Source organism: Dermacentor silvarum, chromosome 8 (assembly GCF_013339745.2).
Source record: "Dermacentor silvarum isolate Dsil-2018 chromosome 8, BIME_Dsil_1.4, whole genome shotgun sequence".
Taxonomy (NCBI): Eukaryota; Metazoa; Arthropoda; class Arachnida; order Ixodida; family Ixodidae; genus Dermacentor; species Dermacentor silvarum.
The window spans coordinates 10,259,680-10,311,503 of NC_051161.1; the positions used below are offsets into that span (position 1 = coordinate 10,259,680).

A 51,824-nucleotide genomic window follows, 5' to 3' on the forward strand; every position below is an offset into this window, starting at 1 on the left:
AGCGACTCTTTCGACGTGGAAAACCTTGTGCCTGGTAGAAGCGTGTGCAAAGTGGGCTTGGGCTGCACGCGGATTCCGCCCTATCTTTGTGAACTGACTCCCATAGTGCAAACTGTAACGTGAATTACCCAGGTCGTGCGCAAAACTCGAGGCGTTCTGCATAGCGCGCCTTATTTCGAGCTCATAACTGCTGTCGTAGTAAAAGCCAGCGTGCTGCAGCATAAGCATTCCTTGCTTACCTTTCCACTTTCTGGTGCATCACCTTATCGCGTCCCCCCTTCCTCTCGTGTAGGAAGAGACACATCATTTTCATTCCGAGAAGCGACGGCAGTCCCTCGCACATTTATCTCCACCTATCAGCTTGACAGCGTGCGCAATAGCTCTTGTATGCAGCCACTTTCGACACCAGCCTTACATTTATTCTGGCGAACAACCCTCTCAAGGCCGTATACAGTGTGAGCGCGAGCCGTCTTGATACAAGCGCAGTTTTTTTTTTTTTTTTTTTGTTCTCCCAAGCGTTGTTCATTGATGTAGCGGGTAGCAAGCAGCTGTTCATTTCCGATCATGTGGTTTTTCGCATTTTTACTCGAGCACAGTGCCGACGGCAGCTCGTCGACTCCAGTCCGCGCAAGGACGGTTCTCTCTCGCTAGAAAACACAAGGTGCGGCTTTTCCATTAAGGGCACCGTGACAGGTAAATCAGTCAACTTTTGCTCACTCTTTGCGTCGCTGACGATGCTCGCGATGCTGTATTGCCAGAGCACCATTTTTTTTTTATCCAGCGGCCGTGGCCAGAGCATTGCGAATAAAACCGCGTTGATGAAGGGCTTGCTTTATAATTTCAAATTCCTTGTAGAAATAACACATTCAAGTTCTTTAGGAACACGATGTGATAAGTGGCGAGCAAAACGTGCAACGCATCCTCAGTTGCAACTTAGCTCCAATTAGTGCTTCGTCGTGTGTAAATGCACATACTATGTCTTTGTTCCCTGTTTCATCGTTAAAATGTATTCGTGAAATGCAACACCAACTGGTTTAGGTCAATATCATTCTTCGCTTATGAGCTTATTCATTAAGCGGTACATAATCTTCGTTCGTTATAATTTAAGCAGTGTGATGTCTTCTATTTCTCGGGAAAGCAATATCGCGAGAAAATTGCTTCTTAAAATGTCGCCGACTTTAGATGCCATTTGGCCAACTGCACACTATGTGATAATTTCTACTAATGAAATATTAAATACACTGCTAAACACACGTCCCTTGACGAGTCCGCACAGCAGATAAACATCCCCAGAGAGAAAATTAGCACAACCCGGGGTGATTAGGAGAGAGGGATAAAACTTTATTGTGTCCATAATGGGGTCCGGGGGCGACAGGGGTTGGGAGACTGACCCCCAGTCCTCCCCTTCCTCAGACGGCGGCCAGTCCTTGCTTTCTGGCCGGTTAGACACAACCCGATGTTGTAGAGCACACCAGCATAGGGTGTGCAGTATTTCTATTGTGCCAGCCATTTTTTTTCGATATATATATAGTTGAACAAAGAAGAGCTTCTGGCAGCTGTAAAAATATTTGAAATCCACGTTAAAAACCTCGATGAATGTATATTGTCGATGTAAGTTGCATTTTTCAGCGTGCATTTCGTTATGTATATATATATATATATATATATATATATATATATATATATATATATATATATATATATATATATATATACAGGGTGTTTCACCGAACACTTTCAAAAATCCTTAAAGGTTGCCTGTGGCTGATAGCACGATTCTAGTTCATGAGCTGGTCCACTCGAAGAGGCGGACATTACTTGCACAAGAAATTGCAATGCATAATGGAATAATTGCCAGAAATTGAGTAATTAAGTTTTTAACTAATTGCCTGATGGTCCTTATTACAAATTACAAATTATAGCCGTGGATATCGCAAGGCGGATCCACTTGGAACGAATTCTCGGAATGACACCAGTTTCGAGATAATAGTTCCGAAACTTTGCGGAGAAAGGCATTGGTGTTCCAGTCAGATTCTTAACAAAACGTCGGTTTTTGCATTAAAGCACAAAATTAACTGGAACGCCAATGCATTTCTCCGCAAAGTTCGGGAATTAATATCTCGAAACTGGTGTCATCCCGAGAATTCGTTCCAAGTGGATCCGCCTTGCGAACTCCACGGCTACAGATTGTAAATTGCAATAAGGGCCATCAGACAATTAGTTAAAAACCTAATTAGTAAATTTTTGTTAATTGGTCGATTATGCATTTCAATATTCTGCGAAAATAATGTCCGCCTCTTCGAGTAGACCTGCTCATTACCTAGAACTGGGCTATCTGACACAGGCAACCTTAAATAAATTTTGAATGTGTTCGCTGAAACACCCTGAATATATATATATATATATATATATATATATATATATATATATATATAGGACGGAAAAGCGTTTATGATATCTATAGTTCTAGATGGAGTGCCACAATGCTCTGTATAGCTTCTACAGCCTGACTCAGCGCAGACGTCACAATATATGGCACCTTTGCTTGCGGGCGTAAACCTCCACAGGTGCCATAGAGCATTTGCCCCCTTCGCAAAAATGATAGAAATTTTTTGTATATATGAAAAAGAGAAGCAAAAGGGGGAAAACGGGGGGGGGGGGCATAAAATAGTGGAAAGGAGAAGTTACTTAACTATTGGAGTAATAAAAAAGTATGCTGAAGCTCCACTAGAGTTGTCTAAGTATGCTTAAGCATACCCCCAAATTTCAGTTAACCCTCGACCAAATTGCATGCTGGCCCACTCCAAAATCTCAAGTTGGCCCACACCCAAATTTTAAGTTGGCTCACCCCCAAATTTCAAATTGGCCCATCCGTAAATGTCAGTTAGCCCAACCCCAGATTACAAGTTGGCTGACCCCAAAATCTCAGTCGGCCCATCCGCAAATTTCAAGTTGGCCCACCGCTTATTTTAGTTAGTCTACCGCCAAATTTAATGTTGACAAACCACCAAATTACAGTTGGCCCACCCCTACTATAAGCTTTCCCATGCATTTTCTAAAGAGCCCTTTGTACCCAACGGGTACTTTTTTTTTCTTTTTTTAATTTGTTCCTTATGGCACATAAAGCTACCAATCATCTACATTTACCATATTGTAAGGATTAAATGTCTTACCTTTGCATATTACGCATTTTTGTGCGGATACGAGGCATCACACTTTTCGCGTGACGGGGCTGGGGTACTCGCCAAAGAATGCTTGCGCATTAAAAGAATAAGAACAGTGTATCAGACACCGTTCTACAGCCCTTTCAGAAAGACGAGTAGCTTTTAATATAACAGTGATTCGACCTTTTGGGTCTTCGATGCTCAGTGTACCCGCAGGACTTTTCTTATCGAAATACATGAAAGTCGTGCGACACGGTTACCAAACATGTTTATGGGTTCACTTTTTGTGTTTCATAAAATGCTCGCGCATTTTACTGGGTGTAAGGCACAAGCAATGGCGTCAGTCGGCTTCCCGACATCCGGTGCGGCTGCTCGGTGTGCTCACCCTCCTCCCCTCTTTCGCTTGTCACCTCCTATTTCTTCACGCACGTTTTGTATAGTGAATGGGAAATAATTAAGAATGGCAACGCTACTATTTTTGTCTGTAATACGGCATTTATTTCTGTAAACATAATGACACTGCTGGCGATATTACGTCGCGCGCCACGCCTACAATGTAGTTGCCTGAAAGTTTTGACCATGCACGTTGATCGTCAGCATTTGTCTGCTTCATCCCTCTCTCTTCATCACCTCATTGAGCTGCCCCGGGCGCAGACGTTTACCGCATTCGGCTACGCGCCACAGAGAAAACAAATGCTCGAGTGGTGCCCGCTGCACAGCCGGCGCTCAGCGGGCTGAGCCTGGGATGGACCGCTCTCTCCCCCCCCCCCCTCTCCCTCCCGCCTTGTGCAAGCTGTTTGATTTCACGTGCCACCTAATTGCATAACAATTCTCGTGGTGTAAGCAGGTGGCTGGAACACAAGAACGTAAGTTTATGTGTTTTATGCACGTGGAGACTTCCGGTCTGCTCTAGGCATGTTTTCCAAATACACGCTTCCTTGGTAGGTTGCGTGAAAGAAATTTGTACACGTCACGCAGGGCAGCGTTACGCTTCATGTACAGTCGAGTGCAAAATTTTAGAGACCACGGGAGCGGCGACTAAACCAAGGTAAATACACCTGGTAGAGAAGCTTCCATAGAAGCACATACGTTCAAAGCATGGCGGTTCATCGGCGGTTCATCGGCGGTTCATGGGGTTTGACGCCATCTGTGTGAGGAGGGAATCCTTCCGGTGGAAGAAAAAATAATGTGACGCCATATTCGTTAAAAACAGAAGTGACGTCATTTTGTTCTCAAAGGCGCGAAATTTGTTTTCGGGGTCCTGCCGTTACAGCTGTATATTCAAATTCCCCGCTATTGGACGTGATCGGCGTTTCGAGCTTCCAGCGCGGAAACCGATGCAGGAAAGTTCAGCCACACGGGTGTCGAAACCGCACCCTTGCGAAGAACATACTTTGTTTGGAGGCCGACGAACGCTTTGGGCGTAGAGTGTTCGTCCTTTCGTCGGACGCCACCCCGTCGGCCAGCGCTGTCCCACGAAAACAACTAAAATGAACAATTATTTGGCGGTTGCAATTCACTACTTTTGACTGAACAGGTTAAGAAACAATGAAACTACACGCGTCACCAAATTCAGCCAAACGTCGACAGGCAAAGCAACACAACAGGTGAAGGGGGCGTATTGTAACAGGTGAACTTTATGAGTGCCCCTTTCTGCCCAATTCAAGAGCTGCATTGCATTGCAAATGATAGTGGCGTCAACGCCCGGCGCTATCGGTGGGCGCTGAAAAAAAGGTATTTATTGATAATGATTAAGTAAAACAGAGTTGTTCTTTTCTCGCCATGCGTATATAAAATTGATTAGAAATGTTATTTTCATTGAATGAATGTAATTGTGCACCACTTTAATTAAAAACGTTTTTTTCTTTCGCAGTGTTTGTTCCCTCCAAACATAGTCGCGCTTCAATCGCTGCTCCCATAACCACCCTTGCTGATGTCAGTGACAATTCGTTCTGAACCGCTTTTCACCCGAAGCTTCGCGACCATTTAGATTGACCTTGACTAAAGTCCCTCTATAAGAAAAGTACCGCCATCTACTCTTTCCTCCACCACCTCCTCTCCTAAAGCGTTTGCTTTTTTCTTTACTTTTTGCTTGCGAAAGCCAAGTCGACGGTGGCGCACCTAGAAAGTCCACGTTGAAGCTTTCAGACCGGGCGCGCGCCGCCGCCGCTGCCGGCGACTGCGGCTGCGCAAAGGACTTTCAACATGGCTCTGAGGCGGAAAAAAGAAAATATAAAGAAGTGAAAAGTGCGCGCTATCATCGTCCAATCGGAGATACAGGAGAGAGAGAAGCGGTGTTTATCAAAGGATGGCGGTACTTTTCTTATATAGGGACTTTAGACTAAACTAAATTCCCTATATAAGAAAAGTACCGCCATCTACTCTTTTCTCCGCCGCCTCCTCTCCTAAAGCGCTTGCTTTTTTCTTTACTTTTTGCTTGCGAAAGCCAAGTCGACGGTGGCGCACCTAGGAAGTCCAGGTTGAAGCTGTCAGGCCGGACGTGCGCCGCCACCGGCGACTGCGGCTGCGCAGAGGACTTTCAACATGGCTCTGAGGCGGAAAAAAAGAAAATATAACGAAGTGAAAAGCGCGCGCTATCATCCTCCAATCGGAGATACAGGAGAGAGAGAGAGAGAGAGAAGCGGCGTTTATCAAAGGATGGCGGTACTTTTCTTATATAGGGATTTTAGACTAAACTGCATCGCTGCGCCTTCTGAAGGCTGGGCGCCTAAGTTCGAGAGTGCGTACTGCGCACGCGCGTCCTTTTTATCTGCCAGCCTGCTCCTTCGGTCGCTTCAACCGCGCGCGCAAAGAGAGCGCAAGGTGCCACTTCTGCAGTCGCCGTGGAATCGCAGAACGTAAAAGGCATCGCTGCTTCCTGACCTTATCACATAATTCCATTTCAGAAAAAGTGACGCAAAGCATGTGCTCCGCGCCGCGGAACGTCTAGAAGCAAGGCGCAGAGGGTGGCGCGCTCCCAGCGCTACCAGTACAAATGACGTGTTTTCGTCAGGCCCTGGAAACTCCGCTGGTTTTTTGTCCATGCGAATTGCAGCGCCATCCATGTAATGCTGCGGAACCAAAATCGCTTTTCCTTTTTTTTTTCTTGTCAACCCTCTCTCAACTTTGTCGTTTATCTCGCCTTCAACTATCGGCGGCGCGGCCCGCGCTGGTCGTCGGCCGTGCTGATAACGGCCAAAACGGCAGAATTTTCTTTTCTGGCATTATACGGTCAGTTTTTCGCCTTCCGCGCTAGCAGTGCGGTCCGTGTGGTAACCTACCGTTGCACGTTTGTCGGCTTTTTTTTTCCGCCATGTCTCGCAGCTGTCGCTGTTCGTGTGTGGTTCAGTAGTGTACGAACACACCAAGACGAAGTGAGCCATGCGACGTGAATTAATTCTACCGCATCCCTAAAGATAACAGGTGAGCACAGTGTTGTTTACTTCCCGGTTTTTATTTGTGATAGTAATTATGGGCAGTCGTACATGGCTGTCCGGTGGTGAGGCAGCAGTTGACTGATTTGAAAACACCACAACGATGCAGTAAATCATTATGCCAACGAGCAGCGAACATAAAGCTCCTGCTGAATATAGTACCAACTGTGCGTATCGCAAGCAACACGTGTGTAGGTGTGCGCTTTGCACTCATTTCTAGCTAATTGGTCGCCATCGTTTAAAAATGCGTTTCTGAGAATTAAGGTTGACATTTCACAACTAGTACTCTGCCGCGACGCGAAACGAGCTCAGTTTTGTATGTTCCAACTGCGATGTTATAATTTATGATCTTCACTGTTCTTCAGGATGGAAGCGTTTGTAACCTACGCTGGAAGGATGGACCTTATGGGTTTGCCCAGAGACAAGGTCAACAACCGCAGAATATGCTCGGCGCACTTCACGGAGGGGGATTTTATGGACCGAGCTAGAAGCAGGCCATGAGAAGCTATTCTGTGCATTGGCCACTAGATCAATTACAACATATGTTTTTTACATGTGCGTACGTGAAACACCATCCGCGTTTTGTTCCATTCTATAGTGTGTTAAACTGTCTGCTCCAATTCTGGTTTTCGCAAACGAACACAATAAAGTAAGTCCAAAGAACTGTTGTGTTGTAAGTGGAATTATTTTTAAAATATAATTTGTGCACATGCTTGCTTGATTGTAATAATGAACGGGACTGCGTGCATGAAAACGCAAAAAGAATCCACTGCGCACAAGCACGCAGCACGAATGCACGAATGGCACGGCCGGACAGGAGAGGAGCGCGGAGCGCGCGCTCGGTCCGGCGGTGCGTCTGATAACGCCCGCAAAAAAAAAAAAAAAAAAAGCGCGCCACGGACAGCTAAAGAAATAAAAAAAAGAGCATTGCGCGTGGCATGAGGGGAGGGTGAGGCGAGGCTTGCGAAGAGGAATAGGAAAGTCAAGAGGGAAAGGAGAAAAGAGCAGAACGTTATCATAAAAAAAGAAAGAAAAAAGCTGCTATAGCGAAAGGAGGAGGGTAAAAAAATTGCGCCGCTTTTCTTTCTTTTTTTCGCCACCGTAGTACCGTCATCCATCCGCTAGGGCCTAACTGAAGTGCACCTTGGCGCTAGCGTCGACTGAGCGTTTGCTATAAAAGAACCAATGGGAGGTATAAGAAGATTCACCCCCCTGCTTTCGTCACGATATGACGATATCATCACTAGCCGCTCGGGCGATTCCACGGCGGCTGCAGAAGTGGCACCTTGCGGTATCGCCCGCGTTCCGGTGCGTGCGCGGTTGAAGCGACCGAACGAGCAGGCTGGCAGGTAAAAAATGACGCGCGTGCGCCGTACGCGCTTTCGAACTTAGGCGCGCAGCCGTAAGAAGTCGCAGCGACGCAGTTAAGTCGCCGCTCAAAAAAATTAAATTATGGGGATTTACGTGCCAAAACCACGATCTGATTACGAGGCACGCTGTAGTGGGGGACTCCGGAAATTTGGACCACCTGGGGTTCTTTAATGTGCAGCTAAACCTAAGTAAACATGTGTTTTTCGCATTTCGCCCCCATCGAAATGCGGCCGCCGTGGCCGGGATTCGATCCCGCGACCTCGTGCTCAGCAGCCCAACACCATAGCCACTCAGCAACCCGGGCGGGTTAAGTCGCCGCTCCCGTGGTCTCTAAAATTTTGCACTTGACTGTACAATGAAGGTCACAGCATTGCAAACACATAGCTGCGTTTACAGGAAAGAGTTCGTTACATTTTCTCGTTATCTTGTACCTAGGAAACAGTATCAAGGTGAAGTAATATATTGATAGCCACTGCGACTTCCGGTACTCAAAAAATCTTCGCAATGCGTAATATGTAGTGCAAGCCATCACAATTCCTGCCGCCATAAAGGGCAAACAAATAGGAACACCTTTATTCAACAACAGGTATATCTAGTTACAGTGCAACACCTGCCCCTTACTTACCCCGCAGTTTTTACTCAGCTCGCTGAAATTCCAGATTTAAAAGTTGTAGAGGCACTCAAGTCTACTTACGTGCATTGAATGCGAAAGCATTGTGAGCGTGTCGACTATATCGACGTCCATACTATTTCGACGTCCATGCCACGTGACATTGTTGGCCCACCCCCAAATTTTGAGGGTGGGCCACCGAAATTTTATGCGTGGGCCCAGTAAATTTTGGGAGTGGGCCAGGTCAGTTTTGAACGGGGGCCAGCTCAATTTTCGGGTTGGGCAAAGTCAATTTTAGGGTGTGGGCCACCCAAATTATGGGGTGTACCGAGCCAATTTTGCGAGTGGGCCAGGTTGGTTTTGAAGGTGGGTGAATTCAATTTTCGAGTTGGGTGATGTCAGCATTTTTTGGGTGTTTCGCACTGGGATTTCAAATCCGTGGGATTTCGCAGTGCGAGCCGCAGTAGTTCCAGCGCCGGGAACGTGACATCATCACTTGGTCACATGGGTTTTCTTGTCATGGGGTGTTAAAGCCAGACGCTCGCCGGATTTTCCACTGCATGAGCTATATGAGGCTTTCGCCTTAATAAACGCGCTCGTAGAAAAGGCAGCAAAGAGCAGTTTGGATAACGCACCAAGTTATTCACTGGCAGTCCCCTCAAAGCACAATTAAGTATTCGGGAGAAAATACAATACTACAATAACCGCAAGCGAATGTAATGTCCAAAATAAAGTACCCAGTGCAAACATGGGAAGGGATCACTTTTCAACTATGAACTACAAGGGCTGAAGGCAGTAATGTGTTTTTTTTTTCGAGGTTATGCGAGTATACGCAATGAGAGAGTTTCGCATTAAAATACGTATCAGAGAAAAACCTTAGGCTAGTGTGTTTGTGTACCCCTTGGTATTGATGGGGAGCAGGAGTTCACACGATTGCCAAAACTTGAATTTTTGGCTTTAAAACGATCTCGTATATTTAATATTAACGTTTTCGAAGCTCATTTCTCATTTAAAATACAGCAATATTGCTTTCATATAGCTCCTAATGTTGAACTTTCGGTGGTTTTCAGAACATTAGAAGCCATTACCGATGGTCTATAATACTCATTTATTCCAACTGCACAACCGTAAGTGCCCTGATTCATTTATGCAATGGAAGTGATGCAGTGAAGGTAGTTAAGCGTAAATGTAAAGCACATATAACTCCTCTAGCTACGGAGCCATCTGAGGACGTTACTCAACACGCTGATTCAAAAAGAACATAGAAAGCCTCAATGTGCTTTCCAAATGAATATAAGCTAACGTTAACAACGATTACTGTAGTACCCACCATTTATGACAAGCTGGCAGAATGTTTGCAGTGCCACATTTCCCCTCAGTAATCTTCTGTGTGGGCATTGTGTGACCACACCACACAGATAGTCTTATATTGTTCATCTTTAAGGCAGGCTGTCCCACTTCTTTGAAAGCAATGCCTTTATTTGGCTCTGCTCCCCACTTTCTAGTTTCTCAGTTTCTGGCCGTTTATGGCCAGTTTGGGAACGAGATGTCACTAAATATCACTAGAAATAAATGAAAATGTAAGCACAGAAACACGACCGCAGCACTTTCACTGGTAAACCCCATGGGCAGCGCTTTTAGAAAATGCTTGGATTTCAATTTTCAATCACACAGTAGCTTACTCTCACAGAATAATGCCTCTGTTCACAGGTATACCAAACTACCAAACGCCGAGGTATCTGTTATCTCAGAGCTATGCCGGATACCGCGGAAATCGCCAAACAGGCATCGGAATTGAAAAGTGGACATGTGTACACCAACGGCGCGTTCGCAATCGATCCATTGGATATTGGGAAGAATGTTTTCGAAAAACCTGGCCCAGACTACGTTGAATCAAGCCACGCCTCGACGGCAACGAAGAGCGTGTTGACGGTTATTCGCCAGAGCCGATGGATGCTGCCGTTGGTGTACACTCACATCTGGTTGTCAGCAGCGTTCTCACTGATGCAACCATATTTCCCACCCTTGGTAAGTACCATTCTAATGCCAACTCGTCTGTTTCAATGCAGTGATGCATTACGAAAGTTCATTAGATTGGAAGAGTCGACCGGTGTTATGCTTGTATGGCTGAGAAACTTAAGACGTGCTTATAGGCCAATCTGACATGCTGTTTTAAAACATGAACGTTCTGTTCCGCTGCGGCAGACACGGTGACACACGAAGTCAGTGGAAAACAAAGAACACGGGACAAGTGAAGCGTAAACTGTCAACTGAGATTTATTCAAACAGGAATAATTTATACCCGTAACCGCCATCAGTGGCTACGGTTTACATGCGTACAAAGAAAACAAAAAAAGAAAGAGAAAAAAATATCCGCCTGCATTCCACACTGTGAAGTGGATGTACAGCGAAGCTGTTGCCGACGTTAGGCAAGCACACTCGTCGTTGGATGACGTGACACAAGTGCCACTACCGCAAGCGACGTACGTCACGTGGGCACGCATGCACGTGGCGGAAGTGTAGCATACATCGTCATTCTTCTAGGTGCTCCGCCAAGCGCAAGTGCATTATTGAGCTATATAAATGTTTAAAAGTAAATAGCGTCAGAAAATGCGCAAAGTACGACTTACGAGCTGCAGACAGGATAGCTTTGGAACATAAATCTGTTACGCGGAAACTGAAAGACAAAGCCCTTTTCCAGCTGCTGCCGTTTGGGGGCTGTCTGATTGGCCGAGACCGCTAGGTGGCGGCACCGTTAGCACAGCATACACCCTCATTCTTGTAGGCCCCCCGCATAGCGCAAGTGCGTTATTGAACTAATTGAATTTTTCGAAGTGTGTCAGAAGACACGTAAAGTATTACTTACACACAACCTGCAGACATAATAGCATCGGATTGCAATTCGAATATACGAGAAAACATAATTCTCTTACGCGGCGGAAACTCGAACACAAAGCTTTCCAGCCGCCGTTTGTCTTGGGGTGAGCACGCCACAAAAACTCCCGACCAACTAGAGCCTAAAAGCTTCGCTGTAAAAGAGAGAAAAGAGAGAAAAGAAGAAACAAGTAGCAAATCCTGACACGCGTCCCACTTGAATCAAATGGAAGCACTACTATATTAAGAATCGTGTTTGAAGATGAAAGTGACATTGACGGCTCACTCACGCAGGCTTCTGCACAAGCTGCAACAATCGAAAAGGCTTGCCTAATCTCACTGGTCACTTTATTCTCGCTTCTAGGCAGAACTTCCGTGCTGTCAGAAAACATGCTGTCAAATGCTTATTTTCTTTGTCTTTTTCTTTCTTTTAAGAAGCTTAGTTGACAGTTTGCGCTTCACTTTTCGCGTGTTTCTTGTTTTCCACTAACTTCTTGTGTCTTTGTGCCTTCGACAGGCCAGCAGAACGATTAAGCTTGCCCAACTAAGCCCTTTTCAAGCTCTGCTCACTTTCATTATTTGAAACATTTTTGTCATAATGACTGTTTTCGCCTCTGCTGCGTATGTATGCTGGTTCTTTCCATAACAAGTTTTACAGCTCTAGCTTTCCTTAGCTCGTTTATCAGTTTCGAGCCATTGGCGCTGTCCGCATTGAGAGAAGTGAACAAGAGAAGTGAGATAGGCGACAGAGGCGCCAGAAGGTGCTTACATTAATAGAAGGGCACATGACACCACGTGCGCTTCCACTAATGAGGGAGGAGTGTTCGGTGACGTGACGCAAGGATCGGTTCCCTGTAACACCACCACATGATGTTGCCCTCCGCACCTCACGGGCGGCGAAATCCACCGACTGCTCCTGTCGTCTTCCTATCGACGTCATTCTTCCTTCGTCATTCAATCGGAATCATGCTGTCGTCAATCAATCGCAGTTGTGACGACTCTGATTATGCCATCGTCGTAATGGCATCGTCGTCATACAGTCTTTGTCACGCATTCGTTGTCATCCAGTCGTCGTGATGCCATCATCGTCAGTCCATTGTCGTTATAGCACCTTCGACTACACCTGTGTATACTTGATAGCCGACGAGCGCTCGAGTTACGGAGAGGAGCGTAGTAGTTTAAACGAGAACGCTATAAAACATACTTTACACTGAAAAAGTAACCATCCTGCCAGTTCTTTAGCTCCGAAAAGTCAAACATTTTATTATTAAAGCGAAGCTTTATATGTCTCACCGATACATCCGTGAGCGCCGAAAATGCGCTGCAAGAAAGCTAACTTACACAATAGAACTATCTATGCATCTGCGAGCACAATAGAACAACGGCGTACGACATACGTATCGTAGAACACTACAGTTTACATTCGCAGTTGTGCCGATAAGAAAACAATGGGAGCTGCAACGCCACACTACCCAGACGAACTGTATATATCTGCGTTGCATTAGGCGCGTCACGCAATGCATTCCCGGCCGTCATCATGTGTAGGTCGCGGGTGGAGCGCGCGGCAGAAGAGGCTGCCGTACGCGAACATAAGTGCGAGCGCGATCGTGCCCGTAAGGCCAATCGCATGTATCGGCAACAGGCAGAGCCTCTGACCGGCTACCACAGCGATCACAAGAAAATACTGTGCAAGTGTAGAGCCGTCCGTAAAAGTGTGAGTGTGTGCGTATAATGAACGGCTACATGATCTAAAATAAAGGCTACGTAACTTAACGAAATGTGCCTTCATTCAACTTCAACGTTCAAAAAATACAATCCTAAATAAGCAATCAAATCACATATGCATCGCATCGGGTTGCTCAGCATTTCTTGGGTTCGTTGCGTGGCCGTTGGCTTTGGACTTTGACTTTGATTCAGTTTTCATGGGAGAAAGCTTCACGTTCAACCATTTTTCTTTAAGAAAGGGGCTTTGATGTTTTGCGATAGCAATTATATGGAGACTCCAAGCGCATTTCTGCCGTCGTCATGGTCGTGGTTGTGGACGTGGTCGTGGAAGTCGCTGTGAGGTTCCGCATCAAGTCCAAACAATATCGTCGCCGCGCGCCCTACGGTGTCTGTGCGAGTGAAAGCTTGCGAGGGTCAGCCGGCGATTCCGGCTCAATCTCGGGCGCGCGAGGGAGGAAGGCGGGCCGGAAGCGCGCTTCTGCCGCGCGTGAGGCACAAGGGGGGGAGGGGGGGAGGGGGGGGGGGGGGGGGGGGGGGGTTACTCTGGCGGCGGCCGCGCATCGCCGTGGAAAAAGTGCGCGCCCGCGTGGGCCTCATCTGAAAAGCGATCTGCGATGTGGACAAAGTGCAACTATAGTGCTTCGTATGCGCTGTGTTTTCGACGTTCGTGTTGTAGCGAGAGACGATGCTGCAGCCGCGCCTCCTCACTCCAGCGTTTTGACAGCGGGTTTCCGCGGTCATCGAGAGAGATGCTTTGATGTTTACCGGTGCACGCGTTACACCATGCTTGTTAATTTAGTTAGTAAGTGAATGTTTACAAGTTTATACAGCCGATAAAAAAACTACTATAATTAGTTCGTATAGTTGTCTACTAATTTGCTATCGCAATCGATACTTCGCCTTTCGGGCGAAACTGCGACGTTTTTATTGCGATAGCAATTATATGGACACTTAAACGGGATTTCTGCCGTCGGCGTCGTCGTCGCCGTCGCCGTGAGGTTCCGTATAGATTCCAAGGGCGATAAAATCGTCGCCTCGCTCCGTATGCGCGAGCGAAAGCGCGCGGAGGGGGGAGGGAGGGGGGACTCGCGCGCTATCACGGAGACCGAACGCACGGCCGAAAGCAAACGCGACCGTCGCGCGAAAGGCCGTGGGGGTATGGGAGGGAGGGAGGCGGGGCGACGCTGTGCTCCGGCACCAAAGGCTTATCTTGCAATCGGGCGTAAGGGGAACTTGCCACTCTATCTCCCACGCGAAAGCAACAAAGCGGTAAGGCAGCGCGGGAGGGAGGGGGGGGAGGGAGGGGGGGCGCAGCTTTTACTCTGCCAACAACTCCGTTCGTACTTTGCCCGGCTTTGGCCGTCGCCCGCACGGTCTCTTATCTCCACACGGCTCTGACCTTTGTATGAGCTGTGCATCCGCCGCTCAGTTTCCTTTGAAGCGATAGACCGCACTAACCTTGCCCGCTGCGGCGGCTGCGATTGCTGCCAGCGTTTTGACAGTCCTTGTCTGCGGTCATTCAGTGTGGTCTATTCATGTTTGCTTGTGCGCGCTGACACCACGCTTGTTAATTCAGTTAGTAAGCGGATGTGTCCAAGTTTATGCAGCCGATAAAACTACTATCCCTACTCCGAATAGCTCTCTACTAATTTGCTATCGCAATTGATGCTTCGCCTTTCGGGCGAAACTGCGACTTTTTTTTAGTTACCTAAAATGCTTGAGCTGCAACGGAGGTACTACGTCTAATAAAATTTCGTGATTTTGCAAGCGCTTTTCTAAATGTGCTGCCGCAGCCAGTTTGTAATAATTTAATAAAGGATTGCTGAGGATAGAGGGAGGAGGACATTTTCCACGAACAACGTAACTGTATTCAATGTAAAAACGAAAGCTCAATACTGCTGAAGTTGTGTCAGTTCACTTATAATGAAGTATTCAGCGCTACAATGTAAATGACCGCATCATTAAGAGCACTACACAGTCTCTTCGGAGCTGAAATTATTATTCAGAAAGAGGCACGCGTACAACACAGCGGTGTTCGTACACACTATTGCCAAGCACCCGAATGCAAAGTCTTGTTTTGAATAGAACACGTGCAAAGTGAAGGAGCTAAGACACAGAGGCATCTCCGAAAGATCTAAAGGTGGAGGTCAAAAAATTATACTAAAAAGCAAGAAAACATCAAGCTCACGCTTACGCACGTTGCCGCAGCAGTGGCAACCGTGAACTGCAGTTGCTAGAGAGTAATAGAGGAAGAGAGCCTCAAGCAATTTGTAACTCCAACACGTATTCTGCATTGGCTGGTTGTCTTCGCGCGTTTCCCACGACCTGATGAGCTTCGTCTGCAGTGAAGCGCCCTTTACATGTTGTGAGCAGCTTCATGCAGACGCGATTCCTTTGTTTTCCTGACTTCTGGTTTGCTTGACACGTATATCTTTCTTTCACCATTTTTTCTACATGCACACAAGGCTGAAGCGGCTGGTCTGGAAGCATGGAAGTACGGGTTTTTCTTTTCTGCAGTGAAGGTCGCAATGTTACTGGGATCTGTACTAGGCGAACGAATTGTAAGTTCAAATACTGTGAACTTTTTCACACTATTTTCTCCTTTGATCAGTGATAACCCACATTATTTCTAGCAGTGCAAATAAAGCTTCTAGTGCGCCCTTATTTTTCTTCAAGATGGCCTTTGGATCACCGCGGAAGTGCTATTTGTCAGGACAGATTGGTTTCTTACTGTTCACCATTCTTCTTGGGTAAGTATCTATTCAATCTACCGTGCAGTTGGCTGTATTAGTAAAAAATAGGACCGCTTCATCAATAATTTGCAAAACGTTATGCTTACGGCTCTATTATCTGTATGCAAACGATAATTCACATTACAGTGCTAACGGTAGGGCGCAACATGAAATAATTATGTCTGGATGAAACTTCCATGTACACCACCACATCTGCACAGCAAAAACTTATTCACTTGATGTTCATCTTTTCGACTGATGTGTTTCTCATTTTAAATGCGAAGGATATTTTTTTTTGCCTAGTCGGCGCCAAGGTAAGAGCAAAGTCACTTGCTAGAACGCGCCAATTTTGTCCCTGAAAAATATTGGCCGACCCCGGAGTTGGTGCAGCTCGAAAAGGCGCTGGACATAGAGCAAGCAAACAACCGATATAGTGTGAATTAAGGCAACCCAATTTGCCAGTATCGAGCATACTTCAGACAAACACCGGATATAGTGCGAATTAAGGCGGCCCCCGGCGGCGGTTGATGCACGGCAGCGTAGACGTGAGCTACAGCACCAGCATGCCGTCGTTGTCATGCTGTCATTGTCATTCCGTCATGAGACCATTGCCTTCATGACATTTCAAACACTCTTTCGTTGTCATGTCATCGTCATCTTCCTGCCATTTTTACTCTGTTGCTTAACTGCGTCGTCATCACCATCACGCCTTCGTCATCGTCGATATCATCGCCATCACCATCACGCCGTCTTCGAGACGCCATCGTCATACCGTCGTCATCATTCCATCATCGTCATGCCATTTTGGATATCGCATCGTCACCAAAATGTCGCCGTCATGCCTTGTGGTCGTTCCATCGCCGTCATTTTGTTGTAGCGATTGCACTGTCGTCATACCTTTGACGTCACGGCATTGTCATATTTCCATCTTCGTCATCCCTTTGTCGTCATGCCATCGTCGACACGCTGTCGTCATCACACAGTCACTGTCGCATCATTGTCATCATGTCGTCGTCGTCATATGATTGGAACAAATTTAAAATCGTCATCCCATAGCATCACTCCAGCATCGTCGTCCCTCCAACGTCGCCATTTTATCAGTGGTATGCAGATAACGAGATCTTTGCCGTGTTCTCGACATATCACTAATTCAATTTGAAACTTTCTGTTGCTGTGCCATCAATTAACTCAGCGGTTTTCCGGCGTGCAAAAAAGCGCTAGAAGGAGTATACAGTCACAAATGTATTCGTCATGCCCAGTTTCATTGGGTTAACCAATTAGCGAGAAATGAAAGCGACGCGTTCCAAAGAAATTAGTCAAGGGATGCTATATCGTAAAGCCATTCCAAATGTTTCTATTACATTTCTGCAAAAAGCCCTCCACGATTTGTCAAAACTTTTTGGGCCACCACCAGTTCGCCTGTCTGTCACGCGAACATCTTTCCATCTGTTATGACGGGTATACGGCAGAACTTTCCATATGTTATGACGGGGATACATACTGATTATGCATGGTTAGGCAGAACAAAAGAAAAATATTTATTTCTGATTCTACGCCTATTTCGCCATCAATTTTCTGCCATTGGCCAAAAGCTTTCGGGCTGCGCCTATTTCGCCTTTCTGTGACGCGACGTTACAAACCACGAAAACTCACCGCGGCAAAGACACGTGTACGCATTAAAGAGGCATTAACAATATGCCAAACCAAAGAGACATTTTTTTTTTGGAATAGCCGGAGATTGCCCCGTTCCGAAAGCAACAAAAGATCGCTGCCCAGCGATAATTCTGGCCCTTGCTACTCAGCGCTGCAGGGGAGAATGGATTTATTTGCGTAAAATCAACAATTTCGCGTCGCAATATAACGTTATCGAACCCTTTCGACACGTAATGGCATTGCTCTGCAAACTCTTCGTGGGTGAGGACTCGTTTTAGGCGTATTTTTATTCTTCCGTTGCACATCACCATGATTCTTGATCAGCCACCGCAAGCTAAGTAAGGGATGCGGGCCAATCGCAGAAGCCGCACCAGTCCTCATCCGCTAATCTACTTACACTGCGCTAGCTCGGTGGCGGACATGGACACGAAATATGCCGCCCAACGAGAGGCTAACAGCTTCGCTGTAATGAGGAACCTGTCAAGGTAGGCAATGCTATTCGCTTTGAAAGCAAACAAAAGTGATCTTCACTAAACATCTAGAGCGTTTGATTGGGCTGTTCAAACAACGCTGCGGGTCACCGCCCAATGCTTGCGTTGGCGGTGACGCAAATTTGACCTGAAGAGATTGGAATAAAACAGATTGGAACAATTTCACATTATAGGGCCCCAGAATGAGGCATCTATACATACGGAAATGCAGTTTATTGCAAATAGTGACTTGTTTTGAATTATTTACCAAGTGTTTACATTTTGTAAATGTGCCTGAAAGCGCACCACTGCTGGAAAACGCATTTCAGGCTTATGCGCAAGGAAATACTGAATTAGTCAATCTAACTTGAAAATAAACATATTCGCCACCTTTTTTCCATGTTTCTTTATATTGGTGGAACGTAGGACAATTTTTTTAAGTGCTGAAAACCTAGAATTATTTGCTCACCAGGAGGAATAAATCTGCCTGATGTTTATGCACCGCATTTGTCCTCTAAAGCTATAATTAAATTGCGCTTTCCCGGCAGATTGATGTACTGGTCACCCGGCGGCAACGTCTTTCTTGGACATTCTATAGCACTTGCCATCATGGGCGGCTTCTTTTCAACGGTGTTCCTCGTTTCGGCATACGCAGTCGTCACGTCGGAGTTTCCCATGCACGTGGGCCTTAGTATAGTAAGTAGCATGCGTTCCTTTTAAAAAATATCGTTTCTGGGCCATGTCTAACTATTTTTATCAGTCGACTTAGGTTTTAATGTCGCGCATGTAAAATTATTCCGTGTTTTAAAGTCATGTTCTGCAAAAGTGAAACATTTACCCAAAATGAAGGAGAAGTGACGGGCAGTCAAATTCTATTTTCCTAAGGTGATTTCCTCACCATGTTGGAACCACAACGGCGGCAGAATTCGATATCCAAAGACTCATGATTTAGGCAGTGCCCGCTGACAGATTTTTCTTGAACGAATCACCCAAACCAAGGTGGATGTATATCTGCCACGAAATAATATATCATCGAAAAAATGCATTTAGCGAGTATACCGAAGTAATCAGCTCTCTTTTATTAACGCGAAAAGTTCAACACAAAAACCTCAGCTTTTTTTTTTTTTGGAACCTCGGTCATAGACCCTATGCGGCTGCAACATGCATGGCGAATTTGCTTATTGATGCGACAGCGTCAAATGGCAGTGAAACCGCATCTAAATTCCCATTGGCAGCGACGCCACGCCGCAAGCGCGCCTCGACGGAGCAAAGCGGGCGAAAGAATACACCTGCTGCGGCAGTAGCGCGCCAGGTGTTGCGTGAGGGGAGAGGGGATCGCCGCGACGACACGTCACCCTCACTCTACCTCTCGGAAGCCTGTGTTATCCGCGCGTTCCTTGTCCGCTCAAGCTCTCGCCTGCGTTCTAACTGCGCCTCGGTAAGGCTAAAGCTTTAGGTACGGCCAAATCAAAACGCACCAAGCGTCTCAACGAGCTCGCTTGCCCGCGAGGATTTCATGACTCGAAGGACCGCTTAGCGGCGTCCAATTGGACATTAACGCTTTTGCATTTACAGATCATAGGAAGTGCTTAGGTATCCTCAGATTCTTTATTTTATTGCAGCGATAGCTACATTGGCCGTATTCTCGACGTTTCGCTGTGGCCGGTGGCTGCACCGCGAGCTGAGCTGTTGCCTAGCAACCGCCGCAGCTGGCAGCGCCGCTCGCCGTGCCATCTGACATGACGTCAGAGGAGGAGCCGTTGAAACCGTGTTGCAACAACCGAGGAGGAGCCGGCGTTGCATCGTCTATATAGAAGGGGTGGCTCGGTGGGATTCGTAGGCAGATATGAAAAGTGAGTCGGAGAGAATGAAAGAAGCCAGGCTTCGTTGTCGGAACGAAATCAAGAGGAAGCAGCGATCCGAGGAGACGGAGGAAGAACGAGCCGCACGCCTCGAGAAGCGTCGTAAGTACGAAGCGGCCAGGCGAGTGGATTCAGATGAGGATAGCACCCGAAACGTGTTCAAGTCACTGGACGACAACCCCTTATCCTCCCGCCTCACCGACCATGGGGCCGTCTTTGTGGCAATTGAGAAACAACATGAAGACTTTCAAAACAAATGCGTTACACTTTAAAAATGCCTAGTCTTTAATGTAACCATAACTTAACAAGAGGTAACAACCAAACCTAAGCATGCACTCAGACGTAAGAAGCTAAACGATAAAGCTGTAACCGCAGAGAGAACCAAGCTAAACAATAAGATTAACCGTACCTCTCGCTATGCACACCCAGGCATAGCTTAGTTAAGCCACAGCCAATTTTTTTTATTTGTGATACACCGACAGAGTCTATCGGGACTACAGTGGGGAAAGGGAGAAGGAGAGGGCGTGGGTTAAAGACATATAATACAGCTGGTAAACATGACACGGTATGGCCTTACATACATAACCATTTATGACACACACATTTCCAGTACATATAGAACGCCTCTAAAGAACGCCTCATAGAGAACGCACACAGAACAGGCAGCCAACACGAACAGTAAAGCAAACAACATTTGCGCGTTCAGCATCATTTAGGGCGAAAGCCTTTAATGGCTCATATTACCGGCGGCTGACCGTCCGTCCGTCCGTGCCCTGGAACGGCGTCAGCTGTGGCCTCTCCCCCTCACACTCTCTCAGCAATCCCGTGATGCCACAGCGGCGCATAGCAACAGTTGCGCCGCCGCATATGTGGCCTCTCCCTTACACTCTTTCAGCAATTACGCGATGGCACAGCGGCGGCGTCCGACCGTTCGTCCGTCCGTGCCCTGGAACGGTGCCAGCTGCTGCCTGGAGAAGCGCGTGCAGTCAGGTTGTCGACAGGGCTCTTTGTAGTCTGTGTGTCATCATCATCATCATCATCATCATCAGCCTATATTTTATGCCCACTGCAGGACGAAGGCCTCTCCCTGCGATCTCCAATTACCCCTTTCTTGCGCTAGCGTATTCCAACTTGCGCCTGCAAATTTTCTAACTTCATCATCCCATCTGGTTTTCTGCCGACCTCGACTGCGCTTCCCTTCTCTTGGTATCCATTCTGTAACCCTAATGATCCACCGGTTATCCATCCTACGCATTACATGGCCTGCCCAGCTCCATTTCTTCCGCTTAATGTCAACTAGAATACCGGCTATCCCCGTTTGTTCTCTGATCCACACCGCTCTCTTCCTGTCTCTTAACGTTAGTCCTAAGATTTTTCGTTCCATCGCTCTTTGTGCGGTCCTTTACTTGTTCTCGAGCTTCTTTGTTAACCTCGAAGTTTCTGCCCCATATGAATTAGTACCGGTAGAATGCAATGATTGTACACTTTTCTTTTCAACGACAGTGGTAAGCTCCCAGTCAGGATTTGGTAATGCCTGCCGTATGCACTCCAACCCAATTTTATTCTTCTGTAAATTTCTTTCTCGTGATCAGGGTCCCCTGTGAGTAATTGACCTAGATAAACGTACTCCTTTACAGACTCTAGAGGCTGACTGGCGATCCTGAATTCTTGTTCCCTTGCCAGGCTATTGAACATTATCTTTGTCTTCTGCATATTGACACGTATACATGTTTATCTTTCGCCGGTGGCCGCTTTCCACCGGCTGACAAGTGTTAAACGTTGTCGCTCGGCGCAGGACGCGCCTGTATCGGAAGTTTCTAGAACGTTATCGATGCTTCTTTTCGTTGCCTGTTTTCACCGACGCTTATGTTATCTGATTGTGTGACCGACGCGAATTGTCTAGAACTTTCTGGAAGACACGCGGGCATCAGGGATTAATCTGGAACCTTCGATGACTCAGGTATAAAAGCCGACGCGTCTCGCTGCTGATGAGATTTTCGACGATCGCCGACTGTGTTCGCCGCTATCGTTGTGCTTTGAGTGTAGCTTGCTTTTGTGGGCACAGGTTCGCCCAATAAACAACCAGTCTCGTCATACACAGTTTTACGACTGTTTACTTCAGCGTCACTACTACGTGACAATATTCATCTTCAACCCAATTCTTACACTTTCTCGATTAAGGTCCTCAATCATTTGTTGTAATTCGTCTCCATTGCTGCTGAATAGGACAATGTCATCTGCAAACCAAAGGTTGCTGAGATATTCGCCGTTGATCCTCACTCCTAAGCCTTCCCAGTCTAAGAGCTTGAATACTTCTTCTAAGCATGCAGTGAATAGCATTGGAGAGATTGTGTCTCCTTGCCTGACCCCTTTCTTGATAGGTAACTTTCTACTTTTCTTGTGGAGAACCAAGGTAGCTGTGGAATTCTTGTAGATGTTTGCTAAGATATTCACGTATGCCTCCTGTACTCCTTGATAACGCAATGCCTCAATGACTGCTGGTATCTCTACTGAATCAAATGCCTTTTCATAATCTATGAAAGCCATGTAGAGAGGTTGATTGTACTCCGCAGATTTCTCGATTACCTGATTTATGACATGAATATGATCCATCGTAGAATATCCCTTCCTGAAGCCAGCCTGTTCTCTTGGTTGGCTGAAGTGTTGCCCTGATTCTATTGGAAATTTCCTTGGTGAATATTTCATACAATACTGAAAGCAAGCTAATGGGTCTATAATTCTTCAATTCTTTAACGTCTCCCTTCTTATGGATGAGTATAATGTTGGCGTTCTTCCAGCTCTCTGGTACACATGAAGTTGTGAGGCATTGCGTATAAAGGGCCGCAAGCTTTTCAAGCATATCTCCTCTATCTTTGATTAAATCTACTGTTATTCCATCTTCTCCAGCAGCTTTTTCCCTGGTCATGTCTTTCAAGACCCTTCTAACTTCGGCGCTAGTAATAGAAGGAGCCTCTGTATCCGGTTCATCACTATTTTGAATGAGAGTAGCTTTGCTGTTTTGGGCACTGTACAGGTCAGCATAGAAGTCTGTGTGTACTTATCCCCAAACCTCAGACAAGAAGCAGCCATTGCCTTTGTGAATCGCATCCTACCAACAAGCGACAGGCATCGGCCGATGGTCGTTGTCGGGGATTTTAACCAAGAGGCCAGGAACATACATGCATTTGTCAGCGATATATGAAGTTCACTAGCGTTACAGTTGGTCACACCGACGACAAAAAAAAAAAAAGAATGGCATAGTTAGTCGAATGGCCGCAGGCTTTCGCCGAACCCACTTTAGAATTGGCAAAGTGTCCTTCAATTTTTGCAGGTGTTTACATAGCTTAAAGGAAAGTTTCATGGTTACAACTCGTGATCTAAAATGACACGTGTGTTACATGAGATAACAGGAAGTTAAAAAAATTACGTAGAAACTCCTCAGGGAGTAATCTGAATGATGCGTAAGCATTTCGTAGTAACTCAACACCACGTGGCACTCTACACCACGTGAGCATTCAATACACTGCTCAGCGGCTGCGGCTACGGTAAATGCGACAGCGCTGCGGCGAGACGAACTACTGCGGAAGGCGGCGCAGCGTGAACTGATGAGGCAAGCAAACTACGGCGCCAGGTGCACTGACGACGTCACGATCCGAAGCCACGGCTGCTCCACAGTTCTGGCTTACTAAAGGTTTGCCTAGTGCGTGCCTGACTGCACACGTCACGTGGTCAGAGAGACGCGCTTGTGCTCCTGCTCGCGCGTTCGTCGTCGTCTTCTTCCACAGCTCGCGAAAACATTGCTGCGAGTTCTATATTGACAGTGATAGCCTTACGCGGCGGACAACCGGACAGGTTTAACGACGATAGCCTTTCTTGGGATACCTAAACGCGAAAAACTGTCTATCTGTCTGTCTGTCTGTGTCTGTCTGTCTGTCTGTGTCTGTCTGCCCGTCTGTCTGTCTGTCGTCACTCGATTCAACTGCCCGGCCAAAACCGATTCAACCGCCCAGCCAAAATCAAGCGAGCTACTAGCACTGGTGGCATGGGGTCATACACGTCAACATTATACAGCCCAAATTAAACCTCAGGCCTGTTTGAGGCCAAATATATGTACATAACCGTGATCCGCAGCGTTCATTTATTAAGAATACACATTGGACTGGTTTTTACGTTAGTAAATGAAAAATAAGCGCGCTAGAAATGGTGTCGAACAGACGCTACGCGCTAAAGACAAGCCGACTGAAGCCACGGATCTGCAGCCGGCTTTAAGCCAACAGTAATAAAAGGTCCCAACAGAGTGCGCGAGAGCAGGGTGAACGCGGGAAACTTGAATTGAATTCAGCAAAACCTCCATTTCATCCATCAGGGGAGGAGTTAGAGGGGAGGGGAAAGCGTGAGGGGTGGGAGGGAGGAGGAGAGTGGGTGTCACTTATCAGGGGCGGCGGTCTTTCGACGTCATTTGCAGCGAAGTTCTGTTTCGGACATTCAAAGCTACTACGGCGTTCTACGCGACTCATCCAGCGGTTAAAAGAATGTGCCACATCCTGTGCTACAGCCATGAGTGGCGTTGCGTAAGACTCTCAGTGCCAAATCTAGCACACAGGCAGAAATACACAAAATAGTGGACGGGAGGATAGCCATTGCAGTTGCTCGATTGGAAGCGCACAGCATGCGTAATGCGTAAAGTGTGGGTTCCGCTCTCACTGGTGGAAGTGTAAATTATCTTTTTGTCCACTTTCAGTTTCCTCCTTAACCTTATCGTCTCTACATTTTAATAAAAAATACAGTTTCTTTCCTCTACGCTTTTCATGTCTTTGTTGTTTGTTGGCTTCATACGGTTACGAGTGACAAAAAATGGAAGCCCTCCGTTCTCCTTTTTCTCGTTAAAGCTAACAATGTTAAAGCTATGATCTGGAGCAAAATTCACAAAGCTCTTCAATCGTTACTCGCTACTGTTGGCGGGCCGCCTTCCCTAATAAAGTGTCAAGCATCAGGATTTTCTGGTATTTGCTCTTACAAACACTTCTCTCCACCTTCGACTCTATTTTCTCTTTTTATCCTCTTACTCCTTCCCCCGTGCAGGGTAGCCAACCGGAACTACCTCTGGTTAACCTCCCTGCCTTTCTATGCATCCTTCCCCCCCCCCCTCTCTCTCTCTAGCGTAAGGACATTTTTTGAATACAGGCTCAGATCTTTACTAAGAAGGTTCTCTTTCTTCAGTCCGCTATGGAGTTCCTGTGGGGCGTAGGAAACATGGTCGGTTCTGGCCTCGGCGGAGTACTCATTGACGTAAGTGAAATGTAAGACCGACTATGCAAACACTGTATAGATAAAGGCCTCTTGTTTTGCGTTAAAAGTGCTGCTACTTGGACTATTATCTGGCAGCTATTTTGAGCCTGTGCATCCGTTCGCCGCCTATGTCGACGTTGGCCTATGAGCGTAACTTTCCCCGATTTGTCCTTAGGCCTGGGCGTACCCACTGCCTTTCTTCGTAATAGCAGCGCTGCTCGGATTTTCACTGCCATGGACGACCACTTCGAAAAGACTATCTGACAAACCCGTAAAAGGTAACAAAGACCTATAAGTATGAAAAATAAAGCTTTCCAGATGTAACTCTTGAAGACACCGACTTATTAAAATCCCCTCAAAAATCCTTCATACCAAAATTTCTTGCCTTGCTGGCTTACAGGCACCGGTAAATGGTGCACACAAGGACTCAGTTAACGGTCATCCAAACTTTATTAAAAGTTCAACAAATGTTCCAGATATCACACTTCCATACGACTCCCATTATTGAAGTCTGAGTTTGGCTGGCGCAACTTCTTCAGTACTGCCGCCACAGGCAACAACTTCGTTATTTATTTATTTATTTATTTATTTATTTATTTATTTATTTATTTATTTATTTATTTATTTATTTATTTATTTATTTATTTATTTATTTATTTATTTATTTATTTATTTGAACATTACTGCCAGTCTTAGTGCCAAGATTTAGGCTAGAGTGGGCGATGGAGAACACTAACAGCAAAGCATAATTTAAAATGTTAGGAAAAAATATGCATAATTAACTCGTGCCCCTATTCCTACCACCCTGTTATTTGATTTGCTCATTTCCCGGGCTCAAATCATCGGTAAAAGAGTTTATTGTTATTGATAACACTTTGCACAGCCACGTAGCGTCAGCCCCACAGGGCTGCTACAAAAAGTAGCAAGCCCATTTATCAACTCCGACAGTATGAACGCGCCAATACAGCCATGCAATGTTTACTACAAGGAAGGCCTAAAAGAGGGTAAATAAAAAATTCTCACCGTGCCGTATTTCCATCCAAAACGGCTTAGCCATCCACACAAGAGCTGGTAATAAAAGTTTCCTGAAGTTTCTTATATTTGACGAATTTCAGATGCTCAACGATGTTCAAGCCCCGAGTCTCCGAAGAAGCAAATGAAGTTGTACAGGCTACTCATTGATCCAGTGTTCGTAATTGATATGGTTACTGTGATGTTATGCTGGATCATCATGGGATTTAATGAACCGACATTGGAGCCACATCTCAGACAGGTAATGGACATCTCAATGCATCGCAAAAATATTTTTGCTTGCTTTTGTTCATTTCATTCAGTCAGTCATTAGTTCGCTTCCACGCGCTGCTGCCTTGAAAGAGCCTACCAGACTTGTGGGGAGCACAAAAGCAGAGTGTGCAGAAAGGCGTTGCAGAACCAACCGGCAAAACTTAGACACTCAGCATGGGTTTACAGTCTGAGAAAAACACAACAGGAATATCGCGTAAATGGGTTTCACTATTCAATTCCAAGGAATGGTCACTTAATTATATGTCATTGCGATACAAGCGTGAATTCTTTAGCCAGTGACAGACGATTTTGCAGATGTGGGTACAGTTTAAAAGCTCGACGTGGCCCGTGTAGAAAATCTATCAAGCTGCATAGTGGCGACATGGGAAAAGATTATTTAGGTGTAGAATCTCTATCATCGCGACGATAAACAAGATTGTTCGGTTTTCTAGACTTACTTCGTTTTCCAACGTGTCTTATTTTGCAGAGTTACCTTCATCTTGCTGCTTTAGAATCGCATACTTGTTCACGAGCGCTAACATGAATTCAACTGCTTTTCCCTTGACTGCTTCCAAGCTAGCCGGTTTCATGTTGAATAATTTTCCTATTTCGCTCTACAAATTGAGAGCAATCCCTGACTGTGCAATGATCACTCAATATCCTCATAGCATAGTTATGTCTCTTGATCATCATGACTGAACGTTGGGGCATAGGATTGTACTGCTTTTAACCTCTATCTCCTATTTAGCTTTCTTACAATAACTGCTACCGTTTCATTACTGCGATAAAATTGATCAGTGTTGCCCGCTCTGTCCTTATGAATTAGACATTCTACCTCGTATTCCGGCAGATGAGATTGTCAGGTTCTGCAACGCTGAAGATGACTTGCAACAGATTGAGGACCATAGCCGACAAAGTCGAAGAGTAGGGTTGCAGACTATTATGCAGGAAACAAAGTTGGCGTTTATTAGACTGGCAAGTTAACAAAAACTTATGATTGGCAGTAAGTTTATGTAGGCGAATTATTTGCAGGGGACCGTGATCACACGAATAAAATTTACGGAAGAATAAAAATGAAATGGAGTGCATACAGCAGGTATTACCAAAACATAACCAGCAGCTTACCGCTATCCCTGAAAACCAAAGTGTACAATCATTGCACTCTACCGATACTAACATATGGGGTAGAAACTTGGAGGCTAACGAAGAAACTTCACAAGAAGTTAACGTTTGCGTAAAGAGCGATGGAACAAAAAATGTTTGGCGTAATGCTGAGAGACAGGAAGACAAAAGTATGGACCAGAGCGCGAACAGATGTAGCCGATGTTCTAGTTGACATTAAAAGGAAAACAATGGAGCTAGGCTGGCCATGCATCGCGTAAGGTCATTACCCGCGGTCTATTCGAGTTACAGAACAGGTACCAATGGTAAGGAAGCGCAGTCAAGGATTGCGGAGACTTAGGTGGTGTGACAAAATTAGGAAATTTTAGGCGTAAGATATTGAATGAGCTGGCGCAATACAGGGGTAATTGGAGATCCCTGGTAGAGGCTTTCGCCCTGCCATGGACATAAATAGGTTGATAATGATGAATATGATTATGATTTAGCATAGATTTTGTAATGAAACATTTCTCGTTGATTGGACTGATAAACGTTTGACGTGTGTAAAGCAGCAAATGGGCAACTATTGGATCTCCGTAAATGCTATAACATGTCAACAGATTGCCTCTAGATAATGACGTCATTCTTTGCAGTTTGGCCTCGACACTACGAAGCTGGGTGTCGTCTATATGGTTCAGTTTGCCAGCTACACAATTGCGGCGCTTCTTTTGGGATATTTCTGTCACCTAAAGGTACAGCGTCTCTTTGACTACGCCATCCAATATATTTAATTCACGTTGTCTGTTTGTAGGGTCGGGCAAAGGCGGGGAAAGGAATGGGATGGTTGGAGGAGTGGCACAGTTCAAATATATTTAACACAATTTGAGCAGCGCAGTTGAGCTACACAGTTAAGGAAACCCGTCCCAAAAAAGCGCCAATGAGCCTATAACTTCTGTAGTATTTTGTCACCGCTACGTGAAGGGCAGATGAACGGAAAATCGCCTTTTCTATACGGCACAAAGTAAATAACTAGGAGTTTTGCTCTTATCATTCTCAAGGCATTACAGCAGGGCAGATGTGTAGGTGAACAAAAAACTGCAAAATTTGCACCTCTGGAGTGTTTTGTGCCACTGTGCTCTTCAGCTTAATTACTCTTCGACGAGAAAAGTGATTTCACTCCATCCTGTGTCCTCAGGAAGAATAAGACCGCATAATGAAAGGATAAATGAGACGCCTGCTCTACAGTGCGCTGCATGCTTTGGTTCCAATTTTGATGAGAGATTTACTCTCTATAATTGACAATATTTATTCTTGCATGCTTATAAATTCCTCCTAAATTTATCGAACAAGATTATGACATCTAAGTATGTATACTAGAGAATAAACTAGTTAACCGAGAAATTGCAGCAAACAAAGGCGTGGCAAAAGAACGTAATCGTTCAAGAGACATCTAGCATAGTGAGTCACAAGCACATTTCTTTGACGTGGGAGCAGCTGAGTTGAAGAGTGACTTAAACTTTCTTGACAATAAGCCGCGGACCCTCTCAGTAATCATATTGAAAGGGGCCCCAGTGAACAGTTAAAAAACATAAGCTTTTTTTAAAGATTCTGTTTCTTTGGTTTTTCAGAAAAAGATCAATAATCTATTTAAGGGCAAAGTCAATGGCACTGATGGCATCGATATATTTCTGAAGCTCATAAAAGAAGAGGAGAAACATGAATATCAATTTTTTCTTACCCTTTGGACTTATGTTCAGTGTCAAGAAAGAACGTGCAAATTCATTCGAAGCTCCCGCTACGGGCGTGCCTAATAATCAGATCGTAGTTCTGGCATGTAGAGCCCCTGGATATAATTTACTTTAATTCAATTCAAGCAAGGACATCATGCAAAAAGCTACCCGAACGGCAAGTGGCAGGGAGAAGCAGAAGACTCAGGTCTTGGTTTGTGATCCGTGTTGATCTGCTCACGTATGAGGTGGAGGAGACATAATTTGCGTCCATATGTAAAGGTGTCCGATTTCGTGAGCGTGATGTCCCACTCATCCCGATAGGAAGTGCGGAATGGGTTTTTATATTATTTTGTTGCTTGCATTTTTTTCCACAAGCCTTCCAGACAGTCCTCGAGTAAAATTTTCTGCGTTCTTTTAGCCAAATGTCTGGTGCAAATTTTGTGCAGTTCAACTTGTATCTCTCTGACAAGTAAATAAATCAAGAAATCAGACATAAGCCCTCCCGCGTTTCCCGCTTCTCCCTTATTGCTTTGCTAGAGATCACTGAATCACTCCAAATCATCTACCATTAACTGATTTCACGTTCGCACATTTCCTTGTAGCAATATTCCGTGACTACAGAGGTGCTCCTGTTTTTTCCTAAGGCTGGAATAGCACGCATTTGAGCACTAAGTTGCGGCGAAGACAATTCTTTAATCTGTATGCTTTACGCTGCGCTGACCAAATTTTCCTTCATTTAAGGCATATCATCCTGAACGTGCATTGCGTAATCTCAGCAACTGATATATGAACTCGGTCACGGTGTTTTTATAGCATATTGCCCTCATTTCAACAAGAGGAGGTTGTATGTCAAGCAACTGACCGGCAATTGAAATTTACAGTTTGACGAAGCAGTCGAGAGAAGTGGCGTTAGCAACCCTCTGTTTTTTATTTCTCGTACAGGTATTACAAACAGGAAGGAAAATATTAATCCTGTATAGAATAAGAGGACTTCATCGCAATATTTCTGTTCCAGATGGATGCTTGTTTTGCCTTTGTAGGACAATTTCTTACAGTTTTTGTTTTTCTTATACAAGGACCGGCGCCTTTCATTCCAACCGAAGCGTAAGTAAAGTTTTTTCAAAGCCAACTTTTAACTGTTGAAAGCCAATGGTAGCAAAAAAAAAAAAAAAAAACAAGAAAAAAAACGCGGCGGATGCCATGTAACATATGCCTTTGCTGTGGTAAATATTTCTGGTTTTCCCAATAATATAAACTTCCAAATGAGAAATTAAGAAGTACGTTTATTTCGTAACCACTTAAATCAACTAAAAGCCGAGCGGTCGTGGTATAATCACGCGTGCTACTGAACAGATAAAACATTTTCCTGACTTTGAATACATATTCGCACCGGTACCACAACGTAATAAACAGATAATCTCAGCAGATTAAAGCATCCTTCATGAGCCACTTTTACATTGTGATAGTCAGTTCAGGGGACTAGTTAAATCAGAAAGCACAATTTCGGAACTCAGCCGATTCAACTAAGTGTTCGATACACAATAAAGAAGCTAGTTTGATTTCAACGCAATTGACTGCGCATTGAATGAAAGTGAATGCTGTTGAGGCATTGCATCAAATGTGTAACAAAAAAAGGCGAGTAAACAGCGGTTGACATCGAAGAAAGACAAGGCCTTCCTGGGCGCATAAGTGTACCATGTGGTTTAACCCTTCTTTAGACTGCACTACCTTTGAGATCGGCCGACATTTCTAGACTCAACTACTTCCATGATCGGTCCCTGTTTTTGTTGAGTAAAGCCACACTTCCGCTCCCACTTTTGGCGCGCCCAGTTAGAACGAGCGCATCTGGGTATAATTTCGGACTTTTTGCGATAATTATGCATTATTACTTCTCCGTACATAGCTCTATGCTCACTTGGTGCATCTTTTTCGTTTCATGCTTCACTTTGACGCTTTTTTTAATTGCATTACGTGCATTTGGAGACCTCCAATCGCCCTATTTTACAAATGAGATCAGAAAGTGGCGGACAGGTACCCTGATCCGACTAACTTCAAGTAGATCTGAACTCAGGAAAGAAAACATTTTCATCAAAAAAAAATTCAGAGACTTTCCACTACGTGAAGGTGGAAGACCTGCGAAGCTGTTGGTTTTGTTTAATTATGTTTCATTTATTTTTAATTTGGTGGTTATGTTAAATGGTTGAAAAGGCACGACACAACTTCGTTGCGTGGCTGCGCGCAGTATTCTGTATGTGCGAATGAAAGCGAGTTTAGGCGACTAGATTCACACCACCTAACACCATCGGCCGCAGCACATTGGGCCGCTGCGCGTTCGGCTTCTCGTCGCCTTCGCATCGATTCGCGCTGCTGAGCGCGCCGGCGCTCCTTGAGGGCGCCCTCTTCCTCTTCGGAGCGAGCGACACGGGTCTTACCCATGGCGAGATCAAGGGGCAACTGATGACGTCACTAGGGAAATGGCTATGTCAAGAGAGAATGAGACGCAGTTATTGGTTGGTAGACCATTACGTTTTATCACTGACGTTTCGACACATATCGTCACAGACTAGTGTTTGGGCAACAGCGTTCATCGCTCCGGCGCATTGTTTTTGTCTCTTTGGCTGCCACGTGTGACAAGGGCGGTTTTAGGGGGCATTACAGGTCCCCGACCTCACAGGGGTATGCATGTGGCATCGAGTTTAGACCATTTCTGCACTATCACCAGGATCGACCCACATGACAGGGGTATGTGCCATTGACCTTGCAATGGGCCCTTTCTGTACGATCGCCAGGATCGGCCCACTTTTTTCTAATTGTTGTTCTACGCGTCGTTTTGTACGCGGACGCGATCCACCAGAACCTAGGCATATACAGCTTCGCTGTAAAAGGTGTAAATTTTGGGGGCATTACCCAAAGAAATATTCTCCCTAGATTTACACCGTCATCTTGCGTCTAAGCATGCTGATGCCACAAACATTATAGTTTTCATAACTTGCTGAGAAATACGACTACAATACCCGATAGCTCCTCGCAACTCCTTCCTTCTTGCGCAAGAGTCAATTTTCTGTGCTTATTTCTTTTCTCTCTTCAGGGCTATGTGGATGGTATACCTCTCTCAAGTGTTCACGGGGGTAGGCATGGCCGCTCAATTTGTTTGTGGTTATTGTCACGCACTACAACACGCTGTGTAAGTTTCATCATGATGAAGGCATTCAAGCTTGGTTGTGACAATGACGATACCCATAGTCAGCTTTAATGGTAATGAGCGACACCATGAATGAATGATATCACCGACGTGTTTTAATTACTATCTCAAGAATCATCGAGTGTCAGGACATTATTAAAAGAAGCGACCCGCTGTTGCAGGTATTTTACATCAGGGAATTTTCACAAAATAATAAAACTGTCGCTGCAGAAGTTTTTGTTTTTGTGTTTATGTCGGAGTACCACGTAGGGAGGGAGGGAGTAGGGGGGAGGGCACTGCACGGAAACTGGGGCCATATTCACAAAGCTCTGCTTTCGTAACTTCGCTTTGCCATTGGCTGGTCGCCTTCACTAGTGATATGTCTGGCATCCGGATTGGCTAAAATTCGTTCTTACGAAAAATTCTAGCGTAAGAAGTTTTTGTGAATTCGGGCCATGACCACCTTACACCCGTGAGTGTACGGACAATGGGAGCTCGTGCCAAACTGCATTGACGCGCCACCTCCGGGCGTGGAGCCTGTTGTCGAGAGTGAGCTCAAGCGCCGGTGCGCCTGCGAATCCCCTCACATCTGACGGTCTGCCATGTTGCTTTTCTCGGCGACGTACGCTGCTTGCCGACTAAACGCTCACCGTCCAGCCGCCTATGCCGCTTCCTCGGCTCTAACATATCGCCGCGGCTATGTCACATAGTGGCCAAGGCCAAGCTGGCTCGCGCGTCCGTCGTGCATTGCATTTTTGTGGTTATCGCGCGGCCTACTGCCCACTCTCACACCTTTTGATGACTCGGACAGAATGGATTGCTTCTTACGGCGGCTCTATGTTATCGGAAGAGCTTCCAATATTTGCTGGCGACGTGATACTGCTGCTTTCACTCAATAAAGCGTCGATAAACTGTTGCAATCCTTTTGCGTGACAAAGGACACCGATTGAAAAGCAATGCTTGAATAAGTGGCCGCTGATATGGAAGCGCTTCCGATAACATACGGCCGCAGTGAGAACCAAATTGTTCGCGATTCGCCAAAAGGAGGTAGAGTAGGCAGTAAGCCGCACGATAACCGATAGGAGATGCGCGACGGGCGCGCGAGCCAGCTCTGCCGCAGTCATTCAGTGAAACAGCGGTACAGATGTGACGGAGCAGAGGAATCTGCGCAGGCGGCTGCCTGTTGAACGTTTAGTCGACGAGCAGCGTACCTCAATAAGGAAAGCAACATGACTTGCTGGCACATATGATGGGACGCGCATGCGCACGGCCGCTAGAGCATTCTCGACAGAAAGTGCCACGCATCCAATTTTCCAAGTTTTCGAACCGCTCCCGTTGTCCATATACTTTTGCTCACGGGTGCGCGCATGCCCGAATGCGAACTTACCTCATATTTGAAAATACTTTGTCAGTGTTGCCTACTGATTGTTTTTTCCGCGAAGGTAGAGCCTGGTAATTTCAGTAAACGGACACTAAAGTGAATTCAGGTTTCATATGGATATTGTAAGCCACGTTTTGTCATATACTAATGCACCATTCCACCGAATTTGAGAGCTCCGATTAATTCATAGAAAGCATAAGAAGGTGAGACGGCTGTTCACTCTATCGGCGCTCTCTTTAACGGCTGTGAGCCACAAGCCGATAGCGCGCATGTGGTTGATCAGTATGGTGATATTATTGTTGACTGCACCAAAATTCAGTGTAGCAATGTTTCTTTCATTTTCATAGAGAGCGTATATTTATGCAATATATGCCAAAAGGGTGCTTTGAATATAAAAAAATATCGAACAATAAACAAATCGTTGCATTATGTACTCTAAAGGAACACCGTAGCACGCTGACCACCGCGTACTTAGTTGGGGCTTATTTCAGTAAGGACTCCTGTGTGCGTCGATCTATAAACCAGACAGCCTCGACTTCACGCCGGCAAGAGAATTAAAAACCATGTGACGCTTATTCCTGGCGTAGAGAGAGTGCGCGGGAGCATACTTTCGTACGCCCTTCCGTGAAATATTTTTACCACTGACGTCGTCCTTGGCGCCTTCCCACAATCAATCGCTTATCATGACTTCCCGTGTCATCACAGGAATGACAATACAAAATATGGAATAATGCTTAGTTTTTCTAAAAGTTAAATTTTCTTTGCTCACCTGTCTGTGTGTGACAACAAAATCAACAATTTTCAGGATACGAGGATATCCGAATGATATAAAAACAACGTCTTTCATTTCCACCGTCGTTATCACAAGTCTTGTGCTCGGGTGAGTTCACTTTTGTTTGTTACATTCGTTATATCTCTCTGTCTTCCTCTTTCTCCATCTACGCATATACATCTTAAAATATGAGTGCCTTAACACGAGAGCATTAATTGTGTTTGTTGCGGTGCCTACCTGGCTGAAGTAGGTTCAAACACTCCATAAAGTGCGCTGCCCAGGCGAAACGCACTGGTGGAAAAACGATCGAACGTTTTATTCATTCTTAACAGAGCTGTTTCAGGGTACGGCACATCAAGCTTGCAGTGCCTTCGGTCTTTTATATCACCATAGGTGTCCTTCATCCCCGACTTTCGTAATGCAATGTATTGCGAAATTTCGCAAGCAATGTATCAATGGCACGTATATGTCAGCTCATTTCCAAATAAAACTTGAGCACTCGTAATCTGTTACTTATTACAGAGCTACAATGACGCCTCCGATTGCTGGATACCTTGTCGAAAGGTTTGGATATAGGAGTGGGTCTATGTTCATGTTCGGACTTCTTGTACTATGGGTAAGTACATTCCCTTTTCACGTCACACTTTAAAAAAAATATATGCGTACGGTATATTGCGTTGCTACTTTGTTGTTGTTTTTTTGTACTTTTACAGCGATAAATTATCGGCTATAAGCAAAGGGAGTTCGGTGACGCGAAATCTATAAAAGAAAATGACGGTGTGTGTGGCGGTGCAAAGCGGCAGGAGATAGAGGTGAAAACATATATACACATGTGCTTTTGGCTAGCTTCATGTAGACAGAAGTTCCCATATGACTATTGGAATAAGAATCTTTATAAATTGCTGAAAAGAAGCTTAACATTGTGGAATGTGCTTTTTATAGTCCTCCCAGCGACCTTACTCATTATGGTATGCCATTCTTTGCTACGTAAAGCAGTGGATGGCACATTACCGCAGACATAGCTACTTATGTAGCGGTGTCTTCACCATTTTTATCTTTTGCGCAAGAGCACTGATATTCTGCTAATTCTTGAATGTCTTGAGTTTACAACCACGGCTTTAATTACGAAAACTAGATTCCGTTGGTCCCATCTACCTCGAATGCCTTAAACTCTTGCTGATGATGCGGACAGTTCAGAGAGCAGCTCGTCTGCGTTACGTGTATTTCGCCGCACTCCAACATTATAGTCGTTCTCGCACGCTCTACACAGTATGCTTCTCGGGAAGTCCTGATCGTCGGGATTCTGACAATTTCACTGGTTGTTCAGTTCCTTGCCCGTGCTTCTGTGCAAACCATAGCTGCTCAATGTGTCACTTAATCAACCATAAGCTTCGTTGTTATAAACGAAGGCCGACACACGTAACGAGGCGTACACTTAATATTACCTTTTATCACAATGACTCGAGGCCTACATCATCCTTGATGATTGCGACAGTACTCTTTTTTTTAATTAGACGCTCTCCCTTTGCTTGCTTTATATAATTTTTGTTATTGTTAAGAAAATGGCAAGTGTATGCATTACGCATTTTACGTGCCGGCACCTTGCAAGGTCGTAAAATCAGGCGTGTTTCGAAATTAATTTTCCGAGAATCTCTACCTATCTCTATCCTTCATTCTCTAGCTGGTAACACGAATGTTATTTCTTCCTTCTTTTGCCTTTTTCTGTCCTCCAGACCCCAGTTACATTCATTCAGTGGATGGCATCGTCCTGCAGCAGGCGACGCAAGCAGCAGTGTGGTATTACAACGGATTCTCGCACCTGTTGACCTCTATTTTATAGTGGTTCCAACGCAAATTCTACCGGTATGGTCCGTTGTACAACGCCAGCCATGCAACGCGCCCCCACGTACAAACAACTCATGTGTATTTTGAGCTAGAACAATAAGGCGCCCCGAGGAACTTGATTTTTTAAAGCGAAGCTTCCTTCACCTACTATTCCATGGTTTCCCCTAGGTCGGTCGCTGGTCGGGTTCTCGCCGGATAAATTGGCATTAACTTAGATTCGCATATACTTTTAACAAATGAAGCGCGTGCGGCACAGGGAGACAAGCCTGTGCCTTTTATTAGCGTTCAGTTTCTTCTCTCTCGGGCATTTGTGCATGTGTGCTAGATCTAACCCTGGGGGTGTTAGCCAGCGCCACTCACGGCCAATGCGGCGGATGTGAAGCATCCTTTTAACCACATGCATCACGTAGTACGTAAGTTTCGGAGGGGACCATAAACCCTCCTACATTCCCTCATGGAATCGAAACTGTATAATTGAAAGCTCTTGCTATGCAACGAGCTAAAAGAATAAGGGTATTTTTCGAGAAATCATATAGGAATCGAATTATATAGAGGAAATCATTTGTTATGCTTCTTTAGAGTAACAACGGAACTAGCAGGACCTTTCGTTACGGTTGGTTACTTTCTGTTGGCAAAGTGATACTGACAGCTTGCGCTACTACATCCATAGAAAAAGGTTTACAAAATTTTCAGTTTTATTACTGTTTCACTGGAGAAAGATATGGTCCCATCGGAACAGCGTTGCACTAAATAAAGTGTAGTGTTTTGACAGCGAGTTTCCGCGGTCATCGAGTGAGATGGATCCATGTTTCCTTGTGCACGCGTGACACCATACTTGTTTATTGAGTTAGTATGCCTATGTTTATAAGTTTATACTGCCGATAAAACTACTATCCTTACTTCATATAGCTGTCCTCTAATTTGCTAGCGCAATCGATGTTTTGCCTTTCTGGCGACACGGAGACATTTTTTTTTTAATTTCTACACTTCTTAAACAAAAGTATGGCTTTTTTCAGTGCCACTGGTTTCTATCATCATACTAAATATAAACCCTATTTCTGATTCATTTAATAAAATACGCTTCGCTTGTGCTCTCTCTGCTATTCGTACATTCTGCTGATGTGCTGCTCTGTTGCAGAGGTAACGTAATTTATTTTATTATAACTTCAATCCAACGGTATTGTTTTCAGTATATCACAACTCTGGGATCGTTGTCTGCATACGCGTATTTTGTAATTTAGTCTTATGAATAAAATCTCATCATTCCTCAACAAAATATCCTTGTAAAAGGAGGTGAGCAATGCAGTGCATGCTATAGACATATTCTCTAATAAAAATTCTGTGCCATTCCACTCTGTGAAGGTGGATGACCAGCGAAGCTGTGTATGTGGTGATTGACCGTTGCTCCGGTGAAACGTTCCAAGTTTGCGGGATGGGGTCTACATGGACGGTTCGCATTTCTTTCCACCTCACGGTCCTGGCGGGCAGCACGCTTACGCTTGGCGTTTTCGGCCCACTCATCGTCGATGGTCTCCTTCCGCCGTCGCCGCGCCCATTCCCTTTTCTGTTCACGCCGTCGTAGGCACGCTGTTGTTCTTCAGACCATACAACACGTGCCTACCCACTTCAGTCAAAGCATAACTGAGGAAAGGAGCTACGTAGAGCATAACGTCAGGAGACCGAAGACACTCAGGTTGGTAGGCACTAGTTTGGGTTAGAGCACTGCACGGGCTCGGGCTTACCCGAAAGCGTGGGCCGGGCCGGGCCGGCAGAGCAGTTTTTTCACGGGCTCGGGCCGGGCTCGGGCACGGTGTGTGCTTTTTGACCCGGGCCCGGGCCGGGCTCGGGTTTTTTGACGCGGGCCCGGGCCGGGCTCGGGCTTTCTGCGAGTTATTCTCGGGCTTCTCAACTCTGAAAACATGTATTTTTCGGTCTCCGGCCGGGTTCGGGCCGGTTTCGAGCCGGGCTCGGGCCGGGCTCGGGCTTAAGGTAAAGGGGTGGCGGGCAGGGCCGGGCGGGTAACGTAGATTATTTCCGGGCCCGGGCCGGGCCCGGGTATCGCCATAAAAGTTTTGATCGGGCTCGGGCGGGCCGCCCAATGTAAAAACGGGCCCGGGCCGGGCCCGGGCCGCAAAAATCGGCCCGTGCAGTGCTCTAGTTTGGGTACGCGGGATGGCGTACACATGTATGGTGCGAACGTAGACATGGCCGACGCGGGTCCCAGTGTAATATCTCTTCTTATCAGCTTAATGTCTAATACGGGTTCTATTTGGGCCCAAGATATTAAACTAATTTTTGCAAGTAGGTGGAGTGCTTGAATCCTGCTTCACCTCCACAGCAGGTCGGCCCGGAATTGCCCTATCTTCGGGATCGGTCCACGTTTTTGGTCTACGGACATCGATCCCCTGGAAACTAGCCATATACAGCTTCGCTGTAATACTGTGCAGGTACCTTAGACGATGATTTCCAATGTAAACGAAAAGTCGATCGCTTTTAGAAAGCTATGTATTGTCACGTTGTATCGACGATGAAGAACGACACAGTGTCAAAACTGTGAGATACAAACTCAACTCTTTGTTGGGCGAACTTGTGCCCAGTAAAACAAGTAACCTCAAGCACAAGGATAGCGGCGAGCAAAGTTGGCGATCGTCTAAAATCCTATCAGCGAGACAAGCGCGCCGACTTTTATACACGACTCGTCGAAGGTTCCAGCGTAATCGCTGATGCCCGCGTGTCTTCCAGAAAGTACTACAAAATTCGCATCGCGCATAAAATTGGATTGCACACGGTTCGCCGAGATAGAATCGGTAACATTCGAGAGACTTCCGATACTTGCAGGCGCGTCCTGCGACGAGCGACATCGTTTAACACTTGACAGCCACTGAAAACGGTCACCGGAGAAAGGTGAACAAGTACACACACGTGTCAATATATATATATATATATATATATATATATATATATATATATATATATTCGGTTTATTAAAGAAATTATCAGTTTGAAGATGAATACTTGTTTCCGTGAGGACATTTAAGTAGTGTTGGTTGTTTCAATGCGTAATTCCGCAGAGAACAGAACCAGTAGATCTGTAGCAGTGCTAGAGCCTGCAGCCGCCACAGGGGGAGAGGGAGTAAAGGGGGGGGGGGGGGGGGTCAATCCGTTCCAAGCCGGGTGCTCCACCGCAGCATCCCCACTAACACAATACTGTCCGAAGCCCTGGCATGACAGGGCCATAGCAGGTGTGCTACAATGCATAAAACGACGTTTGTTAAGAAAGTAACTGGCATGCCAATGTATTTCTCCGCAAACTTCGGGAATTTTTTATCGAAACTGGTGTCATCCTGAGAATTCGTTCCAAGTGGATCCGCCTTGCGAACTCCACGGCTAGAATTTGTAAATTGAAATATTGGCCATAAGGTAATTAGTTAAAAACTTAGATTTTTTGGAATTAGTCAGTTATGCATTTCAATTTCTTGTGCATCTAATATCCGCCTCATCGATTAGACCACTTCGTGAACTAGAATTGTGCTATCTGCCACAGGCAACCTTTAAACAATTTTGAAAGTGTCTGCTGAAACACTCTGTATATGTAGATGTAGATCCTCGTGACATAATGGGACGTACCCACTCTTGGGGATCGGGCAAGAATCCGGTAGGTCAAAGTAAACTGCAAAACACGAGGTCAAAATTTTACAATAAGTTAGAATCAAAATATAGAGATTGGATAGCCTGCATTATCTTATGAAAATGAAATTGTACCATAACCGTAAAAAATAAAGCAATTAAAGTGCAATTAGGGTAAAAGAAACGGAGGCTTTAAATTGTGTATTCAGAATTTAAATCTCATTGACCCTAAAAGAAAATCTTGGATGGGGGCGCTAACCTCCCCGTCGTTATGCCCAAGTGTAAAGGCAGCTAAATATGGGTGCCTCTACATTTTTCAACTGTGCAATCTAATCCAAGAAGGCGGGGTGCAGTTTCATTTTCTTAAGCTAATAAATCGTTGAGAAGAAATTAAGAAAATTATATGTGGTCTCACCTTCCCTACACATATGACAGATCTGTGCACGGTGCCAGACCACTCCTGTATAAATAAAAATTTAAAGAATGTATGCGACAGAAAAGCCTGCATGACACTGCATATTTTTTTTAGGTGCGACGTGGTCACGGATAGAATAGATTGTACGATTAATGCGCAACCTAATTTCAATGTACTGACAGCGTGCAATACGTGTGAACTTTTTCTTTTGACCGCGTGCTTGATTGCGACATTTCGGTTTTCCAACTTAGGGCACAGTGCAAGTGTGGCGCTTAATATTCTTTTTTTAGCCGATACATCAAACGCATGTGGCCGTACGTAGAAAGCTGTGCGGACGGCATTTGATTGCAAGTTTTTTTCGTCAAATGGTCCTGAACCACTCGGCGCGAGCGAAAAATTGCGCAATCGCAGCTGCGGTGATTCGTTCACTCGGTGACAGGAACACTTGTGGAGTTCTGTATCGAACTCGAATGCCGTTTCCGTAAAAATTTCAGGAAGTCTAACCTCGCAACTAGGCGCAGCTAAGCATACTGTTGCGTAGCGTGTAAATCTACACAGCACAGTCTAAAAAAAGATCCGAGAGCACCTATAAGCACTTCTTATGAGTTGTGAATGCGAAGGCATTCACAACTCATAAGACTCATTTTGAGACTCACAACTCATTTTTTATTTTATACAGCTAAGCTGTCCATGGTTAGGATCTAGAAAAAAAATGTCTCCGAAATGTTGACAAAAAACAAGTGGGCCGATCCTGGAGATAGTGCAAAAAAGGTCCAAGCGCAATGGCACATACGCATGTCATGTGGGCCGATCCTGGCGATACTGCAGAAAGGGTCCAAGCTCAATGGCGCATACACCTGTGGGCCCGGAGACCTGTAACGCGCCCTTGAATTACCCTTGTCACACGTGGGACCCAGAGAGACAAAAACAATGCGCCGGAGAGATGAACGCTGCATGCATAAACGCTAGTATATGACGATGCGTGCCGAAAAATCAGTGATAAAACGCAATAGTCTACCAACCGGTAGCTGTGTCTCATTTTCTCGTGACATAGCCATTTCCCTAGCGACGTCATGAGTTGCCCCTTGGACTCGGTATGGGTAAGACCTATGTCGCTTACTCCGAAGAGGAAGAGCGCGCCTTCGAGGAGCGCCGGCGCACTAAACAACGCCAATGGATGCGAAAGCGACGAGGAGCCGATACGCGCAGCGGCCCAACGTGCTGAGGCCGATGGTCCAAGGTGGTCCGATTCTAGTCGCTTAAACTCGCCTTCACTCGCACATACAGAATACGGCGCGCGACAATGCAACTAAGTTATGTGTTGTGCCTATCCAACCATTTAACATAGCAACCAAATTAAAACAATTTTAAATATAATTAAGCAAAACCAACAGCTTCACTGGTCTTCGATATTCACATAGTGGAAGGGCTCTGGATTTTTTTTTTTTTGGGGGGGGGGGAGGGGTGGAGGGCTAATAATTCAGATTATAATTCTATCATATCGAGAAAATTTACAGGCAAATCGCAGTGTTACATAGTTTGCCAAAAATGTGGATTTAAAACCAATTCTGGGGTTTATGCGAAAACCACTATCGAGGCACACTGCAGAGATCATTTCGACAATTTCTGAGCCTACAGCGGATGTTAACGACAGCAGGAAGTTATCTAAAACGAAGTAATGGCGCAGGCAATCAAAATCATTCAACTCACGCCGCAGCGACGGCGTTCAAAGGATAACATAACATGGCCATGCTTTTGGTGGCTGCAGACGGCCGAAGCAATTCAAAATTGAAAATACGTCATAGAATTTCTTTCTACGATAAACTATAGCGTAAAATATGGACTGTTCGGGGGTTTGTTTTGCCTCGCAACATATATACGTAGCTGGGCGTAACACAGCACAAAACATGAGTTTACTGGTTAATATTCTTGGCATCACGGAGGCCACAACGTCCTCACAAGAATGCAGTTGGCGCTGTTGTTTTTCCTCAGGTATGACAAGGTCGAAAAGGTAATGAAATGGTGGGATTTCACCAAGGATTGAAGCAAGGATGCCCTCTGTCACCATTGTCGTTCAAGCTTTACGTTAAGGGTATAGAAAGACGACTGGAAAACAGCGAAATAGGTTTTGATTTTTCCTATGTGCGTAATGGACAAATGGTGCAACAGAAGGTCCCTGGACTTAAGTACGCAGACGAAATTGTGCTACTAGTGGACAATAAAATGATTTACAGATACTTGCGAATATCTGTGGGAATGCAGCGACAAATCTAGGCCTTAAGTTTAGCACAGAGAAATCAGGAATTATGATCTTTAATAAACACACGAGTAACTTCGTGGTGTCAATTAAACAGCAAGTAATAGCCATAGTGAAGCAATATAAGTACTTCGGCGTACACATAAACGAAGAATTACTCAAGCAACCGCCAAGATAACCTGAAAATAAAGGGGAAGCGGAATTCAGCAATAATGAAACACAGAGCACTGTGCGGCCACAATAAGCATGAGGTGGTGCGTGCAATCTGGAAAGTAGTAATGGTCCCAGCACTAACATTCGCAAATGCCATTCTATGCTTAAAATCGGATATCTTGTCGGGTTTGGAAGTTAACCAATGATCAGTAGGCCGGTTGGCTTTGGAAGCCCATGGTAATACCACAAATGAGGCAGTGCAGGGTGACATGGGTTGGGCCTCTTTTGAAGTCAGAGAAGCACAGAGCAAAATTAGTTTTGAAGAAAGGCTCAGGAATATGGATCAAAATAAATGGGCGGCTAAAGTGCACAAGTATCTCTACATGAAAAGCGTGGACACAGAATGGAGGAAGAGGTCAAGGAAGTTGGTAACCAAGTACAGGGTAATCGAAACTGTAAATAGACAACCAGGAGTGATCAGAAAGGAAATGAGAGAAATAGAGACCGTGAATTTGATGCTAATAATGGAAACAAAAAGGAGAATGGAGATTTACAAGAATGAGAAGAAAGAAATTTGAAGGGAAAATCTGTACGATAACACAAAGGGCAGTGCCTTGCTATTTGAGGCTCGAGCCGGTTGCCTAAGGACATACCGGACATACCGGAGCAAATATTCGGAACTAGATGAGACATGTGTATGCTGCAGTAAAAATCCAGAGAGCATTCAGCACATCCTAATGGAATGCGACGGGATCCACCCAGTGAGAACCGTAGGTAACGTGCAACTCCCAGGAGCGCTTGTGTTTAAAGTGGAAGGAAACATCAACCGATCAGCCGTAGAAATAAGCAAGAGACGATTGGAGTACTTGTGGAAAAAAAGCAGGGAAAAGATGGATATGACCTGATCTCTTAAAATCATAGGTAGCGGTACAAGGCACATTTTTTAAAAAGATAAAGAATAATGAGAGGTAAACAAAAATGCTAGATAAAGAACATGTATTGTATACGTGATTAAATCAAGCAGGCTAGGTGACTATTTGTCGCCGCCCCGTTTCAAAGGGGATGCCAATAAATCATAATCATCATCATCATCATCATCAAGTCTTTATGATGGCGGTCGTCTGTGCGAGCTACTACTGTGCTGTTACGATGCGTTTCTTGATCGTGTGTTTTTGTGTTTGCTGTAATGAAACGGGACGTAGTTAGCGTGCACAAAAGTGCCAGAAGATACCTTGTGTCTCGCTGCAAACTCGCCGTATGCGTGGCGCGCCAGGCAAATGTGGACCAACAATTTTCATACTGTGGCCCTTCTGTCTGCATGGTTGTCATGGAAAGTTGGGTGGACGTCGAAAAGAAATAATGCGTATTGTTAGCGTGCCTCAGCTCGTCCACTACGCAGTGACGTCTATGATGGGAGTAATGTCGTCGATGCAACACCGGCAACTTGGAGAGCGTCGTACCATTGAAAAGGTAAGCAGTCGTACTTGCTAAGTACACGTGTGTTGTGCGTGCTCCTCATGTGTGCATAGCGTGCCTTGCGAACGTAGGAAATATAACTTCTGCGACAACAAGGAAACCTGTGCTTGTGCATGCTGCGCGCTGTTTGTCAGAATTTAGTTACGCAAATTTATTGCTTTGATGCGAAATTGAATATTCTGATAAGCGTTTTCTTCCGATGAGAAAGATTACGTTCGCAAATAATCGTGTTCACCTGTGCGTGCGCTTCCGCTTTTCTGTAGAAGTTGCATAATAACGACTCATCTGTCTCTTCACTGATTATTACTGCAATTACGTTTTTTTGCTTATAAACTCTTCGACGTTGTAAATAATCTCTGCTTACCAGGTTGTCGGTTTACGAGCAGTTTGAGGAGAAAACAAAAATGTAAGGAGTCACAGCTTACGACTAGTACAGCTTTCTTTTAAAAACAAGGGCTATTGCCATAACTTTGACGTAACTAAACATGGCAGGGGAAAGTTGTTTAAACTAAGTCATGAAAGTAAACTCTAGTATGTAAACAAACATTTCTTGTATGGGCTGCTGCTGCTGCGTGCTGCATGTTCACTTTGATGAAGGGGTCCCTATTATCATGACATTGTTCAGTGACGCGACCTTGTGCTCCGTTGCCACCCTGCACTAGTGCAGACATGTTTTCGTGACTGTTTTTCTGTGCACGTTACACGTATTCACAATCATCATCATCATCATCATCAGCCTATATTTTATGTCCACTGCAGGACGAAGGCCTCTCCCTGCGATCTCCAATTACCCCTGTCTTGCGCTAGCGTATTCCAACTTGCGCCTGCGAATTTCCTAACCTCATCATCCCACCTGACTTTCTGCCGTCCTCGACTGCGCTTCCCTTCTCTTGGTATCCATTCTGTATCCCTAATGGTCCACCGGTTATCCATCCTACGCATTACATGGCCTGCCCAGCTCCATTTCTTCCGCTTAATGTCAACTATAATATCGTCTACCCCCGTTTGTTCTCTGATCCACACCGCTCTCTTCTTGTCTCTTAACGTTACTCCTAAGATTTTTCGTTCCATTGCTCTTTGTGCGGTCCTTAACTTGTTCTCGAGCTTCTTTGTTAACCTCCAAGTTTCTGCCCCGTATGTTAGCACCGGTAGAATGCAATGATTGTACACTTTTCTTTTCAACGACAGTGGTAAGCTCCCAGTCAGGATTTGGCAATGCCTGCCGTATGCACTCCAACCTAATTTTATTCTTCTGTAAATTTCTTTCTCATGATCAGGGTCCCCTGTGAGTAATTGACCTAGATAAACATATTCCTTTACAGATTCTAGAGGCTGACTGGCGATCCTGAATTCTTGTTCGCTTGCCAGGCTATTGAACATTATCTTTGTCTTCTGCATATTCATCTTCAACCCAATTCTTGCACTTTCTCGATGAAGGTCCTCCATCATTTGTTGTAATTCCTCTCCATTGTTGCTCAATAGGACAATGTCATCTGCAAACCGAAGGTTGTTGAGATATTCGCCATCGATCCTCACTCCTAATTCTTCCCAGTCTAAGAGCTTGAATACTTCTTCTAAGCATGCAGTGAATAGCATTGGAGAGATTGTGTCTCCTTGCCTGACCCCTTTCTTGATAGGTATCTTTCTACTTTTCTTGTGGAGAACCAAGGTAGCTGTGGAATCCTTGTAGATATTTGCCAAGATATTCACGTATGCCTCCTCCACTCCTTGATTACGCAATGCCTCTATGACTGCTGATATCTCTACTGAATCGAATGCCTTTTCATAATCTATGAAAGCCATATAGAGAGGTTGATTGTACTCCGCAGATTTCTCGATTACCTGATTGATGGCATGGATATGGTCCATCGTAGAATATCCCTTTCTGAAGCCAGCCTGTTCTCTTGGTTGACTGAAGTCAAGTGTTGTCCTGATTCTATTGGAAATTATCTTGGTGAATATTTTATACAATACTGAAAGCAAGCTAATGGGTCTGTAATTCTTCAATTCTTTAACGTCTCCCTTCTTATGGATAAGTATAATGTTGGCGTTCTTCCAGCTCTCTGGTACACTTGAAGTTGTGAGGCATTTCGTATAAAGGGCCGCAAGCTTTTCAAGCATGATATCTCCTCCATCTTTGATTAAATCTACTGTTATTCCATCTTCTCCAGGCGCTTTTCCCCTGGTCATGTCTTTCAAGGCCCTTCTAACTTCATCGCTAGTTATAGAAGGAGCTTCTGTATCCGGTTCATCACTATTTCGAATGGAAGAAGCTTGGCTGTTTTGGCTACTGTACAGGTCAGTATAGAATTCTTCTGCTGCTTTTACTATGTCATCGAAATTGCTGATGATATTACCATGCTTATCTTTCAGTGCATACATCTTGCCTCGTCCTATGCCTAGTTTTCTTCTTACTGATTTCATGCTGCGTCCATATTTTACGGCTTCCTCAATTTTTCCCACGTTATAATTTCGAATATCCCTTACTTCACAATATTCACAATATGACAGTTTTATTGTGCCAATTAATGCTATAAGTTAAGACAAAACTCGTTTTGCAGTGGTGAGGCCGTGACCCTATAGCAGTGTCCACATAATGGCAGGGAAATGCAGGGATCCCGCGGCCATGGCTACAGCAGCACGGCGTGTAATCTGGATGTCATGTCAGGTATGTATGAAGTGTACGTGTACCGGAAAGTACCATCTCGGTATGATTTGTGTATAAGCTTATCGACATATTACTCAACTCAGTTTACTAAATAGGCTAAATATTTATGCAACTTTATTCAACTTGCTGCTTATTTGTGTTCGTAACATTATTCACACATTATCATGTTCCATATAAAACTAAACCTAACATGTCCTGATGTTTAGCATTTTTTTCTCGCTTCAATCACTTGGCGGCAAGTTCAATTTTATTTTTGCTTTGCAGAGTATATTACACTTCTTATTTTGGTTTTATTGTTTTTACACTGTTCTTTATGCTGTAGCTCTTTTTCTATATTTTTTCTCTGTTTATGCTACACGCATGTGCATTTTTTGTGCATTTTAGAATTCGAACTGTAGTGTGCCAAATATGTCACAGGTCTAAGTGTGCAGCGTGCTTACCTTTGTTTACTTTACCATTGCTATTTACAATGATTTCTGTCTTGCTCTCAGATTAACTGCCACTGGCAAATACACATATGATGAGCTTAAATTTCTTGTAATGAAATGTGAAGGTGTAGCCCTGTGACAGCTAAAGTATGGCAGCAATGTCGAAGCTAACTTGCGCCAATTATTACTACAGTATGCCAACGGATACCCATCACTGTATTTGTGCATTTCCTGAGAACCAGCCGTGTCCACTAGGTGAAATTTGTAGCGTCCTTTCGAGTTTGCCGGTCAGTTCATGTAACTTTTCAGGACAAAATTTACACTTTGAGAGAAGGGAGACCATTGCTAATGGGGCTGGCTCACACGTCTTTTTATTTATGCGGTATGCCTTACTGATTTCACGTGTCAATTTCCACTGTAGGTGGAAAATAGGTGACGATTGTAATCTGGCGAGAAGTCATATTGCTGCATGCACGGCCAAGACGGATGAGCATACTGGTCTTTTGAGTCAAATATGGTTGATATCTAAGTACATATTTAGGCATCGGCCAGTCTGCACTATGTGCATTTGACCACATGTGAAAGGAGTACAATACACTGCCTCGGACACACACTGGACAAATTTAGTGGTATGTTTAACCAAGCAAGCCTGGCTTGCCTGCTCGCCTTTCACAATTCACTTACGGACTGTCGTGCATATCCTGTCTACATTATTTCTTTCTGGTTATATATGTGCATATCAGTCCACAAGCGAATTGAGAAAGACACCCAGGCAAGGGATGCTTGCTTAGTTAAAGATACCTACAAACTTGTCTTGTATCCGTCAGGGGTTCTGTGGTCTATTCCTTTGATTATGTGTATATTTGGTCAGATTTACATGGGGCAGACTGGCCGGTGCCTCAACATGTGCCTGGGAGAGCACCAATATAGGCATGACATAGTGGGCTTGAAATGCATGATAACTATGCCGGCAGCTCATGCCAATATTCTATAACGGCTGGCACTTAAATGTCTCGGGGTTGGATTGGGTTGCCTGTACAACAGCACTCCTATGCTTGTTTCCACGCCATGTGATCAGATAGAAGATTTTCCAATTCCAGCTAGCAATCCACAGACACTGCTGCTCTTTGTCGAGTGGAAACCAATACAGCCAAAGTAGTTCACAACACGTACACACCACAGCTGATCCATGTTGCATGTTTGTGCAGCCGAGAGAAATTTGGGCATACTGTAGCTACTGCTACACCCAAAGGCTACACAGCGGTTCCTCAACGACTTCATGTGAACCGACATCGCATAAACTTTTCGCACAACTAACATCTCCAAATCGTTCCGCAGTAAGTGATACAGTGTGTATTCCTGTGGTTCATTGCCAAGTTTTGTTAATTTTCTGTCCTTTCACCATGCAGGGTACACGTGCACTCACTTCAAGACGACCTTCCGCATCAAAAGCAACCTCTCCTCATAGACTAGCGGGGAGATTAAATGAAAGGAAAATACCACATCCGTAACCAGACAGATAGTATGTGTTCCTTACATTTAACCTCCTTCTCTCTTTAAGGAAGCGTGGTATATGCTCAATAAATGTTTTATCACCTATTTTTTTCGTTGAGAGATGTCTAATGTGCAGCATATGTACGCGCCCACGTACATGTTGGAAAAAGTGCTGCACCTTCGCTTGATATGTGTATATCAAGCACCAAAGACACATTAGAACAAGTTGCCACACGTGGTGGCTAAATTTTGTTTTAGGAATTCTATGAATGCCAGCAATCTAATGTATAAACTAAGTAGATACTCATTAGGAAGACATGACACGGTCATACGAAAACTGCTTTGTAGCACGCATTAGGAAGACATTTCATGCTCACACGAAAAACACTCATCAAGTATACATCAGAGCGACGGTGGCCAATATGTTTTAGAATGACATTACGAATACATCAGAATATTCCGAAGAAACACATCAGCGACTCATTTGGCTGTAATGTCAAAAGTCATGAGAACTTCATGTGAAACTCATCTAATTTTCTTAAGGGACTAGTTTATGCTCCACAACATCAAATGTTCTACTTCACAAACAGACTATTTGTTAAGGGAGGATATTAGCCGAATTTGTTGGAATGATATCATTGGCAGACAGTGCGTGGCGCAATAGACACAGTGACAAAGAAGTTTGAGAAATTTTCTCTGTTTATTAAAGATGTAGTACTTCTAAAAGTGCATGCAAGATCGACATTATCTCCATACCCTCCCTTCGTGTCCGAGCCTTTCCGGCACTGTACATAAGATCGCTATTGTCTGCCGTGACATCACTACGTGATTAATTAAGGCAGTGACATTTTGAGGGTTACGAAGTGTCTGAAAACTTCAACTACCGCAATTAAGAACGACACGCAGACAGAAAATACAGGATGGGGCGCTATACAATACGCCTGTCCTGACTGACTGTGTGTTTGTTTGTTTGCTTGTTTGTTTGTACGTACGTGTGTTTGTGTGCTTGTGTACGTACGTGCGTGCGTGCGTGCACGGGCACGCGCGTGGACGAGAGGAGAAGCAGGAACAATAGAAAAAGGGCAAGGAAAAAGGACAGAGATAGTAAGTTATGCGCGATCCAGCACAACAGCATTCATCATGCAATTGAATTAGGTTCCACAGCCCAGTCGTCTTGAAAACTGCAGCAGTGCTTTGATGGTTTTCTGTGGAGATGATGGTCGAGTCCAAGGTCCCAGTATATTTCTTCCGTGAACGCTCTGGCGTCCCATTGGCTGAAAGCAGCCCTTAAAATGTCTCTCATCATAAGGGCAGATGATGAGAATATTTGCATGGTCTTGTCATAATCGAAAAAGCTGCACAAGGTGCTGTCCATCATGCCAATACGGAAACAGTAGGCGTTTGTAAAGGTAATGCTCAGGAACGAGCGACACCGTAAAGTTGCATTGCATCAAGATAGACTCGGCCGTAATTCGAAAGCGCAGTGGAGGATCAAGGGAGTTCCGCTAAATTCCAATGTATTAATGCATTGCTATGAGCAAGTTGGCGAAGTGGCAGCGCTGCATGAGGCCTTGGCAATGGCACAGACACAAGCTGGACTTGGAAGAAGGAACGCGCTGCTTCGCAGGCCCATTCGTTGCCGATGATTTCATAATGACCCTGTAACCACTGAAATTAAACGTGTACTAATTTTTGACAGTGAAGTGTTAAGATTCTCGTGTTTTGGATACCAGCTCTTCATGGGAGGCTTGACTGGCTTGACATTGAATGGGCTGTTCTATCACCATGGAACATCATCCAGGTCGTGCTGATCGGGGATGTCGCGAATGACAACTGGGCATTTTCAGTTAGACTCAATATCTGACACAAATTCTTACGTGGCCTGCTAGCAATTATGCTGAGGTGATTATATCATCCGCAAATGACTAGGTGTTGCTAAGTCTTTACTGCCAAGGTAACATTTACAATGTGATTTGAGCTCTGCAGGTTTGTGCCGGTGCAAGCACTCCGAATAATCCTGCAACGTTACTCGTTCGTTTTTTCCTTGAGCCACATGTTATGGCTCTGTGGAATATTTTGACAAGCATTGTTTGAGCGCCAGCCATAGCGCACATGTGGTACGTACAGCAGCATTGTACGCAGAAGCGATGCACATAATAGCACATTGCTACATCTCATGGTGAAAGTGACTGGCGCTTCGCCAACTTGTCACCTGGTTGCCCCTGGTTCTTTGCTCTTGATGTGCATACATTTTTATTCGGAATTGGCATAGCAGCGAAAGAGCTATCATTGCAATTAAATTTTAATCTTTTTTGACATTGCTACTTTTACTTTGCGTGTGACACGTGGAGCTTTTCCTCTAGGCTTGAACCTGAAAACCGCTCCGAGTTGGCATTGACACTGTTGATGAACATAACGTTCTTATCAGTGTTTTCGTATTCCTGTTCACTCTGCGACGTTATGCTCCGATTCTTTTTTTTTTCTTTTTTTCGTATACAACGCTGCATTTGCTTACGTGCGGCGTCATCTACACCTTTGTTAGCCGACTAGGCCAGGTAAAAAATATCAAAAATACAGAAAAGCATGTCTAAGACTTATCGTCTACTCTGTATAACTAAATCATTTCTCGTATAGCTTCTCTCCTCAAACAGAAGCTGCGTCGCGGAAAGCCGGAAGAAAATATGCATACGCAGAAGCACAATGGGTGCCGCCTACACTGACATCGCTTTTCTTTTCCGTTTCCTCTTTTTTTTTTTTGCATGGGTTAAGCAATCTGGGTATTTTATGCTAACAACATCACGAACGCACCTCGCAGAAAAAACGTCTTT

At 45.0% G+C, this 51,824-nt stretch overlaps 1 protein-coding gene, 1 long non-coding RNA gene and 1 pseudogene across 2 annotated transcripts; all 3 read left to right on the forward strand.

Annotated features, from left to right (window-relative positions):
* The first annotated feature begins 559 nt into the window (after window positions 1–559).
* On the forward strand, window positions 560–30,407 carry LOC119461942 (multidrug resistance protein MdtG-like). The gene is made up of 10 exons (XM_037723305.2): window positions 560–693; window positions 10,290–10,607; window positions 15,644–15,739; window positions 15,855–15,928; window positions 18,582–18,729; window positions 25,116–25,184; window positions 25,360–25,462; window positions 26,300–26,457; window positions 28,223–28,321; window positions 30,315–30,407. Exons 2-10 carry the CDS (start codon window positions 10,335–10,337, stop codon window positions 30,405–30,407), a joined length of 1,113 nt encoding a protein of 370 aa, XP_037579233.2. The 5' UTR covers window positions 560–693; window positions 10,290–10,334.
* A 1,865-nt stretch (window positions 30,408–32,272) lies between these two features.
* LOC125947548 (uncharacterized) lies at window positions 32,273–37,227 on the forward strand. Its single transcript, XR_007468372.1, has 4 exons — window positions 32,273–32,483; window positions 34,667–34,741; window positions 35,156–35,249; window positions 36,367–37,227. It is a non-coding gene; the product is annotated as an uncharacterized LOC125947548 (long non-coding RNA).
* Window positions 37,228–38,682: 1,455 nt separating this feature from the next.
* Window positions 38,683–38,862, forward strand: LOC119462979 (U2 spliceosomal RNA; annotated as a pseudogene).
* The last annotated feature ends 12,962 nt before the right edge of the window (window positions 38,863–51,824 follow it).

Excerpts from the sequence above, each read along its gene's own strand:
- LOC119461942 (XM_037723305.2), top strand. The coding sequence starts at position 10,335 with ATGCCGGATACCGCGGAAATCGCCAAACAGGCATCGGAATTGAAAAGT. Across the intron at positions 15,740-15,854 it reads CTGTACTAGGCGAACGAATT|ATGGCCTTTGGATCACCGCG; the intron begins GTAAGTTCAAAT and ends TTTTTCTTCAAG. Across the intron at positions 28,322-30,314 it reads GATATTTCTGTCACCTAAAG|ATGGATGCTTGTTTTGCCTT; the intron begins GTACAGCGTCTC and ends TTTCTGTTCCAG.